Raw genomic sequence first — 72,089 nt, forward strand, 5'->3', positions numbered from 1 at the left:
ACACTCCTACCCGATGGAACTCGACTTTCGAGTTATTAAAGTCCGCATATGAGTTACGAGAGGCATTTACGGAATTTGGCATAAAAGGTAATATTTATTTTTAAGTTATATATCATCTTTTCAGCAAAATCATTAAGATTTTGTTTAGACTATAATTTTGTTTGTTTATGTATCTTTGACAGATAAATCATATGAAAGGGATCTCGGTAGAGTACCGGAAAATTATGACTTTGAAGTTGTAACCGAAATGGTGAAATTCTTTGAAAAATTCAAAACAAAAACAAAGCTTGTTTCGGCTACATCAAAACCTTTGGTAAATCTTTTTATTAGGGAAGTCTTAGATGTGGACATACATCTAAGAAAGTGGTCAACCAAACCAATGTTTCTCGATATGGTAAAAGATATGAGGACAAAATACGAAAAGTATTGGGGTGCATACAACAAGATGAATGATTTTATGTACTTTTCGGTTTTACATGATCCTACCACCAAATCACCTTTTTTGTTACATGCTTTAAAAAAAATGATCGGGTACATGGAACCATCATTGACCCCCGCGAGCATGGACATAAAAGCACGTCAAATGGTCCGAGAGGTTGAGAATAGGATGGAAAATTTATTTATGACCTACTTGGAACGATTTGACAGCGGTGGATCATCTCAACAAGAAGAGAATCAAGTAGCCATTGATGTTGATGATGATAATGATTTTTTCGGTGATTTTCTTTGTACGGGAGGTAGCAACTCGGATCCAACGGATAACGAGTTACGAACTTATTTGAAAGAGAATATAGTTAATTATAAAAAAGATTTCTCAATTCTCGGGTGGTGGAGAGTAAACGCAATTAGGTTCCCAACAATTGCTCGGATGGCGAAAGGTGATTAGTTTTTTTAGACTTTCATAATTTATTTATAAATTAATGTTATTACAATTTAATTCTTTATTGTTAGATATATTGGCGATACAAATCTCAAGTGTAGCGTCCGAGTCCGCGTTTAGCACATGTGGTAGAGTTGTAAGTGAATATCGGACTAGTTTATCGACGTTGATAGTTGAAGCTTTGTTATGCACCCAAGATTGGATGAGAAAGTCTACAAATCCGATAATTGACAACGTTGATGACATCTTGAACGATGATGATATAGCTTTGGGTAAAAAAAAATTACAAGCTTTGTTCTTTTTTTATACAATATTAATTTTTATTAAATACTAACAACATTTTCATTTGTGTTTATGTAGAGATTGCACAAGCTTTAAATATATTACATATTGATGACAATGATAAAGGGAAGAAGCCAATGGAAGATTAGATTATGAGTTTATGAAGTTTGTTGTTTTGATTGCTTTTAAAGTTTAAACTTTAAACTATGTTTTTTGTTGCTATGGTATTATTTTTGTATGTTTGTGTTTAAATGTTAACTTTTGTTGGTGAACTTGAATTATATGTTAGTTGTTTTTATTTGGAAAATTAAGTTTGCAAGTTATAATATTATACATCAATGTAGATTACTTATACTCTATGCAACTAAAGTGGTACCGATCCAAACGTGTCCAAAAACCGGAAAACCCGGACCCGGACCCGGACACGGACATGGACACGGACACGATGCATCCGGGTCCATGGTCCACAATTTTCTCCATAACCGGTCCGGTCCAAGAGCCGGTCCGGTCCGGTCCAAATGCTCACCCCTAATATATGCTCCGTCCATGGTGATGGTAGTGATGTCGACAGGACTTTAGCCGAGCTTGCTTAACAGAGAGGTGATTGGTAATGGAGGTGGTGATCGGAGCCGATGATGGTGTCGGGAGGTGTGAATGTATGAGGTTATCAAATATATTTTTAGGGCAATTAGTCTTTTCACATTGCTAATAAGGATCTCAGCAGAGGTGAAGGTCCTAAAGACCATGGATGTTACCAAAACCCTCTATAGAGACCAAGATATGGCAAAAAAACCAATACTAGGACCATACTTTTGATGAACCATAAGGACAAAAATGTATTTTACTCTAACTAGTTTATCTTGTTTTCGCTTTTTGCTAATGTCCAATAAGAATCTTTTTAAATATAAAATCTATTTCATGTTTTGTGATCCCAATAGGGACAAATTTTAAATTTCAATTCAGTTTTATTTAAAAGATTCTAACTTCTTCAAAAAAATAAGAAAAAAAAAGTTATTTGAACTAACCCCCACTTTTAAGATGTGTAGAAGGGCAATGGTATAAACCATAGAGGCACCGACGAAAACTAAAGCAGCGACGTGGCTTTTTATTATCTTTATGCGTACAGACAAAACACTTTAATCGTCTCGGACTTTTCTCTCTCCAATCTATAGCAGCTAGTAAGTAGACTAGACGTTCGTTGATTTTTCATGACTATTCCTGTAACATAGGACACAACTACACATTGTTTATTTCTTCTATATCGACTCTCCAAGCATGGTTCCCACCAAAATAATTGAGGAATTATTGGAGTTGTATTTTTAACGAGAAGTATACCCACCACATATTTGATGTTTATGTCACAGTGAATACCAAGTACCAAAATTTAAGTATTTATGGGCATTAATTTACATGAATATATTGCTTTTGTCGTAATTCCTCGATCAGTTGGATGTCGATATTAATTCTTGATTGCAGTTTGAGACTTTTGGTTACTGTCCTTACACTCGTCTTGTCTACACTTGTACTCTTTGAAGGACCTGGTATCCATGCACAAGGCGGATATCTTCCTCCAGAAGAAGGCAAGTTCTCTTTCTGAAGTTCCATGTAATTCAACTCGTTTTTGTGTGTGAAGAAAAACACACACTATTAAAAACGCCATGCACATGGGTTGCTGTGTTTTGATGTCTACAGTCTACTTAAAGTTTTTTGTGAAATATTTGATATTATCTTGCAGTGGAAGCTCTTCGTGAAATAGCAGAACAATTGGGTAAAAGGGATTGGAATTTTAGCCTGAACCCATGCGATGGGAATCCCAATTGGGCAACACCAAAGCGCATAGAAATGCCTCTGTATACCAACACTCTTAACTGTAGCTGCTCCTTTCCTAGGAATGTTTGTCACGTTGTTTCATTGTAAGAGCTATTTCATTTTTGTATTTAGGGCGCGTGTTTGGCATGACCATTTAGGAGCTTCTAGCTTGTAGGTTTTGAGAAAAATGTTTGATTTAAACAAAAAGCTTTGTTTGGGGTATGTTCTTTTAGCTTTTAGTTTTAATAAAATGCTTAAATCTAAAAGCTACTTGATATAGTGTTTAAGAAAAAACTATTAATCTTTTTAATCAATTTTTAGAATTATCCTTTTTATTTATTACTGTTTTTAGATAGATGCCCTTTTACGTAATTTTATATAGGGAAATCTCCAGAAAAATCCCAATATTTTACCATAATTTACGAAAAAGTCTCAAACTAAAATTTGTTTACAAAAAAATCCCAATTACCGGTAAAAGTGATGATTTGACCCATTTTTCCCAGTTTATCAGTTTCATTACTTACCCGGTTTTATTAAAGTCTCATTATTTTACCATACATTATGAATAACTCTCAAATTATGGTAAAATAATGAGACTTTAATGAAACCGGATAGATATTGAAACCGATCAACCGGAAAAAAAAAAGTCAAATCATGATTTTTACCGGTAATTAGGACTTTTTCGTAAACAAATTTTAGTTTGGGATTTTTTTTTTTTAAATAAGGGTGAAATATTATGACTTTTTCGGAGATTTCCCTTTTATATATTTCAAAAGTTTCCGGTTACTTTTGTCAAATACTCATGTAATAAAAGTTTCAGCTTCTACCTAGTTTTGTCAAACACGCCTTTAATCTACAAACCCCTTGCATTAGTTTGGCCAACAATAATTACCTATGACATTGCTTTATAACATGCTCCTCGAAAAATATATTTGCACTTTACCTATCACAAGAACATGCATCAAAGTTTATGATATAGCTAGCTAGCTACTCATGTTATTTAGTCTACAATGAATTCATTTGACCTTAAAAGAATATTGAAAACTTAGTAGAGCTCTTTTTGGATAAATGAAAGGAGACCCATTTCAAACGGGTATAACTTTTGATATGTTGGAAATTAAACAACTTGCCTTCTATGCCTGCCCCTCATCTGTGGGAGCCAATTTCTATGTTTTGATCCCCTTAATTCCAGTGTCATTTAGCTTTTGAATTCTAAACCTATAAATACTTTTTGTGTTATTACTTCCATTTTTCTTGAACCGGTGGACTAGAAGTTTGAAATTAGATTCATAGAGGCTTAAACCTATGACTGGAATTTGTAGTAAAATTAAATAGATGGATTGATCTTTGATATTTGCTTTATAAACAGAAATCTCAAGGGGCAAGATCTTGATGGTATTCTTCCACGGTCCCTGGCAAAGTTACCTTACATCAAGACCATGTAAGCCAAAGGCTTGTGTTTATACCATAACTCAAATTTTAAAAATTGATTTTACATACCATGGTTTGAAGGCATCACTATGTCAATGATTGCTTCTTGCAGTGATCTAGCTCGTAATTATCTAAGTGAAACCATACCACGTGAATGGGCTTCAATGACCACGTTAGAGTTCTTGTGAGCTCTCTCTCTCTCTCTCTCTCTCTCTCTGATGAAATAATTCAAAATTTACTTTAATTTCTTTACTGCACGTTTAGTTTTGAATAATTCAAAAGCCATGTGGGTTAAGTCCGGGTCTTAAGTTAGTACAGTTAGTTGCAGATTTTTATTACTATTTTAATTTTAAATTGCTTGCACTTATGTACGTTGAAGTATCACCTCCTTTCTTGATTCACTGAATAAAAGCTTTAAGCTTTAAGCATAGTCTGCTCTGTTTTCTTGTTATCACTGTTTCATTGCCATTCTCAAGTTATAGGCTTGTGAAAAGCCAACATTTGGTATTAGAGCGAATATGGTATATACCCAAGTATCAACCTCGTGAAAGATGAATGGCAACAATAATCACTCTGCACTATCCGATGTTAACATGAAGCAACTACGGGGCATGGGCGATTAAGATGAGAGTCTTTATGCAAGCTCATGGAGTCTGGAAGCTGTCGAACCAAGAACACAAAATACCATGGTAGAAGCAAAGAAAGCTAAGATGGCATTAGCAGCCATCTACCAAGGTATTCCTGAAGACCTTCTGTTGTCATTGGCGGAGAAGAAGATGGCGAAAGAAGTGTGGGAGGTGCTTAAAGTCATGTTTATGGGAGCAGACAGAGTGAAGATTGCAAGAAATCAGACAATTAAGGCTGAATTTGAAACCATGAGCATGAAGGAGACAAAAGTTGTTGATGAATTTGCCACGAAAGTGACAAATATTGTAAGCAATATGCGATCCCTAGGTGATACGGTGGATGAGACTTATGTGGTGAAGAAGTTTCTTAGAGCAATTCCATCTAAGTTTGTTCAAATTGCTTCCACACTTGAACAATTTGGAGACTTAGATGTGATGACTGTTGAAGAAGTGATCGGAAGGTTAACAGCTCATGAAGAACGAATAAGAGGCCATACCAATAGCAAAGAAAGAAAGCTTTTGTTGAGCCACAAAAAGTGGTTAGAAAGAAACAAGAAGAAATTAGACAACAACAAATCGAATCGGGGTGGATTCGGGGGTTCTCGAGGATAGGGTAGAGGAAGAGGAAGAAATGGTGGTGGTCGTGGCAAAGGTGGATCGCATCACCAGAAGAAAAGAAATCAAAGTGCATCAAGTAGTCATGATAAAAGTGACATTCAGTGCTATAATTGCTAAGAGTTCGGGCATTATGAAGCTGAATGTAAAAACCCACGAAAGGAACGAAATCAAGAAAGCAATCTAGTACAAGAGCATCACGATAACGATCCAGCCTTGCTGCTATCAACACTAGAAGGTGGAAGCATGGTGTTCTTGAATGAAGAGAATCTTAGTCCCCAATTACATACGCATGGTCATCCTCAAAAACTATCTCGTACATGGTACCTTGATACAGGTGCCGGTAATCATATGACTGGTGACAAGACTAAGTTTAGAAGCATAAACTAAACAATTCATGGATTTGTGAAATTTGACAATGAATCGAAAGTGAGAATCGAAGGCAAAGGCTCTATAGTATTCAAATGCAAGGATAGTGGGCATCGAAAACTGGATGAGGTATACTACATACCTGATTTATGTAGTAACATAATTAGCTTGGGCCAATTAGCAGAAGGAGGAGACGAGATTAAGATCAAAGACCTGTTTTTATGGGTTCATGACTCAATTGGAAAATTACTTATGAAGGTACGAAGATCAGCCAATAGACTCTATAAGATAGAGTTACAAGAAGCTACTACAGTATGTCTTGTTGTAGTAGTTGATGTCCAAACATGGTTATGGCATAAGCGAATGGGGCACATAAACTTCAATTCAATGAAGCAGATGACTGACAAGAAGCTGATCGAAGGGATGCCACAAATAAAAATCCCCTCACAACCCTGTGAGGGTTGTTTGGTGGGAAAAAAACAAGGAATCTATTTCCATCTCAGGAAAACTTCAGGGCAAAGAAGAAGCTTGAACTAATCCATGGTGATTTATGTGGGCCAGTCACTCCTCCTACACCCTCTGGGAACATATACTTTATGTTAATTGTTGATGATTTCAGTAGGGTAATGTGGGTGTACCTGATGAAATTGAAGGATGAAGTTCTACAAGTGTTTAAGATTTTTATAAGCAATGTAGAGATTGAAACATGGGAGAAGGTGAAGGTGGTCAGAACCGATCGTGGGGGTGAGTTCATGTCAAATGAATTCACTAAGTATTGCAAAGAAACTAGGTTAAAAAGGCACTACACGTCTCCATACTCTCCATAGCAAAATGGAGTAGTAGAGAGACGTAATCGGACTGTCTTGAAAATGGTCAGATGCAACTTGAAAACAATGGCAATGCCTGATGTACTATAGGGAGAAGCTGTAGCACACTCTGTTTATGTTCTAAACAGAGTTCAAACGAAGGCCTTGAAAGACTCGACTCCATATGAAATATGGATTAGGAGAAAGACACATATTGATCATCTTAGAGTATTTGGATGCGTGACTCACATGAAAGTTGCAAAGGGGCACTTAAAGAAGTTAGAAGATAGAAGTATTCGCCTCAAAGTTAAAAAAGGATCGAAAGCATACAGGATTTTAGACCCAGATACCGGAAAAATGTACGTAAGTCGTGATGTTGTGTTCGAAGAAAATCGGGCATGGACGTGGGAGAAGAGTGCAAAGATTAAAGCGACACCGGGAATAAGCTTCACCGTCGAAGGCTTTGATTTCGTTAGAGAAGTACATGACGATGAAGGAGAATGGGTACCAGACAGACTGGATCAAGAAAGTGGGTCATCATCTACTTGGGCCAATAGTGAGCAGTCAAATATTTCGGGTCACCCACAAGTAATCCCACCAGGTAGTCCGATACCGATAAACACCCTGGTCACACCCAATTCCCCTATTACACTTGATTCATCAATTCAATCATCAACTTCGAGCACCGCCTCGAGCTCTACTGCGGTGGTGCCCCAAAACGGTTCAGGATGCTCACAGACCTATACGAAAGCAAAAATGAGATTCATATACCCCTTGAGGAACTTATGTTGATACGAAACGATGAAGTGCCTTCATCGTATATCGAAGCTAGTAAGAAAAGGGAATGGCGAGAAGCAATGGATGCCGAATTAGCTTCAATTGAAAGAAACAACACCTGGAGTTTGGCCGATCTTCCAAAGAATCGAAAGGCCATCGGATTAAAATGGGTATTCAAACTGAAGAGGGATCCAAATGGGAAAATTGTAAAACATAAAGCTAGAATTGTGGCGAAAGGATACGTTCAAAAGCATAGGATCGATTTCAGTGGCTAGAATCGAGACAATCAGGCTTATTCTAGCTTTAGCAGGTTCAAATGGGTGGAAAGTGCATCATCTGGATGTCAAGTCGGCATTTTTAAATAGGAACCTAGAAGAAGAAGTCTATGTCTCGCAACCAGATGGCTACCAGAAGAAAGGTGAAGCTCACAAGGTTTACAAACTGGCTAAAGTTCTCTACCGGCTCAAACAAGCCCCTAGGGCTTCAAATGCATGCCTGGATCAATATTTGAAGAGTCTTGGATTCACGAGATGTGCTCACAAGTAATCAGTATACACCAAGAGGTATGATGGAAACGTCTTGATTGTAGGAGTGTACGTAGATGATTTACTTGTGATAGGAAGCTGCCCTAAAAGTGTTCAGATGTTCAAAAAGGACATGAACACCAAGTTTGAAATGAATGATTTGGGGTTCTTGACTCGTTATTTGGGAATTGAAGTGAACCAAAAGGGAGATGGGATTACATTGAAACGAGAATCCTATGCCAAAAACCTGTTTGTAGAAACAGGTATGCAAGACTGTAATCCCACAAAGACTCCAATGGAACACAAGCTCAAGCTTCGAAAGAAAGATGAAAGCGAACTAGTAAATCCCACTGAATATCGAAGCATAGTTGGTGGCTTAAGGTACCTAACTCATACTTTCCCAGACATCTCTTTCGTTGTTGGAATTGTAAGTCGATTTATGGAAAGGCCAACTGTGAATCACCTTCAAGCAGTGAAGGGTATACTCAGGTACATAAAGGGCACTTTGAATTTTGGTTTGAAGTACTCAAAAGGAAAGGAAAATGTCACTCAAAAGCAAATGATGTCAATGATCGAAAAAGCACAGGTGGCATGGCGTTCTACATGAATGAAAACTTGATGACATGGGCATCAAAGAATTAGAGGTGTGTGGCACTCTCTTCGTGTGAAGCAGAATTTATGGCTGCCACAATGGCAGCTTGTTAAGGAATTTGGCTGAGAAGGCTACTCAGTGAGATAACAGGCCAAAAGGTGCCACCTGTACAGATGAAGGTAGACAACAAATCATATCTTGATCTGATGAAGAATCCAGTTTTCCATGGCTAAAGTAAGCACATAGACATCCATTTCCATTTCATCCGAGAATGTATTGAAAATGGAGATATCACAGTCACTCATGTATGGAGCAAGGAACAGAAGGCTGATATCCTAACCAAGCCACTGGGAAAACTGAAGTTCGAGGAGATGCGAAGTCTTCTTGGAGTGTTGAAGGTATGATTTCTGAATTAAGGGGGAAAATGATGAAATAATTCAGAAATTACTTTAGTTTCTTTACTACACGTTTAGTTTTGAATAATTCAAAAGCCATGTGGGCTAAGTCCGGGTCTTAAGTTAGTAGAGTTAGTTGCAGATTTTTAGCACTATTTTAAGTTTAAATAGCTTGCACTTATGTACGTTGAGGTATGACCTCCTTTCTTGATTTACTGAATAAAAGCTTTAAGCTTTAAGCATACTCTGCTCTGTTTTCTTGTTGTCACTGTTTCATTGCCATTCTCAAGTTATAGGCTTGTGAAAAGCCAACTCTCTCTCTCTCTCTCTCTCTCTCTCTCTCTCTCTCTCTCTCTCTCTCTCTCTCTCTCTCTCTCTTCAGTTGATATTTATGATTCAACTCTTAAAAATAGAAGCATCTGTGTCCTAGGTCTGTTTTCGTGAATCGATTGTCCGGAGGAATTCCAACATATTTGGGCAACATAACATCACTGCGATATATGTACGTTTCTTTCACTCACTCTCTCTCTCTCTCTCTCTCTCTCTCTCATACACACACACTCTCTTAAGACAGTACGTGGATAAGTCGCACTACTGGAAAATGGCTAATGAAATACAATTGTGATCAATAATGGCAACTGTCCATTTGGAGGATGTTAAGGAAGAATTATATTTATATATATCGGGGGTGTAGAATTTCAAATAAACTAGTAAATGCTTTTATACCAGGAGTTTGGAGAGCAACATGTTCTCTGGAACTGTTCCACCTGAGCTTGGAAAACTAGAAAATTTAGCAACCCTGTAAGCCTTCTTTGTACTGCATATTTACTTCAACTTTTCGTAATTATACATAATGCCGTTATTGATAAAATATCTCTCTATAATGTTTTGTGTTTACATTATAGGGTCCTTAATGCAAATAATCTCACTGGCGAGTTGCCCGTGAAGCTCAATAACCTAACCAATTTGAAAGAACTGTAGGCAGACTCCATCCTTCTAATTTTGAAAATAATGCTTTAAATAGTTTGATTTGTCCAGCTAGCTATTGTTATGTTGTTTTCTTCCCCCACATAATATTCTAAATTAGTTATTACTACTTCGCACATTGTCAGCCGCCTAAGTAGCAACAACTTCACTGGAAAGCTCCCAAACCTTGAGAGCTGGAGTCATCTTGAGAAACTGTAAGTCTATGGTCATTGATCAGTATATATTTAAAATGTTTGTAAGTCTATTCCTTCTTATTTTGCTTCCCCTCATTTTTTCTATTTTCTATCCTCAGAGAGATAGAAGGTAGTGGTCTAGAAGGACCAATACCTGAAAGTCTTTCCTTCTTGAGCAATTTAACAGAACTGTAAGTTGATCATATACTCCCTTCATCAAGATTTCCAATTCTTTTGATTCATGCAGTTATAAGTACTAATCTACATGTGCAGACGAATTTCTGATTTAAGTGGAGAGGGCTCACATTTTCCAAATTTGAGTAGGATGACAAGCATGAGTTTGTTGTAAGTGATTGTAGAATTTAGTAAAATTTTAACAAGTTCTTTGATTCAAAACTTGTATATTCAAGAATTTGAGTGGATGTTGCAGGGTATTGAGAAGCTGTAACATAACTGGGATGATTCCAGATAATATATCAAATATGTCCCTGTTGAAGCATCTGTAAAAGTCCCTCCTCTTCCATTTCTGTTTCAGAACATAGTTTAATTAGACCATATCCATGAGCAGTATCTTTTGTGTTTCTACATTATGATCTTATCTGGTTTATTGTTTAAATTTTCTGAATTATCACCTATATCTATATCCATATACTTACACAGAGATCTCAGTTTCAACAAGCTGAATGGTGATATACCAGACGTAAGTCGACTGAATCTGGAAAAAATGTAAGAAATATATTTCTGTACTTTTTCTCTCTTGATAAATTTGCTTCAACTATATATCTAAACTAATATTTGGTGAAATGACAATAGGTATCTGACAGGTAACTCCCTAAATGGAAGTCTTCCTACATGGATCAGAAATAAAGATGTTAAACTGTAAGTTTTTTCGAGCCTCATTTCAGCATTACTTTTGTGTAATACGACATTGGTGCTCGTGAAGCTCAACATGATCTTGTTTATTATGCAGTGCAGTAGATCTTTCCTACAACAACTTTAGTGAAAACATTGTGCCATCACCATCAGTTTGTGTTGGAAATCTGTAAGTTTTTAGCTCTCAAATGCTCTTTTCATGCGCAAATAAAAAGTTAAAAACCAAAGTTAAAAGTTTTCTTTCATTCATCAGGAACTTATATAGAAGCTACTCTAGTGGGAATAACTCGTAAGCTTAATTACACTCCACTATTATTCTTCGAATAGAGATGGAACTTTTATTTATTAATAACTAAAAAAAGACACCGAGTTTCCCATATTTGATTTGGTGCAGAGACCTTGGAAAGTGTCTTAACAGCCGCCCTTGCTCGCAGAGTGAGCACTATGCTTTCCAGTTTATAATGCTGTATGTGTTTCTATAAAAGTAAAAGCAAAGCTGATTCTTTTATATACTATTAATTATGTGTAGACTACTCTTCAATCCATATCAATTGTGGTGGGCCAGAAGTTACCATTGGAAAAAAGACTTATCAAGCAGATGAGGATCCAGGTGGACCTGCAGAATTTGTTCCTTTTAATGATCATTGGGGATATAGCAGCACAGGAAGTGTATTGAATCTTGATGACAAAAAATATATTGCTACTAATGTATCTGTACTCACTATGAAAGACACTGAACTTTACACAAACGCTCGCCTCTCTCCATTGTCTCTTACTTACTATAGTCGTTGCTTACAAAATGGAAACTATACGGTTACTCTACATTTTGCAGAGATAATTTTCAGAAATAATCGATCTTACCAGAGTCTTGGAAGACGTGCTTTTGATGTTTATGTCCAGGTTGAAAACCTTAATTATTAAATCTCCCCTTCTTATAAACAAATAGACTTCATACTCAACATTGATGTACTTGGAAAAAGAGTTTCAATCATATATGTTTATGACAAGATTTCCATTTTACCTATTATTCAGACACGCCTTTATTTTGTAAACCAAAAGGATTCAATAAACACAAGAAAACACAGCAGATTTGTGATTTCTTGGCATTTAATTTTCCTTTTTACTTTTTGCAGGAGGTAAATCGATTCAAGAATTTTGATATCAAGAATGAAGCTGGTGACGTTGATAAACCTAAAATAACCATAATAAAAAATATTCGTGTAACTAATGGAACATTAGAAATCCGGTTCCAGTATGCTGGGAAAGGTACAGCATTTGTCCCTGATAAGGGAGTGTTTGGGCCTCTGATATCTGCCATTTCTATGGAGTCCGGTATGCTTATTATCCACATGTTTTATATATATTTTACTTTTCATTACAAAACATTCACTATGTGTATAATTGTCATTTATATTCCAGTGATCAATTTTTATATTCTGTTTAGGAGACTTAGTATTATGTTGCTTTTCATAGAATTCAAGGTTCAAAGTCATGGTAAAAACTATACATATGTTGCCATTGGAGTGGTGGCTGCAGTGTTGTGCCTCAGTCTCATAATTCTTGGCATCGCTTGGAAGATGGGTTATATAAGGAACAAAAACTCAAGAGAAAAAGGTATTTAATGACTACTCAATTTAAGAAAATTAAAGTTTATTTCACAGTCACATATATTTTCCTAGTTGAATATCCTAAGAACATGCACCCCCCAAATAAAACAAAAGTAATACTTAGTTGTGATTTTTGAAGTACATTTTTTTCATTGCTAAAATATTGTTTCCCTGCAGACCTAAGAGGATTGGATTTACAGACTGGTGTATTTACATATAGACAAATCAAGGCTGCCACTGACAATTTTGCTGATTCAAATAAACTTGGCGAGGGAGGATTTGGATCCGTGTACAAGGTAACATTGTAAATACATTAAATTCCATTTTTTAAAATGCACATTGTAAAATCTACGAAACTTTAACTATGTAAACGATAGAAGGTAAAAGATGAAAAAGAAGAATCATATTAATTAGGCGTCCCTACTAAACGTCAAATTCATGAAACGCAGGGTACACTATTAGATGGAACTCTAATCGCTGTGAAGCAACTCTCTTCCAAATCAAAACAAGGAAACCGCGAATTTGTGAATGAAATAGGCATGATAGCCGGTATACAACACCCTAATGTTGTAAGGCTACATGGGTGTTGTGTGGAACGCAAGCAACTACTTCTTGTTTATGAGTACATGGAGAATAATTCTCTAGCACATGCTCTATTTGGTATTCTCCTTTTCTTCTACTTCTTGAATAGCAACTCCCTCCACCCCATAAGAATTTTGAAGTCTATATTTGACTTTGTGGATTAAAAATATCTGCTCATTAGTCAAAATTTTAAAATACTATTCAACGATGACCAAAATCAATATCATCAATAATATAGTGATGACAAAATGAAACATATAGATAGCTGTAATTTGAACAGTTTTGAAAGAAGGTAAGGTTACAACATACATGTAATATCCGAAAATGGAAATTGTGACGTCTTTTCATTCCACTAAGAGCTAGTTGGCTCTCCATTGAGAACAAATTTATTTATTTAAGATGCTTTTATAAAATCTCAGAGCAGTATAACTATAAGTTGGAAATTGAGTGGCCTACAAGACAAAGAATTTGTGTGGGCATTGCAAAAGGCTTGGCTTTCCTGCATGAGGAGTCGGTGCTAAAAATGGTTCATAGGGATATAAAGGCGACAAATATTCTCCTAGATGCTGACCTTACTCCAAAGATCTCAGATTTTGGTTTAGCAAGGCTTGATGAAGAAGAGAACACTCACATCACGAATAGAGTTGCCGGAACTATGTGAGCAATAGTCTCGTTGTCTTTTCTAATAATATCATGTTGCTTTTATTAATTACTTTCAGTTTTCGTTTGTTCAATTTGCTTTTGGTACTTCAGAGGGTACATGGCACCAGAATATGCATTATGGGGATTCCTGACCTACAAAGTAGATGTATACAGTTTTGGGGTTCTTGCACTGGAAATCGTTACCGGAAAGGACAATATGAGATATACGCCACATGAAGATTGCTTTTGTCTTCTTGATTGGGTATGACACAACTAATTCTTTTAATATACAGTTTGATCCTTCACCACATTCCCAACACATCCACAGTTTTATCATATATATATATATATTTTTTTTCCTTTCTAAGGCTGTGGTTCTGAAACAAAACGGGAGTTTGATAGACTTGGTGGACCCACGATTGGGTTTCGACTTCAACAAAAAAGAGGCAGTGAGAATGATCGAAATTGCTCTATTGTGCACTAATGAGTCCCCAACTCTTAGGCCTATCATGTCTGAAGTAGTTAATATGTTAGAAGGCCATACTGAAATCGAGGAACCAACTATGAATGTGATCACATCTAAAGACAAAGTCGGGTTTCAAGCACTTGCTGAGAAGTTTGAAGGGATGCAATCACATGATTTTGATCAAACAGATACATCTATTAATCCAACATCTTCCAGCTCAAATGACACCTATTTCGGTAGTCAAATTTCTCAAACATATTGACTCACACTCGCATAAGCACCTTTTGCAATGGAGTTGCTAGTATACTAGTCAAGTTCTGTACACTATTATAAAAAAGAATCAACCAGAATGTACTGGAAAATTCTACCAATAATTGTTAGAGAAAGACATTGAAGACAAAAGATTACTTTGATTGGTTCTATGTGTGGGAAACAAAAACTTCTATTAATTACACACAACCATATATTTAGTACGATACGTACACACATATATAAGGCAGCAACCAATGCAGCTTGTTGAAGGAACCGATGTACCCTTTGAGAAAGACGCCCCTTCAAATCTTCAAGGCAGCTCTACAAAGTCACTGATTCAAAGCCTTGGTTCATACACCTAAATGACATAGGACTGTCATATAACAACTATACTTAATAGTTATTGATCTATTTGCCCTTGTCTAGCTTATATCTTCCAACATTCCTTCTTAAACTAGACTAGAAAAGCGCCAAGCTTTTTCTTCAACTTATTGAGTCCAAACTTTTTCAACGAAGACATATAGGCCAAACTCAAAAACCTATAATGGGGATGCATTATATTCACTAACCACCAATATGTTGGTGTGCAAACCCAATCCCACATTAGTCAAAAGAGAAACCAGATGCTAGCATATAAGACAATGATTAATCCTTTCTATTGCCAATTGGTTTTAGAAAATGGAACCTCGTTGTTATTATATGTTGAGCATGGTTGGTCTAATATCAGTCCTAAGAAATGGTATTAGAGCTACGGTCGTAGCCCCGATGATGAGTGTGGCGCAGGTGGCACAATCCCCAATGGTCCCCAGTCTAAAGACGTTGATCCTAAAGCCTTGTATTGAAAGTCTTCTCGATGGCCATGTCAGGTGAGCTTGTTCCAAGAGTATACCAGCGGTATGAAAAAGGATTGGATCAGATGAACAGTCTTGGAAAGGAGGCCAAGGTGGAGCTTCGGTTTAAGGGAGGATTGTTGGGGTGCAAACCCAATCCTATATCGGTAAAAAGAAAAATCGGATACTAGCATATAAGTGCAATGGGTAATCCCTTCTATTGCCAATTGGTTTTAGAAAAAAGGAACCTCGTTGTTCTTATATGTTGATCATGGTTGGGCTATTATCGATCCTAACACAAGAAATTCTCATGCTCCAATCTTCATTCACTCTTTTATTGTCCAATTGTTAAAACGTGTACCATCTTTGTACCACACTTGAAACAAACATCATGCTTACCAAAATCTTTTCACTTAGCCTCAAACAAAATGAATAAAAATCATTTTCTTCTTTTTTTTCTTTGTAAAAAGAGGTTCAAACTTTCTTTCACACACAAATTAATTATATTGGGATTAATCTTAAACGTCATCCTCTACAGAACTTTTGTTGCAATGAGGGTGATAATAAAGGTTGTTATTTACTAAGAGCTAAGAAATCCTGTTGTTAATCCCACATGCAGACTTTTTTTTAAAAGCACCTCAATGGATACCTTCAATGATCTTATTAAGAATAATAGTTTAACCAAAGCATCATATCATCCACCTAGTGAATTGCAAACCACACCCTTTGTAATTTTGTATCTAAAGGCTTTGATTTTTCTAGTTTTTCACACTCATGCTTGTACTTTTCCTTCATGTTTATCACCATAACATGCATATAAAGCACTCTTAGGTGATTTGTCCACCAACATTTCATTTTATGAAAGTGCTCTTAGGTGATTTATACACCAATAAGATGCCAACATCACCATGAAACCAAGATTTGTACCTATATTTTTATGCATCTTTATTTTATTAAAAAAAAGTGTACCTTTATTTTATACAAGGTATGTTGTCATAGTCATCTTTGCAAAATCAATAACCCATCTTCTTTCCTTTCTTCTTACAAGAACCCATGTGGAAGATAAACTTCTTACTCGTTGTAATATAATTAGTTTCATGTTGCTAGATCAACATACCATGTCGGCATCATATGTCACATTAGCATCTTCTTTCCACACCTATCCATACTAGTTCCGAGACCCATCCCGAAGTGACTAAGTCACTTCTCATCGACAATTCTTACAGTGTGCCCACACTAGCACATGCTAACACTCTTCCTAGTTCACTAGGACTCCCACCCCACACTGTTATCCTATTGGAAAGAAACTCCCATCAATGCCAATTAACGACCTCACAAATACTATTACATGAAACTAAAATTAAGCGGGTTTTTGGCCGAGATATCCTACACTACAACGGCTGGACTCAAACAAGAGCTACACAATATAGCTAAACCAAACAATCTAAGGCTACCTAATTCTAGGGGTATGCAACTTAATGTTTGTCCAATAGTTAATCAATATTAATGTAACAGCCCAATTTTCATAAAAAATTTAAACTTTTGTTCTCATAACATCAACCATAGTAAATATAAAAATCCCATTACATATCCATGTTATTTTGAAAATTCAAAGTATAAAGGACCAAAAGTGAAAACACTGGAGAATGCATGCCACGTCACCAAGTCGGGCCCTTGCCCTTATCACTAGAAGTACCTGAGACATACAAATAAACTGTAAGCACAAGCTTATTGAGTTTCCCAGTCAAACAAAACATATAATCACATAATGTAATGCTCATACGTATACATACAAATTGTCATGGACTCCCTCCATGGTCTTCAATGGAATGTCATGAGCTACCTCCATGGTCTTATATTCGTATGCCATGGGCTCCCCCCATGGTCTTCACATAAACTCATGCATAAATCAAACAACATATCATTTCCTATTCAATACAAACATATCATATTAATTATGGGCCAACTTTGGTGCCTTCGACCCATGAGTGCGGTAAGAAGACTCACCTCAAATACTAATAGAAGTTGAATAGTCCCTAGCTCCGAGTATCTATTCTACTCAATCCCTAAATATAAACAATTCTTTAGATTCAACATAATACTCCAAACCCTAAGAGTCAACATTAGTCAAAGTCAAAGTCAAGGTCAACATTCCGAGTTGACTCAACTCGTCGAGTTTGGCTATCAACTCGTCGAGTTCCCTTATTAACTGGCCGGATCGCGAAAAGTCCCACCAATTCGTCGAGTTCACTTATGAACTTGTTGAGTTGACCATAAAATCCACTTCTTAATGCATTAAGCCGTTTCCTTTGAATCCAAGGACTCCAAACCTCAGACCCCTTTAAAAATGTTGTTTAGAAGGGTAAAGTTTCCAACTTTACTCTCAAGGACCATCCATAAATCTTCAAACTCAAACCCTAGGTCCTTTTTGATGGGTTTTGGTCATAAGACATCCTATGTGCTCATACAAACCCTAATGCTTGGATCTAGGTTTCTCTATTGTACATGCTTTGAATCCAAGACTATAAACCCTAATTCTAGCATTCAAGTAATCATATTAATATGTAATTAGGTTTAAGATCATACCTTGATTGTTATGTAGCAATAACAATCCCAAATCTCCTTGTAATGACTTTGGAATGCTTAGAGTCACAAGTGTCACTCCTCTAATGGCTTACAAACACCAAGAGCAAATGGAGAAGGTATAAATAGAGAGGAGAGAGGTTAGAATTCGTCCTTAGGACTCCTTGGGAACAAGTACACGAATTCTAAGGCCTTAGGGTCTTTATATAGGTGTAGATATAGGGTTTCAGTCATTATCCTTATCTAGTTGCTTATCCACAAAGCAACCATAAGATAAGCCTTGAAAACCCTTATCCTTTATCCTTTGGACGATTTCAAGGATCCTCATCTCCTTGAATTCGTTCAACCCATATTTAGGATAACCATTACCATATTTTGTAACTATCACATAATTACAATTCAGCCCCTCTAGTTTAATTAATTACACTTGATCACAAAATTAATTCCTAATTAATTATTGACCAATATTAATTAAGCAAATATGATTTCTCCTTTAATATATTATTCTTATAACATATTAATAAATCATAATAACCTCTCTCTCTCTCTCTTTATTTATTTCTCCAATCAAGTTGCTTTGGTGAAGGCAACCCAAAAAGGACCATGCACCATCGGGTCAAGTACATACCAAAATAGTTATGGACTTAGACACTAATCCAACACTTTTAAGAGGGTCTTGACCCATTAAGCCCTTAAACTCTCACTCCAATGTTCGAAAACACAGATCTGATGTCCAAAGTTAGGCAAAACACGTAAAGTTTCAAACTTTACGTCCATCCATGCTAGAAATACCCTCTAAGGCTCATTTATGACTTCATAATGGACATATTGCATGAATGGGACATAGGGACCAATAAAGTTTGTAACTTTAAGCTTCAAGAGGTCACAAAGGGGTCAGATCTAGCTTGACAACCCCTGGAACCCACATCTTTTGGACAACTCAAATAAACCCCCCAAAATCATGCTTAAACTTCAAAATAAGAAGATCGAGATGAATACATGACAAAGTGACGACTATATACCTAAAAAATGTTGCCTTTGAAGAAGAGTTTCTGGATCTAAAGCCCCTCCTTCAAGCTAGATGCTTCCCACCTTTAAGCTCCTTTCAAGAATCACCAAAAACCACTCTTTTAAGCTCACCACACTTAAGATGCCAGATGGAAAACGAATCTAAGGTTTCTCTGGACATGAAGGTTGGTAGGAAGGCCAGCCAAGGGAGGTTAAATCATTTATATAGGGTGCATCACCCTAAATTAAGATTTCATCTTGGGCCGTCAACTCATCGAGTTGGGGCTCCCTAACTCGTCGAGTTGGACCATTAAATTCCGCGGCAAAAGAGATTCATACACGGCGAGTTGGAGCTCCCCAACTTGTCGAGTTCTATCCCAAATCCTTAAAAACATAATGAGAAATGACTAATACCTGGACCAAGCGTTACAATTAATAAGAATTCCTAAAAGCACAAAGCAATTGGCAATTAAGCAGTACAACTAACCGGCCATTCTAGCACATATAACAATTTTATGTCGTAGAACAATAAATAAGATTTGAACACTTTCCCTTTTTCCTTTAGCACTGAGTAACTGTATACAACGTGCTTTCAATCACCTTTTTCCAAACCGTTTCGTTTAGTTTTATAAAATTTTATTTTTAAAAATAACTCTTAAGCCGCGAACTTAATTTCAGAACTCACCGAAGTGAGATTGATTATCTCAAGATGTGCTCTGATACCAATTCATAACATTGCAAAATTTGCAATAAATTTTGCAAATTTAAAAAACAATATAAGTATATTCAAACCAGAATCGAATGATCAAGGTAATTTCAAAAACCATTTGGTAATTTTAAATTCCAAAAAAAAAACATAATCCAATGTAACATAAAACTCTAACAATCCATCCCGAGCCCGTGTGTATTGTCATGCCCTGCCATCCTGAGTACTTGCTGATCCTGAAACAATATTATTAAAGGAAAAGGGGTATGCATAAAGCTTAATAAATTTCACACATACACAATATCATATCTTACAAGCTCTACCCCTAACATACATGTATCAACAACATTAGTCACACAACCATACACACATGTAAAAGAACAAATCGGAAACAAACATACACATGTTGAGACACATTGGTTATACCTAAATCCCCCTTGCTCAGTACGTCAACCCTTTGGGACACATTGGTTAAGCCCGATCCCCCAAACCTGGCCTATTAGACACATCAGCGCCGACCCCCTTGCTTAATGTGTCGACCCTTGGGACACATGGGCTATGTTCGATCCCTAACTAGATAGTAACCTAACCTAGTGCTACCCACATATACATCCTATTAGCACAAATGAGTTAAAGTAAAAGATGCACAACATCAATCATTATAATGAGAAATTCACATCGAGTATCATGATAAACCTGTGACTGTAGCTCGAAAACCCAATCACACTGATTCACTTTTCCAAACTCCTAAGAATATAAATTTAGATTAAAAATGGCTACCATTCACCCTAAACATATAAGTAATCTAATAGATTAAATTTCTAGATTTTAACCTAAAAAAACATCCTGTTCAAGGCCAATTTAACACCACCACCAAAGCCTACCAAAGTTACAATATTTTTCTATATTCTAGTAGTTCAATGTCTTATATTTCTAGGAACCACTTGTACATGTCCATACAAGTTTTCTATAATTTTCCATGGATTTTACAAAACTACATATCAATTCAGTTAATTTTGGACTAGTCTGTGAAAATAATGATTTTCACCCTAGTTAGCCAACATCAGGTCAAGGAAAAAACTTCGGGCATACTAGACTCAAGATCTGAAATTTGAGAAATGACGGACCCTAAATCCGACTCCTGATGATTTTTCTAGGATTTTTACAAAACAGGATCAAAATAGGTATTTTACATAAATTCCTAACTTTTACTTATTGGGTTAATTTGACATCTTAACCCAATAAGTCATCAACCATAGACTATTAATGCTGGAAATTAAGTTCCTAATAGTAGCAATATTACATCAAGTCAAAAAGCCAATTAGAATCACAAACCCTTACTCAAAGTACATTATCAAATGTGAAAATCCAATGTATGTTGCTATTAGATAAGTTATGTACTTAGGGTTTTTAGGTTTCATCTTCTCAGCACCCAAGCCTATTATGAACTCATTACCATTGTTGGAAACAACACCACCCATTTCCATCATAGTAGTGGTGGCCGGAGGTGGCTTCCACCACCATAACGGTGGTGGTGATGTTTTTGACTAAGAAGAAGAAAAGGGCAAGGAGAAAAATACTAGAAGCATACCTCAAAGTAGAAATTTGATCTAAGACAAGCCTACATAAGCTCCTACTCCACCCACTCCTGTCTTTTCCGATGGCTACGAGATCAATACAGAAGTTATGACATTTTTAGAATGGCGGTGGTAGCGACCTAGATAAACAAAACACTCTAAAATCAAAAGCTACATGAAGTAGCTTTCAACAAAACGCTCCAAAATCAAATGCTACCAGCTACCCGCTACCCGTTAACCGCTACCGCTATCCGCTACCAGCTAGTTTTGCCGAACACGTCGTAAATCGAGATGTAAATTAATATAGATAATAATTACAATGCTTTATAAATGTTTAATTTAAAAAAATATAATTTCAAGAAAATAATAATAAAATAATTATTTCTAATAAAATATATTGAGAAATTAAATATTCTCCTATTTTTGTTCCTACAAATCCTCCTACCTAATTAAATGATGACATGTGTCATATTAATATATTAAAATATCATTAAATCAACATTAAATGATACACATGTCACTATTCAATTGGGTAGGAGGATTTGTAGGAAGAAATAGTAGAAGGATATTTAATTTCTCAAATATATTTATCAACATTTTGAAAACAAACAAGGCCTACGATTAAAGAACTTTACATCTTATCTTGCTAATAAAATTTGTTTGACCTAAGTTCATTTTGTAATTCGTTTTTTCTTTGAATTTCTCTTACACGCATGATCAACGAGCGTCAATAACAAGGGCCCGCACGTTTTCTGAAGAATCAAACAACCGAATTCAACGAACATCTTCACTCTCTTCCCCAATAACTCAATGATTCCCAGAATCCCCAATTTGGTCGTCGATGTTAAATCCCTTTCTTGTTGATCGTATCAATGTGACTATTAATCTACTAGCATCACAATGATCGAGGGGTTTAACATCAAGCAGGTGAGATGGAGCGCTATGTTTCTAGGGATTTCGAATCTTCTATTGATAATCATCAACATCATTTTGATCACCGTGGCTTATCCGGACTGTGACTTTGGAGATATTATTCCATTTATTGTGATTCTTTTTGTCTCGTTTCTGAGAATAGTCACGATGATTCCGATCGCAATTTCCCAAAGAGCTACGGCCATGACGATTATTAATACTCCTTCCGAAAAACGAGCTGTTGGAACCCTAATTCGGCGTCATCGGCGGGTAAAATTTCACATCGATTTCTTCTTTTTCTTCTTATTTATATTAGTAATCATACAATGACGGGGTTGGTTAAGAAAAATGTTCAGAAAATGAACATCAGTAAGAAATTTGTTTTTCTTACCAATTAGTGGATCAAACTCTTGATAAATTTTGTTTAAGGACTCGGTGTTTTCAACTTGATCATATAATACATGATGATAAAGATAGGTGATAAATTGTGCCTTTCCTTGCTTAACCTCTGAACTGGTCCACAACATAAAAAAATTGAGAAAGAGTATAGATAGGTGATAAGTTGTGGCTACAGCAAGCCATCTCCATTTTTGAGATATCAGTATGCTTCTACACATAGTATTTGCCCACATACCACTTGCTTTTATAGAAATAAGATCCTTCAAGGTTTCATGAACTACAGATTGCTTTACACAACCTTGTGCCTTTCCTTGCTTAACCTCTCCACAACATTTCATCATAATACATGGTAAAATATATACTATTCTGTAGAAAACATATCACCATCATTTTGGAAAGGAACCATTTCACAAAACTCCTGTTTTGAGCTATATATGGTTTGGCAAATTCTTGACTCATGTTAATCGCCTTAGCCGATGATTTTAATCTTTCTTGAGCTTTATTAGCTTCTTTAACTCACTGCCTTTGATTTCCAATGTCCTAGGAAATCTATTCCATATCACATCAACATATCATACACATGCAAGTCCATTGACAATATCATTTTAGGCCTTAATCCTAAGCATATACATATCATATTAGGCCTAGTCTTAAAACATTGACATATATTCCAATTAGGATACTTTAACACATCTGGTCCTTTACAATGACACTTTAACATATTATCCTACGTGAGCTTCCTGTACATATTGTTAGCATGCTTTACACATTACTTATCAATCATAGAAATGATGGAACCTTTAGATATCTCATAACATATCAGTAGATACATAGCATAGTACCATATTGGACATGTTGCATTACAATCGAAGACATATCTCATACTGTCATATCATAACACATACTTGGCTCATAAAGCTCGTCACACCCATTTAGAGTCTTAGTTCTTTTCATAGACAAGTAGTCTTAACATAACCACTTGTCACATCAGGTTTGACTTGTCATACCTTTATCATTTAATTTCCATTTCCATATCATAAACATGTTTGATCAAGATACATGTCCTTTCTCCATCATCCACATTGTTATTACAATACATCATCTAGGATTTAATCTTGAACAGTGTGAGTATTGGCATTGTTGGACCTTGTTTTTCCTAATTATTAGCAACTAATTGTTGAATTTATGCATTAACAAAATTTGGTATCCTATCTACCTATACCCAATCATACAAATGGAATATCTTTGTATGCAAATGTTCCATTGGAATTGACATATCACAATTGTACAGATGTCACCTAATTTAAAATTTCTGTTATTACTTAACAGATTAGATACAGGAAGTGGATACGGTGGACCCGATTTGCATTTGTAATTACAATGTTCCAGTTTATGAGTGCAAGTTATCTTGTATTCAGTGTTTCAAGAAATGTTTTTGAAGATCGAACTCCAAATGCATGTGTATTAGGTAAACTTGAGTCTCATTTCTCTTATTTTGTTCTTTCCACTATTACAAGTGTCTTACTATCCCTAAAACTTTTTTTTTTTTTTTTTTTTCTACAGGGATTCTTTCAACTAACAAGATCTGGCTGCATAGTATGTTGGTTCTATTCATCATCATGGTGTGTTTTGTCACACTGTTACAATGTTTTTCAGGATCTGATGTTTTAAGATGGAGATCTTTCTACACAAATGAAAACAAAGCATGGAAACACCATTACCATGAGATATTTGATCATGGCATCCGTGAGGCATTGTGCTGTATGGGACGTATAAAATACTTGTATGCTTCCGAATCTTTTTCTTTCCCCATTAAGTGTTGTATACATAACGTCTGTTTCTTTTCAACCATCTGAATGAGTCTAAATGACCATTTTACCCTTACATTCCAAAAACATACATTTCACAATAGAGATGATGCGAGGAAAAAAAAGAAGGGGAAATAGGTAAAGGGTTAGTGTCTTAATACAGCCATGTATAGCTGTGTAGATTAAGTGCTTAAGACATTAAGCTCATCAAGTCAAAAAGAAACAACCCTTTAAATTCTTATGTGTATTATTGATTTTGCTTACCTCAAATTGTAGAACTGCAATGGAGGAAGATGAAGTTTTCTCAGTGGCACAGTTACTGGGTGACCTTGTTGCTTATCGTGCATCTGGGAAAGGACATCTAGAACTCTTGGCAGGTTTTTCTTTTCTTTAAAATGAACCTAATTTGTTTACATTTGAAAAGAAATATTATGTTAATTTTGTGATAAGGTCTTTTTTTTTTTTTTTTCTCTTCATTTTTGTGATCGACTCTATTACTTTCTGTGACTTGATTAATTAATTACTGTATACAGGCCTAGCTTTGTTGCAAAGGGAAAGCCGAATGCCTAATTTTCAAGAGGAAGTCACGGTGGCTTCTCAAGAATTGATTCAAGGAGCTGCTGATTTTCATCCTTATGCAGAAGCTGCCTATACAGTCAGTTTCATAACTTTTGTCTTTTCATATGTTTATAACAGTTTCTTAATTTTAATTAATTAATTAATATTTCAGGGTCTTTTACTAGATGTTGGAAGAAATCCTGTATTGTTCCTTTGTGCATGGTTGCATAGGCAAGGGATTTGGACACCTTGGGTTAGAAATAAGCTTCCTGAACTCAAAGGGGACAATTGGTGGAGAGGTCATGCAAAAGCTTTTTTAAAATATGTCAATTTGCCCCCTGATACACTTCGACAAGGACGTGTCTATCAGGTTATTTTTGTAATTTTTAATCTGTTGTTACTTCATGACTAGTTTTCACTTTTCACATGTCTTTATTCTATATATCCTTACATTTGTTGGGATATTTACCCAAACAGTCCCTGCCAAGAACTTTTCTCTACATAAATGGTCCCTATAAATTACAAAAATTGTTATTAGACAGTTACCATTTCTATAATTTTGTGAAACATAAGGACAATTTCTGTAATTTTGCTTTTAGGCATGGACTATTTCTGTAATTTTGTGAAAAGTAGGGAACTTTTATGTAAGTGAAACACATGGACCATTTCTGTAATTGTATGAAACATAGGAACCATTTCTGTTAATTTGCTATTTGCGAGGGATCATTTCTGTAGTTTTTTAAAACACAAGGACCCTTTTTATAAAAAATAATTCTATATATCCTTACATTTGTTGGGATATTTACCCAAACAGTCCCTGCCAAGATTTTTTTCTGTACATACATGTTCCCTAGTTTAACAGAAAATTACAGAAATGGTCTCTATATAGAAAACATTACAAAAAGATCCCTGTACAGAATTTCTTTTCTTTATAAAAATGGTCCTTGTGTTTTAAAAATTTACAGAAATGATCCCAGCCAAATAACAAGTTAACAGAAATGGTTCCTATGTTTCATACAGTTACAGAAATGGTCCCTATATAGAAAAAATTACAAAAACGGTCTTTGGGCAGAATTATTTTTTTTATAAAAACGGTCCTTGTGTTTTAAAAAATTACAGAAATGATCCCAGCCAAATAACAAGTTAACAGAAATGGTTCCTATGTTTCATACAATTACAGAAATGGTCCCTATATAGAAAAAATTACAAAAACGGTCTTTGTGCAGAATTTTTTTTTTTTTATAAAAACGGTCCTTGTGTTTTAAAAAATTACAGAAATGATTCCTGGCAAATAGCAAATTAACAAAAATAGTTCCTATGTTTCATACAATTACAGAAATGGTCCATGTGGTTTCACTTGCATAAACGTTCCCTACTTTTCACAAATTACAGAAATTGTCCCAACGTTTCAAAAAATGATAAAAATGGTCACTGTCTAATAGCAAATTTACAAAAATGGTCCCTGTGTACGAGAACATTAGAAAAAAATTTATCGAAAATATAAGATTAATAAAGGTCATCCCACTAGTTATTTATTTGTTTTGAACTTTGAAGTTGGATATTGTTGGGTTTTCAGGCGAGATGTGAAGCAGCATACTTTGTTGTGGTTCTTCATGACATAAAATCTGTTGTGATTTGTGTGAGAGGAACTGAAACTCCTGAAGATTTACTAACAGATGGTTTAAGTAAGGAATGTGTGCTTGCTACAGAAGATATAGATGGTTTGATATAGTACGTTCTGTTCTCTCTCTCTCTCTCTCTCTCACACTCAAAATGGAAAAAAATAATCTTGCATTTATTTTGGGACAAGTTTTATAATATTCTTTTTTAAACATTTATTTTTGAATGGCATCTTATTATGACATTTTCATGACCTTGTCACAGTGGTAATCTTATTCCACCAGGTTCAGGATATTATGGACACTCCGGTATAGTCGAGTCTGCACGTGATCTCTATCAGCAAATTGATGGAAATCCTGAAAAAAAAGGTATGAATTTAATCTTTCTTTCTCTTTTTTAATCATACTATTTCAGCAAATCACACAAAATCCATTACATTACATTATCTCCTTTTACCATATTTTGATACTATAACACACATTAACAATTTTCCATGTAAACAAATCAAACTTGGTAACAGGTTTTTATAATGTAATGGCATTTTGTGTAATTTGCCCAAACAATATATAACTAGGGTGGAAACATTATCATAGTGTTTATAATGTTTATCCTAATGACAATTTAAACTGATTTCTTCTAGAATTTATTGAAAATCAGAATTCCAAGCTGGCGGATTGCTTACTTCATTGCTGGGAGAGGGATGTGAGTGTGAAGGCTACAACCTTCGCATTGTGGGACATTCCCTTGGTGGAGCTATCGCTTCAATGCTAGGATTAAAGGTATATTTAAAACCTTTCATTTTGAGAAAAATTACAATTTAGTCCCCGGACTTGTTTGTTTATAATTTTCCTTCTTATCAACAGTTATATGGTCGATATCCTCAGTTACAAGTTTATAGTTATGGCCCACTTCCATGTGTAGATTCAGTCTTAGCAAATGCATGTTCAGGTTTTGTCACAAGGTAATTTTTTTATTTTTTATTTATTTTGTCATCCATTTTTCTCCCAATTATTTTTTAAAATGTCTACTTATTTTCTGCAGTATTGTGTACGATAATGAATTTTCATCGCGCCTTTCGCTTGCTTCGATCATGAGGTTGCAAAGAGCTGCCATGCTGGCACTATCGAATGACAGGGATGCTGACTCAGCAAAAATGCAGAAACTTGCAAGAAGGTTTCTTTCAGTGAGCACTTATCTATGGCACAAGCCTCATGAAGAGCCTTGTTCTTCTTCAGGGTCGAGCTCATTGCCACCAAGAAATGAAGACGAGGGTCACGCTATACGTGGTACTTAATTACTAAAATACCCCCATTATGTATATTAAAATCAAAATAATAAAAATAATTTATTATATCCTGCAAAATAACTGTTTGCATGTTGACACTAAGCTTTTGAAAATCACTGTAGTGAGCTTTCGGGAACAAAATGAAGATTCCAATCATTGGCATAATATAGACATAAATGATACATCGGATGATGATAATAATGTCAATCGCAGACGTTTTTCATCAAATAGAAACTCTAATCCGTATTATGAGCCTCCACATGATGAGGAGACATCACGTGATCATCTTGTATCACAGTACATGGAAGCCATGCCATCATCACATGAAAAAGAGGAGACACATGAAAACTTTAGAGAAATGTTTTTGCCAGGTGTCATCATTCATATAATCCCCGACAAGAAAAATAACAATGTCCCTCTTTATAGAAGATGGAAGAGTACACTAACCACACAGTGTGGGTTTGAAGCTTATGTGGTTAAAAAGGAAGCTTTCATGGATTTGATTGTATCGCCTTCTATGTTCATTGATCACCTCCCATGGAGGTAAATCATCCATCTAAATCATAACAACACTTTTTATTTATTTATTTTTAATTTCAAATGAAAATAAGAAAAGGTAAATAATCAATCTAATGGAAATTTTTTATTAATTGATTGGTAGATGTTCGTATGCTTTGAAGAAATTACTTGAAAAGCGGAGTCTTCAACAAGAGTGTGATGGGGTGAGTTTGAGATCATGATGGATTAATTAAAACCTTCTTTTACCCATTGAATTTAAAGTTGGAATCTTTTAATTGCCATGTGTTGTAATTTAATTGAACAGTGAACTGTCATCATAACTAACTACTAACACCTACCACACAAGGGTGAAATTTATTGGGTGTAGTTTTTGTATAGCATACAAGTAGTGGATAGTTTGTAGAAATTAAATTAAGTTATGTAAGTATTTGAAGAAATTCAATGATTAGATGATTTAGGAGAGTTACATTACCAGACTTGATGTATGTAGCTTAAGCAACTAGATTCCTGTTAAAGTTTGTTGGGTTTATGTGCATGTATATATATTATTTTGAATTTAGATGTGTATTATTGTTTCCTAAACTGGATTGAAAGGGCACACACAAGCTTGCTAGGCTATTTTTGATGATGAGGGCATTAACTTCTTTTATGATAAGCTCATAAAAGTGGGTATAAAATTGTTACTGTGTTTCTCACGATCTTGGTGTTCCTGTATAGTGAATATTCTTATCTTGATTGTTAGTCGGTTATATTTTTGGCTCTGTACTGTAGTAATCTCTTCTGATTATGTAATGCTTGCATTATTGTGGGTTGGGTTGTTTGCACTATGTTTATCTCCTTTTTTTTTTTTTTTTTTTTTTTTTTTTTTTTTTTTTTTTTTTTTAGCAAGGGTAAAATAGTCTTTAATCTAGATTCTTCATTAATCTAAAAGTGAGTTTTTTCATACTGACTTTCTGCAAATAGACAGACATTAAGGGTGCGTTTAGTTGCGGAAAAATGGATCGTTTTCCGGAAAAAATTTTCAAGAAAAATGAGAATTTTGAAAACGCTTTTAGTTGGTCTATTTTTCTAAATTTTGCACGAAAAATGAAAATTTTCCGTTTTCTAAAATTACAAAGAAGTTGGAAAATTTTGGAAAACTGATAATCATTGTTTTCCATATTTTTCAAATTCCAAAATTTTTCTATAAACACACACCGATTTCATCCCATCCACTTCTACCTACCCTTACCTTAACACCCCCCACCCACACACACATACATACCCATCCACACACACACACCCGCACACACACACACACACCAACCCACAAACACACACATACATACCCACCCACACACACCCACCAACATACACACGCACACACCAACCCACACACACACACACACACATACACATACATACCCACCAACACACACACAACCACCCACAAACACACACACACACCCACAAACACACACACATACATATACATACCCACCCACCCATAAACACACACATACACATACATACACACACACACCCACCCACAAACACACACACACACACACACCCACACACACATACATACCCACCCATACACAGACACCCGCACACACACACACACACCAACCCACACACATATACATACCCACACACCCACACCTACCCCCACCCCCACCCTCACATATACACACACCCACACACACACAAACCTACACCTACCCCCACAAACACACATACACACACACTCGCACCCCCACCCACCCAACACCACCACAATAATCACTGACCTACCATCACTAGCACCACCACCATCACCACCACTGATAAAATTGATGCCGCCACCACCATCGCCTGTCATCACCACCACCGCCGCCGACCCGCTACCGTCACGCGCCCCCACCCACACCCTACTACCACTACCGTTTTTTTAAAATGAAAACCGATAGAAAAATAGACATCTAAACACATTTTCTAATTTTCTAAAACTGAAAATGAAAAATAAATAAGTTTAACTAAACGGGTTCTCTAAATTTTTCAATGAAAAATGAAAACGGAAAATGAAAATTGAAAAGGGAAAACAAAAAACGGAAAATGAAAATTGTTTTTCTGTAACTAAACGCAACATAAGGGTGTGTTTGGTTGTGTAAAATTTTTCAGTTTTTTAGGAAAAATTTCCAAGAAAAATGGAAATTTTGAAAACGCGTTTGGTTGGTTCAGTTCCCTAAAATTTTCTAAGAAAATGAAAATTTTCAGTTTTCCAAATTGTATGTAAATTAGAAAAGTGATTTTTACAAATTTCCAAATTTTTTCCAAATTTCTAAGATGGAAACTGAAAACTTCCCCGATTTCAATCAAACGTGTATTCTAAAATTTTCATTGAATACTGATAATTGAAAATGAAAACTCAACTCTATTTTCTGAAAACATTTTCCTTAGAATATGAAAACAATTTTTCACAACCACATGCACCTTCAGTTTTCCAAATTGTATGTAAATTAGAAAAGTGAGTTTTATAGTTTCCAAAGTTTTCAATATTTCTAAGATGGAAAATGAAAACTCACCCGGTTTCAACCAAATGTGTTTTCTAAAATTTTCATTGAAAATTGAAAATGAACTCAACTTTATTTTCTGAAAACATTTTCTAAGAAAAAGAAAACAATTTTTCACAACCAAACGCACCATAAACTTTCTCTAAATAGACTTTAGTGAGAATGCATGATAATTATAATAATTATATAAGATTCAATGTATCCATATTACGAAAAATTTAGGATGCATTTTAGTTGCGGAAAAATAGACCGTTTTTCGGAAAAAATTTCCAAAAAAATGAGAATTTTGAAATCGCGTTTAGTTCGTCTATTTTTCTAAATTTTTCACGGAAAATAAAAATTTTCGTTTTTAAAAGTTACAAAGAAGTTGGAAAATTTTGGAAAACCGATAGTCATTATTTTCCACATTTTTCTAATTCCAAATTTTTTCTAAAATATAAACACCTACTCCTACCCCATTCGCTTCTACCCACCTTCACCTTAACACCCCCAACCCACCACACTCCTACCTAACTACACTTACTCCCAAGCCCACCCTCACAAACACACACACATACACACACACACACACACACTCCAACCCCCACAAACACACATACACACACCCATAAACACACACACACACACACACACTAACCCCCACAAACACACCCACACCCACACCCACAAACAAACACATACACACACACCAACCCCCACAAACACACACACACTCTCTCTCACACACACACACACCAACCCCCACAAACACACACACACACACATACACACCCACCCACCTACACACACAAACACATAAACACACCACCCCCCCACCCACCCCACACACACACCCACCCACCCACCCACACCCCCATAAACACACACACACACTAACCCCCACAAACACACCCACACCCACACCCACAAACAAACACATACACACACACACCAACCCCCACAAACACACACACTCACACACACACACACCAACCCCCACAAACACACACACCCACACACACACAAACACATAAACACACCAACCCCCCCCCCCCCCCCCCCACACACACACACACACACACACACCCACCCACCCACACCCCCATAAACACCCACACACCCACAAACACACACACACACCCACAAACACACACACACACACACATACCCACACCACCCTTACCCCCACAAACACACACACACACACACACACACTTATAAACACCCACACACACCAACCCCCACAAACACCCCCCCCACTCACACCCCTACAAACACACACACCCAAACCCCCCCCCCCCCCCCCCCCACACACACACACACACACACACACACCAACCCCCACAAACACACCCACCCATCACCACTATCACAATCACCGACCTATCATTACCATTACCATCACCACCACCACTACCCCATCACCACTACCACCACCGCCATCATCACTACCACTGCCACAATTGTCGCAGCCACCACCACCGCCACCGTCCCCATGCCCACCCTACCACCGCTACCGTTTTCTAAAAATAAAAACCGATAGAAAAATACACATCTAAATACGTTTTCAAATTTTCTAAAACTGAAAATGAAAAATGAATAAGTTTTAACTAAACGCATTCTGTAAATTTTCCAATGAAAACCGAAAACGGAAAACGAAAACTGAAAAGGGAAAACGAAAAACAGAAAATGAAAACTGTTTTTCCGTAACTAAACGCAACCTTATTCTTTTATTCATTCTCATAAAATAACATTGTCCACACAATAGACGTTATCCATATTTCAAAAAAATTTACAACATGAGAACAAATATACAAATTCAAGAGTAATATTTGACTCTTTCACACCCGATCTTCCATTTACATAGATACAAGTTCTACAACATGAGAACATTCAAAATATAACTACACACCAACATTACAAAATAATGTTGCAAGAAACTTTCACAATCTTAGTAAAAACTTGATACATCTTACATTCATTCCGGTATACTATACCAAAGTATGACATGGTTATACCACCTTTCATTACATGCTAGTTATATGAAGTTCAAATACTTTACCTTAATTTTTCTTTCAAAATTTTACTTAATTTTATCACCACCTCCATCACCAACAAGGCCGCCACCAACACCTGAATAAAATGCTAAATGGATAAGTCAAACGCTTAATGGGTTACAATGTTTGCTAGCTAAAACATTTCAATAACACTTTTAGGCTTATTGCTCCACTTTTTCCCTTAGGAAAACTAGGGTTCAAATGGTCCGTGGAATTCCTAAATGCAGGAAACGGTTCAAATGTTAGGATCCATAATTGCACACTTGTTCAGTTGAAGAAAATGAAAAAAATAAATAAAAATGGAATATCATCCACATGCATCAGTATGTGTTGCTACGATTTCATATCTAATACTTAAACTTTGTCATGGTACAAGGCTGAAGAAATAGTCTTTCGGTTATGCAGAGTTCCAAATCGAGTTACATTCCTTAAGAGAATAAATCAGCTACCCTATGGAACTAGGCTTACATCTCGAAATAAACTGCTAATTAATGTGATGTAATAAACAGTATAATTATGGACGACTCTAATCATTTAAAATTTCAGCCTGTTACATGATTTGCTTAGTCTCTAAAACATAATATAATCAATGGAAACAGGAAGAAAATACCTCGTCAGATGGTCTCTGTACCACGTAGACTGGCTCCTTAATCTGTGGGTGTCGGTATGTTGCGGAAGTGACTATTTTGGAATATCTCGGTTGCAAAAGCACATGACTGTTCAAGAAGGGGAAAATGACTTAAAAGCCCAACGAAGTTTCCAAACCGTTTAAAAAAACCCAATCATGTTTTGTCTGTTCAAAAAAACCCAACAAACTTAACATTTTATCTAAAAAGCCCAACTAAGTTACACTTTCTCGAAAGTCAAATAAGAAAAACAGATGACGTGGCTTATTACCGTATCGGAAAAATGACTTGTTAGACCAACGAAGTTTCCAAAACGTTTAAAAAACTCCAATCATGTTTTGACTGTTCAAAAAAAATCCAACAACTTAAGCAAAACAAAATTGGAATTTTCTGAACGGTTTGAAACTTTGTTGGACTTTTTAGACAAAAGGTTAAGTTCGTTGGGTTTTTTTGAACAGACAAAACATGATTGAGGTTTTTTGAATGGTTTGGAAACTTCGTTGTGCTTTTAAGTCATTTTCCCTTCAAGAAGTGATGTGGATCCAAAAATAACCACACCAGTCATCGAAGACATACTGTGTGGAAGACGACTTATTCGTGTTAACGATATATCTAAACCTTCTAAAAGTCCTAGATTTCCAAAATCCTTAGGCAATTTCTCAAGTTTACTACAAAAGCCAAGAAAGAGAAATCTCAAACATTTCAAGTTACATATGCTGTTTGGAATATCTCCTAAAGATACACACTTGGTCAGGTTCAGCACCTCTAAACATTCTAATTGCCCAATATCCTCGGGTAACTTCTCAAGGAGCACACAAGATTCAAGTATTAGAGATTTCAGATGAATCAGCATGCAAATGCTATCTGGAAGACATCGAATACTTGCAGACAACAAACTCAACTCCTCTAAATTTTTTAACCAACCAAGATTCTCCGGTAACTCTTCAAGATACCAACAATCTTTAAGTGTGAGAGATTTTAGGTGTTTCAACATACAAACACTATCAGGAAGAAATTTGATGTGTGTAGACACCAAATTGAGCTGTTCTAAGCATTTCAACAGGTCAAGGTCATTAGGCAACTCTGGAATAAAGCCATAGAATCTAAGGCGTCTTAGATGTTGTAAACCACAAATGCTTCCTGAAACACTCTCAAGTTTTGTGCAAGGTTGGAGATCTAGAACGACAGCCTTAGAATCAATTCCGGTTGACAAGGTTTGTTCTTTACAATAGTGGAATGCAAACCGCAGCATTGGTAGATTGTTTGTGGTGTCCCTTGGGAATTCCTCCAAGCACTTCGCAGCCACAGATAACTCAGGTATACTTAGAAGCACAAGTGATTCCAACTTTTTAAGCAAAGAAAAAGATACAGACCATGAGCAACCAATTAAATTTACGAGAGCAAGCCTATCTAGACATCCAATGGGCGCATGAATCTCTGTCAAATCATGACATCCAATAAGAATTAACCTCTCAAGATTCGGAGTCATCTCAAGGTCAAGGGTCCTCAACTTGGAATCTCTCAGGTCGAGGAATCTGAGCTTCTTAAGAACCTATATATCACATGCAAAAAGAAAACTAATTACACAGAGTATTCATGTATAAGCTAACACATACAGCAAAAGGGTTACAATTAATCAATCAATATACCTTTCTTTCTCCGCTTTCCCAAAGTTGCACGATTTTGCTTCCAACCAGTTCAAGTCCAACAAGATGATTTGCTCGAAATGTTGGGGGTAAAGACAAACCAGGGTAAACATTCCAATACAAAAACTGTAACGAATTCGGTAAGTACTGTTTTGTTTTATCAAACTTCCAGTCCCTAGGGAAACAGTCATCATGCTTCCCACCAAGACAAAGATATCTAAGTTTCTTCATGTTTCCAAGGCTTTTGATGATAATTTCAGGACTCAGTTCCTTCCACACCAGCTCCAGTCCTATACATGTTGATGCTTCAGTACCCTATAATCCAAAACCAATCACCATATATAAAACTTGTGTTATAGGTAATGAAAATTTATTATAAGTTTTAGTAAATTTGATGCTAATTACCGAATCATCGGTGAATAGTTTTTCAATTTCCTCGCGAATCCAGAGTCGGCTGTGTTTGTTGGGGTCATCGGGGTGTGATCGCCGAACAATATTCTGTCCCAATTCTACTAGTCTATCATGCATACCCAATCTACTCGAGTCATCATTTAAAATTGTTATGAGACATTTTTGCTCAAGAATTCTTAAACCATATGCGGCACTAAATCCACAGCTATCAAGGACTCTAACTACATACTCTTTAGGAAACCCCCTCAAGAAGCATGCAACATCTAAGAACATTTCCTTGTGATCATCCTCTAGGCTGTTATAGCTTATTTCCAACACCTCTATAATTTTCCGAGATGGAATTGTTTCTAGTCTTTTTAGTGCACCTCTCCACACTAGCTCATTTTCACCACGCAGATGTGAACCCAAAACTTTAATCGTTAAGGGAAGACCAGCAGCATAACGTACTACTTCTGATGAAAGCTTTTCATACCCTTCATCTGGAATGTATCTCTTAAATGCATACCTACTAAACAGGCTCATTGCTTCCTCATCCGACAAGAAGCCGACATCATGAATCCATTTTGTATCTACTCCGTGTGCTAGCAGCACTTTCTCGTCTCTTGTTGTTATGATTATTCTACTTCCATCCTTAAACCAATCACCAGCTAACGCCTCAAGCTGCTCTTCGTCATCCACATCGTCTAGAACAAGAAGGACTTTTTTATAGGGTAGCCTCATTCTCATGAGTTCTTTCCCATCATGAACACTCCCCACACGCATGTTTTCATCTTTTAGAACGCCTGAAAGGATTCGTTCTTGCAATGACCGCAAACCTTCCTTTTTTGAAATTTCCCTTACGTCATCAGCAAAGAAACTACCTTCAAAATGGGAAGCTAAGTTATCAAAAATAGCTCTGGCCAAAGTTGTCTTCCCAATGCCTCCCATCCCCTTGATCCCTATCATGCGCGCTTTATCGTTCAAACCGATCCCCAAAGACGACTCAAGATCTTGCATGCGGTGGTCCATGCCTATTACATTTTCATCATTGCTCAAATGAATGGATCGTAACTTGAGTGAAATTTCTTTAACAATTTTTTTTATGGCTTCAGCTTCATGCCTGTAGATGAAACAAGATTCAAGTAGCTTTGATCAAGAATATCCCACATGATAAATTAGTTTCAGCACTATACCATACAACCATATTTCATGCTTCATATATGCTTCTACAATGTTGGAAAATAAGAAGATCAATCTATGCTACTGGGTTTTAAGGCTCAATTGAGAAGAAGAAAAGTGATTTTTTGCTGCTGCAAAAGAAGTAAATATTCCTCTTAAATTTGAAGGAAACGGTTTCAATGAATTGCATTTCAAAGCAAAGAAAACAAGTAATACTTATATGCCTATTACTTCTAAAATTTAAAATAATACTAAAAATACTAACTATAAAACTAAGACATACTTCATAAATCAAGGAAGAAATGGGTGAAAAGTCAGATATGGTGGAGTGAAGGGAGAACTATTTATATATAATTTGTTGCTGACTTTAAGGAGGTTCTATCATCACATAGAAGACTCAACTTTGAGTTGAAATTTTACAACCTAACATCAAGGCCATGGATGACACTTCTACATCCACAGCTAGACTTGATTAGAAATACAAAAATGAAAGAATACTTTTGCAGAGATACGATAAAGAAATTTTTACCCATCAGCAATGTTTTTTAGATTCCACCCAACCAGATTCCCTGCACTTTCCAGAGCCTTTTCCCATTTCGTAATCTGTTCGTTAGTCTTATGTTTGGCAATGGCTTCTTCAACTGGCCCACTTCGTTTGCGGATGTCGCTGGGCTCCACATCATAAAAGAGCGGGTAAGCAATCTGCTCATTTTCATCTTGACACTCCATAATCTTCGCAAGTTCCTTCAGGCACCAAGAAGAAGATGCATAGTTTTGGGAGAAAACAATTATAAAGAACCTTGACTCTTCAATGGCTTTGAAGAGCTCATCGATCCTTTTTCCTTTCTCCAGTTCCTCGTTATCCCTGAAGGTGTGAATACCTAGTTGCTTAAGAGAAACGTAAAGATGATCAACAAAGGTCTTACGCGTGTCTTCTCCTCTAAAGCTCAAGAACACATGATACTTAAAGCTCTTTTGATTGGATGAAGTTGAAGAAGACGCCATTAAGGGTTTTCTTGATGGATCTTCTATAAATCAAATCGTTCTTGAGAGATTTTCTTAAGAAATAATTGCAAAGAAATTAGTGATGTTTGATACTACACAACCCAATGATCGGTAACAGCCAGTAATATCAACAAAGTGACGACATACATTAATTTTGTGGGTCGCGTCAACGAAGAAATTTCAAATGCCCCGCTAAATTATTATTAAAAAAATGTCAACTGGTTAACCAAACTTTTTGTATTATTGCGATTGCTTCATGGCAAGTTGCAGTTGTTGAATGGAAAAGTCAACAAAACTTTTGCTCGAGTAAATTACACGGTTCGTGCTCGTGGGTTAAAAGATATAACGGTTTTAGTCCTTAAGATTAATTTTTGGAAAGTTATCTTCCCTATTTTATAGTTTCATTTCACTTTTGGTCCCTTGACCGAACCAGTTACGCAATTGTATTGTAACCTTTAAACACCCTAACGTGCCTTTTTGATCAATTCACCTATCCATTATAAAACTCCCATAAATCAAACAAATACAGAGATGACAGATCTTCCACCACGTAAATGCTCAAGTGGAAGATCGCTTATGCCTTTATTGTTGTACACATTTAAGTCTCTTACACATTTTAATCATACAAGTCGATAAAATAATTCTTTTAACTTAAACACAAAAAGGCAGATGAAAACATGTAAGTATATCAGCATTGGCACACCGGTGAACCTTGAGAATTCCTATAGGGAGTTGCTATCATGTGTACCTTGTTAGATCATCAACAAACATGAATGTTGAATTAAAGTGTCTAAGGTCCTAACTAAATTGGTATAATGTTGATGAATCATAACCAGGAAATGGCTTGGATCGATCATATGAAAGAGAAAAATGATTTATTAATATATTATATGATTAATATTTTAATTAGAATAATAATAATAATTAATTAAGAATTAATTAAGCGTTAATTAGCATTATTTAAGAATTAATTAAGCGTTAATTAGCATCAATTAGAGGTATAAGAGCCGAGCTGCAATTGTTCAATAGTTGAACAATAGAGAATATCTAGAATCCTTATAGGCTTGGATAGTTTTTGAGGCTCTTCATAGAGCTTCTGGAAGCCTCCAAAATAAAAAGAAACTAGATAATTAGTGATTTGAAATATTATTATTTTAAGTTTAAATCTGGAGGTTTAGGGATTAACAAGCAATTATATAAAAGGATCAAACCCTTGGAATTTTCGACCTCACCTTTTCCTTAAAAGAATTCTGAAAGTTCTACCTCTCTCATATTTCCTTTAATCCTAGAGTTTCTTAAGTTTTGAGTGTGACACATAAGAGGTTCGCATACTTTTGGAGCTACTTTTCAAGGAGACTATAAGGCTTTTGGTTAGCTTATTTCGAATCAAACAAAGGTATGTAACTCCATCTATGAATTCAATTTCATAGGGTTATAATTTTGATTTCATAAGTATGTTGCTATTAGAAGGAAAAAGACATAAATCTATTTAGGTTGGTTGTACCTTTAAGAGTTAAGTGAAATTTTGCATGTATAAGTAAATTGTAATCTAAAAACCACAATAGCAAGAACAGAGTTACCTGTTACAGCCCTATAAGAAATATACACCTAAATAAAAAAATTTATCGATCCGGAAGCTATTTTCATGGAGTAATTTTCTAATTTATCGACTTACACATAGAAGCATAGCATATTTGACCCATAAGTAGTTGAATCTTACGCCCTTCTTATAGGCTCATCCCAGAGGTGAGCGATAGAGACGACCGTCCAGGGCCAATCTTTTAAAGGGGTCTAAAATTTTTATGGACTTTATTATTATTATTATTATTATTATTATTATTATTATTATATATATATATATATATATATATATATATATATATATATATATATATATAATAGAAATGTTATATTTAGAAGCTATTACAAAAAAAATTCTTTCAATTTTGTCATCTCGTAGTGAGCATTCAGGAACAAAATGAAGAGTACACTATATAGACATGAATGATACTTCAGATGATGATGATAATAATGTCAATCAAAAACATTTTCATCAAATAGAAACTCTAATCCGCATTATAAGCCTCCCCATGATGACAATTCACGTGATCATCTCGTATCACAATACATGGAAGCCATGCTATCACATGAAAAAGAGGAGACACATGAAAACTTTAGAGAAATGTTTTTGCCAGGTGTCATCATTCATATAATCCCTGATAAGAAAAAAAAACAAAGTACCTCTTTATAGAAGATGGAAGAGTACACTAACCACACAGTGTGGTTATGAAGCTTATGTGGCTAAAAAGGAAGCCTTCATGTATTTGATTGTATCACCTTCTATGTTCATTGATCATCTCTCATGGAGGTAAATCATCTTATTCTTATCTAACAACACTTATTTATTATTTATAATTTCAAATGAAAATAAGAAAAGGTAGATAATCTAATGGTAAAATTTTATTAATTGAATTTTAGATGTTCGTGTGCTTTGAAGAAATTACTTGAAAAGTGGAGTCTTCAACAAGAGTGTGATGGAGTGAATTTGAGACCATGATGGATTAAAACCTTATTTTATAGTTTGAATCTTTTAATTGCCATGTGTTGTAATTATTTGCACAGTCAGCTGTCGACTTCACTAACTACTAACACCTACCACACAAGGGTTAAATTTTTGGTTGTAGTTTTGTATAGCATAGAAGTAGTGGATAGTTTATAAAAGAATTAAGTTATATATGTATTTTATGAAATTCAATTATTAGTTGATGTAGTTTTGAACTTGTATTAAACAACCATTAGGAGAGTTACATTTCTATTAAAATTGAGTTTGTGTATAGGAATGAACTGAAGGAATAGCCAAGGCTAGGCTATGTTTGATGATGAGGATTAGGAGGATGTAAATGTCTTTTATGATAAACTCATTACTCTAAGAAGAGAGTTTTTTCATACAACACTTTCTCCAAGTAGACTTTTGAGTTCTAAAACTTTATCCACTAAACTTAATTGTAGGGGTGGAAAATCGTGCTATCATTTTGTGTTTCTGTCGTCTGACACAACACAACCATGTTTTATGTAACACGAACACGACATGACATAATGTGTTTTTTTTTAACTAACACGAAAACGAACGAATTAAAAAATGACAAAGACAACACGACACGACAAATATAACATATACTAAAAACTAGTCTATTTAATGAATACTTTATCAAATATAACACAAAAAACACGAAAAACACGAAAAACACGATAAAGAACTGCTAAATCATGTCAATTTCGTGTCGAATTTTGAACATGAACACGCACACGACACAACATCGTGTTTTTATAGTTAACACGAACACGACACAAACATAAATTCAAATTTTAGTTTCGTCGCAATTTCGTTTCATATCGTGTATTTTTGTAATGTCGTGTCATAAATTGCCACCCCTACTTAAATGGAGGGGAAAAACATGCCCTCAGATTGGTTTGTCTAAGGATCATGTGTCCATAACGTCTATTTGAATTATATATGTACTTGGAAATGATTTTAATTGGCTCTACCACTGCTATGATATAAATAGAAACTATAAAGACTATCTTTATACATATCATACAGTTTATATACTTATTGGATAGCTAATAGTTAGAGGATACAAAGTGTAAATATGTAACTTATATATATATATATATATATATATATATATATATATATATATATATATATATATATATATATATTTGATGTAATCAGTTTATGAATACAATAATAATACACAACGTTTTACCAAGTTTAACTTGGTATCAGAGTCATATTATCGGCAACCCTAGCAGCAAATACCCTAATCATCGACACCTTCACAAGCCTATCGATCATCATCTTCTTCACTAAAAAATGGCCCTCATTGATGCCTTCACAACAGTTGAGAAAACCTCTTACAACTCTCACAAGTTTGGGTTTATGCTATCTCCAACAAACTATGGATTCTGGAAAACAATGATACACGAGTTTCTTGTCACCAACAATCTAATCGGCTATGTTGATGGTACTATTCCGTGCCTATCACAGATGATTGAACAATTAGCCTCCTCGGACAAGCATAAAGACAAACACAAAGAACCGAGGCCACCTCAATTGAACCCGAACTATACAATATGGGTATCCAATGATGCTTATGTCCGGATGTTGATTATTTCAACAATTTTAGAACCTGCTTTCCCTAATGTTAAAGGTACTACCACTTCTCGTGAGGTCTGGCTCTCTCTCAAACATGATTATCTCCACATACATCATCTAGAAAGTATGCTCTTAAAACTCAATTACTAAAACTTCAAATGAATGGAGATGAAACTGCTTCTGCCTATCTAAATATGGCAAAAAAATATGCTGATGCATTGGCTAATATCGGTGAATATTTCAAAGAGAAAGATCTCGTTATTTTAGTAATTATAGGACTTCAAGATGACTATAATGGGTTAAAATCAACCCTTCTTGCTCGACAGGTTCCCTCCGCCTTTACTGAATTACATGGTGTAACGCTCGTAGATCCGGGCTAGTCAATTTAGAGATAATAAGGGTCGAAAACGCCTTTTTGACAAACGATTATTTAGAATAAATAATCTTAACCAATATTTATAATATGTCTCAAGGGTTCCGTACATATAAAGAATGCCGAAATCCGAGTTATAACAAAGAAGTTATGGTCCGTCGAAGTTTTACGGCAAAACCAGCACAGCATCGGACGACGTAAATAGTGAATTTTTATAAAGGACTTTTTAGCCTTATCGATCCAAATAAAAGTTGTAGTATATGTTAAACCGAGAACATACAAAAAAAGAACGCCCAAATCTGACTTCGTATGAGGAAGTTATGAATTTTATAAGATTTCGCATAACAGTGCACGACCCGAAACTCGAATTTTAGTTTGAGCGGTTTTTGGCCTACACGGCCTAAATGAGAATTGAAGATCTCATTAATAGGAACTAAACGGTAAAAAGAAAGACGAAAACAGAGTCCGTATGTAGAAGTTATGAATTTTACGCAAACATTTAACAGTATAATCTCCTCGTACTGTTAAATTTAAGATCGGTCGAGAATTAGCCGATGGAGTCAAAATGAAAGTTGTAGATTTTATTTCTACCTACGTGTGGATATAAAGAACGTCAAAATGGAGGTCGTATGTGAAATTTACGGATTTTAGAAGTCGGAAGTGTACTGTGCGAAAATGGGTGATGTGACACAATCTTGGCCATTGCTTTCTCCCCAAGTCTTGCCACTAGATGGTGACATGTGGCACCAAGTTCATCCATTTTCACCCTATAAATAGAACCTCTCCCACCCTCATTTTCTTTACACCTTCCCCATTCTTTCTTCTCTTTACTCTCTCTCTAGAACCTCTCTCTAGCCCCGAAACCCCCTGAAAAAGCCTAGGGAACCTCCCTAGCACGAGGCGGAAGCCCCGCAGTGCTCGACGGCTCCAAGAAGAAGAGCTTTTCGGCTCGGGAATGCTGCTCCAAGCAAAGCACGGTTTTCTATAAAACTCGTTGTAAGTGAACTACGCCTACGCTATTTTTAATATAGTTTTTATTTAATTATAGTAACATTATTAGGAACTTATAATAAGTACTTGGGCTATTATTATGGTTAATATAAGTATTGTTTAATGCTTATATAATAGTAATAATAGCTAGACTATTAATTAGTCTCGACAAATAATAGACTAAACTCTAAAGGTAATAATATTAGGTTTCGTTGAAGGAAATTATTTTTAAGAAGCGAAGCGCTGTTTGAGTTCGGAATCACCACTTTTTCAAGTGAGTGCATAGTCCCTTTCATGAACATGATTTTAATACATGTATCGATTGAAATATTAAATATATGTTTATGTGGGAATTATTTGATGTTGCCTGAAATACTTGTTAAAGAACATACCTAAATTAATTATGAGGAATATTGGGTAGTGTTTTCTTACAAGAACGAGTGAATTATACTCAGAGAATAAAACCTTAGTATATATCATTGATCCGGGAGCATGGATTAGACATAGGCATTGTCCGTACTCTAAGAGTATGGATTAGGCATAATCATTCATCATTAATCCGAGAGTATGGATTAGTCATCCGTCCCTAGTCCGAGAGTATGGATTAGGTAAAGTCTTTCATTTCTGATCTGGGAGTATGGATGAGGTAAAACGGCTAATCTTAGGTCCGAGAGTATGGATAGTCTCGTTGTGAGGATCGACGGGCTGGGATAAGAGTTGTTTATATATATGGTGAACATGTATATTTTGTGAGTTTTAAACTATATATATGGTATAACGTTGTGGGATTGAAATCCCTATGTACTCACCAGGTTTCCCAACCTGACCCACTCAGTTTATTTATATCACATGTGTTGATATGAAGTCACATTACACTGAGAGATTAAGGAGATATAAATCACTAGGGATAATGAATGTAAGTTGTGTTTATGCTTATTTTTCTGTATTGACGATGACATCCCAAATGTTTTAAAATGAATAAAAATACTTTTCTTTGGAAGTGCTTTGATAACGTATTTATCATGTTTTACTGGGAGCAAATTCCGCAACATTTTTATTAAAAGAGGTACTCTAATTTTTATAAAGCATAAAAAAAATCGGTCTTTTCTGGCCGTGAAAATCGGGATGTCATAGTTGGTATTAGAGCATTAGTTTAAGCGAATTAGGAATATGGATTTATTTCTAGACTTAAACTTAGAATGTTAAGCAATGATTGTGAGGAGTGTGTCTTAGGTAATACACCTGAATAGATACAAGCACTAGCTTATTTAGGGAAAATGGCTAACATGTTTTTATGTGCTAAGTGATTTATGATGCTAAATGTATGATTGGATCTATGGTTTGTTGCCGACCGGATCTGGAAACTTTATGTGTTCATATTTCTAAACGTTTAATTACGGTATTAGAACTGGCATGTAACTTTTCGGAGTGATAAGGAGATTTACACATCAATCATAAATAAAATCTTTCTTATCTAAATTCTCGTCGCTACACATCGAACGTTTAATTGGTGAATAGATCGAAATGGCAAGAACCCGTAGTGGAGCTAGGAATGTGAATGGAAACAGGAATCAACCACCAGTGATTGAGCAAATACCTGTTGTAGTAGGAGCTCCTGAGCTAATCACGATGGCCGGAGTGCAAGCGTTGATCCAGATGATGTTGGATCGTCAAATGGAGGAAACAAGGCGTTTACTTCAACAAACTCGAGAGGAACTTACGATGCCTATTGAACAGCCCACGTTGAATGATGGGCAGGGAACGACAGCAGGACTGTTGGTCAAGCTGATCGACCGGTGATTAGGAGGAACAATCAAGATGACGGAGTCGAGAGGAATGGATGCAAGTACATAGATTTTCTAACTTGCAAGCCATCGAATTTCATTAGGAAGGAAGATCGGATCGGAGTCATGGATTGGATCTCAGAGATGGAATTAGCCTTCATGACATATGGTTGCAAAGGCAAGCTACAAACCACGTTTGCAGTACGTCAATTCAGAGGAGGCGCTGTTCACTAGTGGAACACCCTGGGGAAGACTCTAAGCCCTAATGAGCCCCTACAATTGACTTGGGCAGAGTTTTTGGTGCAATTCAAATGTAAGTACTGTTCAGCCCTAAACCTGCTCGAGCTGGAGAACCAATTCCTAACCTTGAAGAAAGGAAGCATGACCATCGATGAATACACCAACAACTTCATGGACAAGAAGGAGTTTGCTTTGCGCCTTGTCCTGGACGAGCTGACAAAAATTAACAAGTACGCAAAGGGACTTCCATGGGAGTATGTGGTGCCAATACGTCAGGTAGCTACTCTGGAGGCAGATATCTGGGCTGCCAAGTCTGTTGAAGATATGATCAAGGGAAGAGCCGCCAACAAGATGGAGGTTGGTGAGAAGAGAAAGTTTGAAGGATCCTCAAGGTCCGAGGAGAAGAGAAAATTCTCGAATACTGGTTCAAAGAAGTTCGAATAAGGAACACAATGGTGTGACAAGTGCAGAAAGAAGCACATTGGGAAATGCTCTAAAGAGATGACCTGCTTTAAATGCGGGAAGACTAGTCATTACGCCAGTGAATGCACAACCAAGAGAGAAGTTTTATTTAAGTGTGGTGAAGAGGGACACTTCAAGCAAGACTGCAAGGAAAGAAGAAGCTACAAAGCCAAATATGCCACCAAAACCAAAGGCAAGAGCGTTTCAGATGATCCTTGACAAAGAAGATGACAACGCAAGGAATCAAAGATGAGGACTTCATATCCGAAGATCGAGTTATGCAGTAGCTATAATATCGTATAATGTAGCCTATTAGAGGCGTAGTCTAGGGTGAACTTGAACACCTATGTAATCGTTTCAAGGAATAATATAAAACCTTCATTTTTCTATCCAATGTGTTAAGCTATTGTGTGATTTTATTTTATGGTGACTTGGGAAAACTACGAGACAATACTTGGGATGAGTATGAGTAGGTGTGAATGGTAGTAGAGGCCTATACTACCGGAAGCACATGACTCACGCTTGGATCAGGGAAAGTCACAAGGTTAACGATTTATTCAAATATGTCGTTACTATCGTTTCGGTAATGACTAAGAGGATGATTGTTATTCCGACCCTAGTGGTCATATCGAATTGAGTCCGATTACGATAAGTATGTTACGTGGTTCAGAGCACCAAGTTTGATGTAGCATCTAACTTAAGCCGGAAGATTGAAATAAAAGATAATTAAAGCGATCAGTAGAGGTATCGTGATAGTTGCTTGTAGCTAGAAATGCTACCTTTTAAGATGTGATTAGAACATGAAGAAATGTATAGTCTGTTCCGGAAGACTCTAAGAGACCTGAGTCTAAGTGTGGGAACATATGATGATAAGTCATTAGAATATGACATATCGGTCCATTTTAGTAATAAAATAACTTATCTTAATTCTGTTAAGAAGAAGAAGAAGTCTCCAGTAAGGATCGAGATTGTTACTTGAAGGTCATAATTTGGAGTCTAACATGAGATAGGGAGCAAGTGCAAGATCGAGCACCGCCTGCAATCAGGAAGTCTTAGAGTTAGATTCATTCGAAGAAACATCAACGTTATGGTTATTACTTAGGATGAATAGATAACATATGGAGTCATCATGTGATCCTATTTCGTTGATGATTCCGGGACGTAATCATCCTAAGGGGGAGATAATTGTAACGCCCGTATATCCGGGCTAGTCAATTTAGAGATAATAAGGGTCAAAAATGACTTTTTGACAAAAGATTATTTAGAATAAATAATCTTAACCAATATTTATAATATGTCTTAAGGGTTCCATACATATAAAGAACGCCGAAATCCGAGTTATAACGAAGAAGTTATGGCCCGTCGAAGTTTTACGGCAAAACCGACACGACACTGAGAGACGTAAACAATGAATTTTTGATAAAGGACTTTTTAGCCTTATCGATCCAAATAAAATTTTTAGTATATGTAAACCGAGAACATACAAAAAAAGAACGCCCAAATCTGACTTCGTATGAGGAAGTTATGAATATTATAAGATTTGGCATAGTACTGCACGACCCGAAACTCGAATTTTAGTTCGAGCGGTTTTTGGCCTACACGACCTAAATGAGAATTGAATATCTCATTAATAGGAACTCAACGGTAAAAATACAAACGAAAACAGAGTCTGTATGTAAAAGTTATGAACTTTACGCGGATATTTAACAATATAATCTCCTCGTACTGTTAAATTTAAGATCGGTCGAGAATTAGCCGACGGAGTCAAAATGAAAGTTGTAGATTTTATTTCTACCTACGCGTGGATATAAAGAACGTCAAAACGGAGGTCGTATGTGAAATTTACGGATTTTAGAAGTCGGAAGTGTGCTGTGCGAAAATGGGTGATGTGGCACAATCTTGGCCATTGCTTTCTCCCAAAGTCTTGCCACTAGATGGTGACATATGGCACCAAGTTCATCCATTTTCACCCTATAAATAGAACCTCTCCCACCCTCATTTTCTCTACACCATTCCCAATCTTTCTTCTCTTTACTCTCTCTCTAGAACCTCTCTCTAGCCCCGAAACCCCCCGAAAAAGCCTAGGGAACCTCCCTAGCATGAGGCGGAAGCCCCGGAGTGCTCGATGGCTCCAAGAAGAAGAGCTTTTCGGATCGGGAACGCTGCTCCAAGCAAAGCCCGGTTTTCTATAAAACTCGTTGTAATTGAGCTACGCCTACGCTATTTTTAATATAGTTTTTATTTAATTATAGTAACGTTATTAGGAACTTATAATAAGTACTTTGGCTATTATTATGTGTTATATAAGTATTGTTTAACGCTTATATAACAGTAATAATAGCTAGACTATGAATTAGTCTCGACAAATAATAGACTAAACTCTAAAGGTAATAATACTAGGTTTCGTCGAAGGAAATTATTTTTAAGAAGCGAAGCGCTGTTTGTGTTCGGAATCACCAGTTTTTCAAGTGAGTGCATAGTCCCTTTCATGAACATGATTTTAATACAAGTATCGATTGAATTATTAAATATATGTTTATGTGCGAATTATTTGATATTACCTGAAATACTTGTTAAAGAACATACCTGATTATATATGCTGATTTAGGATAAAGAGTAAACCTAAATTAATTATGAGGAATATTGGGTAGTGTTTTCTTACGAGAACGAGTGAATTATACTCAGAGAATAAAACCTTAGTATATGTCATTGATCCGGGAGCATGGATTAGACATAGTCATTGTCCCGAGTCCGAGAGTATGGATTAGGCATAATCATTCATCATTAATCCGAGAGTATGGATTAGTCATTCGTCCCTAGTATGAGAGTATGGATTAGGTAAATTCGTTCATTTCTGATCCGGGAGTATGGATGAGGTAAAACGGGTAATCTTAGGTCCGATAGTATGAATAGTCTCGTTGTGAGGATCGACGGGGTGGGATAAGAGTTGTTTATATATATATATATATATATATATATATATATATATATATATATATATATATATATATATATATATATATATGGTGAAATTGTATATTTTGTGAGTTTTAAACTATATATATGGTATAACATTGTGGGATTGAAATCCTTATGTACTCACCAGGTTTCCCAACTTTACCCACTCTGTTTATTTATATCACAAGTGTTGATATGAAGTCACATTACACTGAGAGATTAAGGAGATATAAATCACTAGTGATAATGAATGTAAGTTCTGTTTATGCTTATGTTTCTTTATTGACGATGACATCCCAAATGTTTCAAAATGAATAAAAATACTTTTCTTCGGAAGTGCTTTGATAACGTATTTATCATGTTTTACTGGGAACAAATTCCACAACATTTTTATTAAAAGAGGCACTCTGATTTTTATAAAGCATAAACAAAATCGGTCTTTTCTGGCCGTGAAAATGGGGATATCACACATGGCCTCTCAGATCATGATTATATGATCAAACAATCCCTTCCTGTTGCTCCACCACCACTACAATCCTTCAACACAACTACTAATGGAACACCACCATCCTCCGGTTCCTCGCAACAAGATCTGTTGCAACCTCTCAACCAACTAGCCTCTCAGCTTGGCTTTAACATACAACCAACCAATTAACAATCACATGCCTTCTTTACGACTCATTCTATACAACACAGATTTCGTGGTTTCAATTTCAACAATCGTGGTTGTGGTCGTGGTTATTTATCAAACAATCGCAACCCTCAAGAACATTTTAATTGGGCATCGAATCAAACTGTTGTTTATGGAACATACAATTGTTTTAGCATTGGGCATATTCCCTCTGACTACCATAATTGAGGTCCCTCCACCATGCGACCCAGGCAACAATCATCTGCTAACCATGCTGATTTTCGTTCTCAAGCATCGTGGCTACTCGATACTAGTTCTAACAGCCATGTACCACCAGATTTATCCAGCCTTGGCCATGTTGAACCATATTATGGTGATGACTCACTTCATGTTGGAAATGGTAAGACCCTACCCTTTTTACATATCGATTCTGCAAAACTCTATTCTCCTAACAAAACTTTTTCTTTGACAAATATCCTTCATGCTCCTCAAATTAAACGTAATCTTCTTTCTATACAACAATTTTGTCATGCTAATAACATTTTCTTTTAATTTCATGATACTTTCTTTGCGGTGAAGGATGAGATTTCCCATAATACCCTCCTCACGGCTCCAAGTAAACAAGGACTCTACTCATTTTGATGTCCGTCGTTTTCAACCGGTTTCCAAAAGTGTTTTTACCACCGTTCATGCTCCTGCTCACACATGGCATCAACGGCTTGGTCATCCCCACCCACAACTTTTCAACTTTGTTTTATCAAGATATTCTCTTCTTGTTTTGAATAAACATGTGTCTTCAACATGTAATGCATGTCATATAGGGAAATCATCAAAACTTTCTCTACCATTGTCGAATTTTAAGAGTAATCGTATTTTGGATTTTTGTCTTTTGTGATGTATGGGGTCCAACACCTATTCCTTCTTTTGATGGTCATAATTACTTTCTATTATATGTTGATCACTTTACTTGCTGTATGTGGTTCTTTCCTTTAAAACAAAAATATGATGTCTTTGGCACCTTCAAACATTTTCTTGCAACAGTTGAACGACAATTTCAAACTAAACTTAAATCCATTCAAATGGATTGGGGAGGATAATTTCGAGCCCTTCCAAATTTCTTTTCTCCACTTGGTGTTAGTCACCGACGTTTATGTCCACATACAAATGAGCAAAATGGCTTTGTAGAATGTCGCCATCGACATGTGGTAGAAATGTGTCTCACCTTACTTGCTTAATCTAGGGTATCCTCATGATTTTGGCATTTTACCAATGACACAACTGTTTATCTCATAAATCGCATGCCCTATCGTACCTCTTCAAATATCTCACCACTTGAGCATGCTTTGTCCTATAAACCAGACTTTACATTCTTACATGTGTTTAGTTGTTTGTGATTTCCTCATCTATGAACCTACGATAAACATAAAATGGAATTTCGTTGTACTCCTTGTGTTTTTCTTGGGTATAGCACAGAACATCATGGTTGCAGGTGTCTAGATCTAACTACTGATCATATTTATGTTGCTAGACATGTTCGGTTCGTTGAAGATAGTTTTCCATTCCAAAAATCATCACCACCACTTCCTGAACCCACCATTTCTACTCCTTATGTTTCCAACCACCCTACACCATTGTTATCTTCATATCCTAACACCACAATATCTCCCATCAGCCCATCAATTCCACATACACCCGATCTGTCCACTACTGCTGCCACCCAGTAGCCATCTAAGCCTGCTCCTACCCTCAAACAACCATCTTTGGTTGTTCCAGATGGTACACAACCCTCTACAGGTACGAGACAACCTACAACATTTGCTCTTCTGCAAACTGATGCCTCTTGCCCATGCATTCGTCCATCTAATTTGCGGCAACATCCTAAACAACGAGACTCTTATGATCCATCACCTTAAATTGATAATTTAAATGTCTCCGACATTGAACCTACCACCTTTGCCGCTGCTAATAAACCACCAAAATGGTGGGTTGTCATGGCTGGCGAATATTCAACCCTCATGCGTAAGGCTACGTGGTCTCTCGTTCCACCTGTTTCTAATGCCAACATAGTTCATTGTAAATACGTATACAAACTCAAATGGGATCAAAAAGGTGTTGTCACTCGGTATAAAGCACGCCTAGTTGCTAAAGGGTTCAAGCAACAACATGGTGTTGATTATCATGAAACTTTCATCCCTATTGTAAAGTTTACTACTATTCGTAGAATGTTATCTCTTGCAGTTATACAACAGTGGACACTTCGACGATTAGGTGTGCAAAATGCTTTTCTTCATTGTGAACTAGAAAAGAATGTCTTTTTACGCCAGCCACAAGGTTTTATTGATCCCACATTAGACAATTAATATACTTTAGTATTATAGGGATGTAAAGTTTAATTGTGTGATATATATATATATATATATATATATATATATATATATATATCTATCTTATGTACTCTATTATGTCAATAATATAATATGTGAGTATACACCAAGTTTATCTTGGTATTAGAGCTGTTTTCTCGGCAACCCTAATTGCCGTCAACATTCTTCAACACTTTCAGCTGAACAATGGCCTTAATCGCTGCTTTCACTACACCTGAGAAAACTTCTCACAATTCTTACAAGTTCAGTTTCACTCTTTTTTCCACAAACTATGGTTTTTGGAAAACCTTGATTCATCCCTTTCGTGTCACAAACAATATTATTGGTTATATTGATGGTTCCATTCCCTGTCCATCTGAAACTATTGATCAAACCAGTACTGTAGACAAAGAAACCACCACACAAACCCAGCAAAACCCTAATTATCCGATTTGTATTTCCAATGACGCCCATGTCAGGATGTTGCTCATCTTAACAATATCAACAATCACATGAAGTCTGGCTCTCAGTAGAATGTGCATACGCCTCACACCCGTCTTCTAGGGAATACACTCTCAAAACACAGTTACTAAAGATACAGATGAATCGTGATGAAACCCCAGAAGCCTACCTCAATAGAGCAAAAGAATATGCTGATGCCTTATCCAACATTGGTGAAGCTTTTAAAGAAAAAGATTTGGTTATGCTTGTTATTGCAAGCCTTTGTGAATATTATAATGGTTTCAAATCGAATCTTCTTGCTAGACAAGTTTTAACTACCTTTAATGATTTATAGGGACTACTCTCATATCACGATTACATGATTAAACAATCTATTCCTGTTGTTCCATCACAACCGGCCTTTACTACTAATACTATTGGCATGTCTACTCTAACAGGTTCTTCAAAACAAGATCCTGTTCAAACTCTAAATAAACTTGCTTCACAACTTGGATTCAGCCTACAACCTATCTCCCAACAGCCACAAGCGTTCTTCACTTCATACTCTTTAAATAATTTGGCCATGGTTGTACCACCAACAACCGTGGTTGTGGACGTAGTCCGAACAATCAAACCAACAGAGGACAAGTCAATTGAGCATCCAATCAGAATATGGTGTATGGAACTTGAAACCGATGTGGCATTGGTCACATCCCATCTGATTGTTCGAATCGTGACCAAGAAACCTTTCACAACAGACAACAAACATCAACCAACCATGTTGTTTACCGGTCACAATCTCCTTCCTGGCTACTTGACACCGGTGCTAACAGTCATGTAGCACCAGAATTGTCTAGCGTCGGCATGGCTGGACCATATTATGGTGACGATTTTCTCCATGTTGGCAATGGTAAAGGTTTATCCATTTTACATGTTGGTTCCACTAAGCTTCATTCTCCAAACAAAACTCTTTCCTTACTAAATATTCTTCATTTACTACAAATTAAACAACATCTTCTTTCTGTTCAACAATTCTATCATGATAATAATGTTTTCTTTGAATTTCATGACACCTTTTACTCCATGAAGGACGAGAAGTTGGGCAATATCCTCATCATGGGTCCAAGTAATAACGGGCTCTACTCACTTGACCTTCCATCTTTCCAACCAATTTCAAGAAAGGTCTTCACTACTATTCGTGCCCCTGTTCACACATGGCATCAACAGCTTGGTCATCATCATTTGCAGCTTTTACATTCCATGCTATCAAGATACTCTCTTCCAGTTTTTCATAAAAAGTCAAGTATTCCTTGTAATGCATGCCGTGTAGGAAAATAATCTAAATTGTCTTTGCCTTTATCGAATTTTAAAAGTTTATGCATTTTAGATTTGGTATTTTGTGATGTATGGGGACCTGCTCCTATTACCTCTTCTAATGGACATACCTATTTCCTACTTTGTGTTGATCATTTTACTCATTACATGTGATTTGTCCCTTTAAAACATAAATCTGAGGTGTTTTCTCAATTTAAACACTTTCTAGTTATGGTTGAACGACAATTTAACACAAAACTCAAATCTATCCAAGCTGATTGGTGTGGAGAATTTCGATATCTCCCTAATTTCTTTTCTCCGCTTCGCATCACACATAGACACTCATGTCCTCATACAAGTGATCAAAACGGCTTTATTGACCTTCGTCATCGAAATGTGGAAACTAGACTCACTCTGCTTGCTCAATTCGTTGTTCCATCTCGTTTTTGTCACTTTGCTTATGACACAGTTGTTTACCTGATTAATCGGATGTCATCCCATACATCATCTAATGTGTCACCTTTTGAACGCGCCTTTTTTCACAAACCCGATTTTTCATTCTTGTGTGTTTTTGGCTACTTGTGTTATCCTCATATCCGTCCATATAATAAACACAAAATAAATTTTCGTTCCTTTCCATGTGTCTTTCTCGGTTAAAGTCCCGGTCACCATGGTTACCGGTGTCTCGATGTCACCACTAATCGCATGTATATTGCCCGTCATGTTCTTTTTGTTGAACAACATTTCCCTTTTTTACACACTATTCCTTCACCTGAGATACCTACACCTTCTTACCCATATATCTCCAGTTATCCTATACCTATTTCTTCCTTTGAAACTATCACTCCTACCAATAGCCATCTGCTACCGACAACAAACCAAACACTCCAACCCATTCTGATGATAGCACACACAACAACCCATCCATACCTCCTGCTCCTACTCCCACATCATCAGTTCCTCCACCTACTACCTACAGTAATGCCAATGCTCATAATGATCATCTACCTCCTCGAGTAAGCCCGTATCATCTTCGCCATAATCCCAAAGCTCGTGTTCCATTTAACCCTTATGCCTTCTTTAGCCATACCAACTTCTCTACAATCGAGCCAACAACCTTTTCCAATGACAACAAATCACCAAAATGGCAAGCTGCCATGAATGAAGAATACAATGCACTGATGCGTAATCAAACATGGTCTCTTGTTCCACCTGTTCCTAATACGAATGTAGTTGATTGCAAATGGGTGTATAAAGTTAAAAGGGATCAAACTCGTAAAATCACTCGGTACAAAGCGCGTCTCGTTGCAAAAGGGTTAAACCAACAACCAGGTATTGACTACACCGAAACATTTAGTCCTTTAGTCAAATCTACTACTATTCGTATAGTTCTCTCTTTTGCTGTTTCACAGAAATGGGCTCTACGACAATTGGATGGTCAAAAAGCCTTCTTTCATGGAGAACGCAAAGAGACGATTTACTTACGACAACCACCTATTTTCGTTGATCCTATGAAACCCCATCATCTCTGCTTGCTTCACAAATCTTTATACGGGTTCAAACAGGCGCCTCGTGCATGGGTTCATAGGCTAACAAAGGTTTTATACTAAAACAAACATTGTATTTTGGGTTATAAAAAGCTATTTTCATATTTTTAAAAGCTTAAAAATTGAGTCTTTTACCATCTCACAAGTTACAAATCCATCATTACGACTTGCACAAAGTCACAAAAATAAAATACGACAACTTCAACAATACAAACAAAAAAAGAAGTACGATATGCCCAAAAAACATGACCACTTCAATATATCACCAATTTTCATCTATTGCCTTGAACTCTTCATTGTTTGACATTTGAATATCCTCCATAAGATATAATAATAATAATAATAATAATAATAATAATAATAATAATAATAATAATAATAATAATAATAATAATAATACATGTTTATATTAACTTAGTCAATGTAAAATTATAAAGGGATATAATGTTAATCACCTCATTTCCCTCCTCGTCTTCATCAGAATGTACATTACCGCCATCAATCACACAACCTTCTTTCAGTACTTGCAAGTTATTGAAGTTCAAAAGCTTTACCTTCTTTCAAAATTTTACTTGTTTCACTACCTGTATCACCAACAAGGTCACCACCAACACCACCACCACCTGAAAGAAATGCTAAATGGATAAGTCAAACGCTTAATGGATTACAATGTTTGCTAGCTAAACCATTTCAAAAGCACTTTTAGGCTTATTGTTCAACTTATTCCGCCGGGAAAACTAGGGTTCAAACAGTCAGTGGAATTTCTAAATGCAGGAAATGTTTCAAATGTTAGGATCCATAACTACACACTTGTTCAGTTGAAGAAAATGAAAAAAAAATGGAATATCATCCACATGCATCAGTATGTGTTACTAGGATTTTATATCTAATTCTTAAACTTTGTCATGCTACAAGGCTGAATAAATATATTCTTTCGGTTATGCAAAGTCATGGTTGGTTCCAAATTGAGTTACATTCCGGAAGAGAATAAATAAGCTATCCTATGGATCTAAGCTTACATCTCACAATAAAGAATACAAACTGCTAATTGTGATGTAAAAAACATTATAAATGGACTATGGACTATGCTAATCATTTAAAATTTCATACTGACCCATGATTTGCTAAGTCTCTAAAGTTTAATATAATCAATGGAAAAAGGAAGAAAGTACCTCTTAAGATGGTTCTCTGTGGATTGGCTCCTTAATTCTGTTGGTGCATGTGTGCTATTCACAGCTTGTATGTAGCAGAAGGATCCATTTTCTGAGGTCTCTATCTTGGTTGTAAAAGCACACAACTGATCAAGAAGTGATATGGATCCGAAAATACACAGACCATTCATCGAAGAAATGCTGTGTGGAAGATGACTTATTCCTGTATCCACTACATCTAAAACTTCTAGAAGATTTAGATTTCCAAATTCCTCTGGCAATTTCTGGACTTGACTACAAAAGTGGAGAAAGAGATACCTCAAACATTTCATCTTACAGATGCTGTTTGGAATATCTCCTACAGATGCACACTTTGTCAGGTTCAGCTCCTCTAAACATTCTAATTGCCCAATATCTTCGGGTAACTTCTCAAGAAACTTACAAGAATCAAGTAGTAGACATTTCAGATGAATTAGCATGCAAATGCTATCTGGAAGATGTGTAAGAATTGTAGACGACACATTCAGCTCCTCTAAATTTTCCAACCAACCAAGATTCTCCGGCAACTCTTCAAGATGCTGGCAATCTATAAGGCTGAGAGATTTTAGACATTTCAACATACAAACGCTATCAGGAAGACATTTGATGTGTGTAGAGTACAAAGTGAGCTCTTCTAAGCATTTCAACTGGTCAAGGTCATTTGGCACCTCTGGAATACAGCCCTTAAATGTAAGGCGTCTTAAATGTTGTAAAAAACCAGTTCTCCCTGAAACACTCTCAAGTTTTGTGCAAGGCTGGAGATCTAGGAAGACACCCTTGCGATCAATTTCAGTTTTCGAGGGTTGTTCTTTAGAATAATAAAATGTAAATTGTAGCACTGGTAGATTGCTTGTTGAGTCCCTTAGGAATCCCTTCAAGCACTCCACAGACACAATTAAGTTAGGTATACTAAGAAGCACAAGTGATTCCAATTGTTTGAATAATGAAGAAGATACAGACCATGAGCAACCAACTAAATTTATGAAGATGAGCCTTTTTAGGCATCCAGCTGGAGCATAAATTTCTATCAAATCATGACATCCACTAAGATCTAAATTCTCTAGATTAGGAGTCATCCGAAGGTCAAGGGTCCTCAACTTTGAATCTCTAAGACCGAGGAACCTGAGCTTCTTAAGAACCTATCACATGCAAAAAGAACATAAATTAGACGAGTATTTCTGTATCTAATAACAAATAGACGAAAGGCATTACGAAATGTACCTTTCTTTCTCCACTTCCCCAAAGTTGCACAATTCTGCTTTTAGCCAATTCAATTCCAACAAGATTATTTGCTAGAAATGTTTGGGGTAAAGACAAACCAGGGTAAGCACGCCAATAAAGAAACTGTAACGAATTCGGAAAGTATTGTTTTGTTTGATCAAAGTTCCAGCCACTAGGGAAGCAGTCATGGAGGTTCCCATAAAGAGAAAGATATCTAAGTCTGTTCAGATTTCCAAGTTTTTTTATGATAATTTCAGGATTCAGTTCCTTCGGCATCAGCTGCAGTCCTATACATGTTGATGCTTCAGTACCCTATAATCCAAAAGCAGTCACCATGAAACTTGTGTCATATATGTAATGAAAATTTGTTAATTTTAGTAAACATGATCCTTACCGAATCATCAATGAATAGTTCTTCAATTTCCTCGCGAATCCAGAGTCGGCTATGTTTGTTGGGCTCATGGGGGTGCGATCGCCTAACAATATTCTTGCCCAATTCTTCTATCTTATCGTGCATGCCCAATCTACCATTTAAAATTGTTATGAGAGATCTTTGCTCAAGAATTCTTAAACCATATGCAGCACTATATCCACAGCTATCAAGCATTCTAATTGCATATCCTTTAGGAAACCCCTTCAAGAAGCATGCAACATCTAAGAACAATTCCTTGTGATCATCCTCTAGGCTGTTATAGCTTATTTCCAATACCTCTAGAGTTTCCCGTGATGGAATTGTTTTTAGTCGTTTTAGTGCACCTCTCCATACATCCTCATTTTCACCACGCAGATGCGAACCCAAAACTTTAATTGTCAAGGGAAGACCAGCAGCATAACGTACTACTTCTGATGAAAGCTTTTCAAACCCTTCATCTGGAATATATCTCCTAAATGCATACCTACAAAAGAGGCTCATTGCTTCCTCATCAGACAACAAACTGACATCATAAATCCAGTTCACATTCACTCCATGTGATAGCAGCACTTTCTCATCTCTCGTTGTAATGATGACTCTACTTCCGTCCTTAAACCAGTCACCAGCTAACGCCTCAAGCTGCTTTGCATCATCCACATCATCTAAAACAAGAAGAACTTTCTTATAGGGTAGCCTCATTCTCATGATTCTTTCCCCTTCATAAACACTTCCCACACGCATGTGTTCATCGTTTAGAACACCTGAAAGTATATGTTCTTGTAATGATCGCAAACCTTCCTTTTTTGAAATTTCCATTCCGTTCTTCTGTTTTGATAGTTCCCTTACGTCCTCAACAAAGATACTACCTTCAAAACCGGAAGATACTTTATCAAATATAGCTCTGGCTAAAGTTGTTTTCCCAATGCCTCCCATACCCTTGATCCCTATTATGCGCGCTTTCTCGTTCAAACCAATTCCCAAAGACGACTCCAGCTCTTGCATCCTGCGGTCCATGCCTATCAGATTTTCATCATTGCGTAAATGAATGGAACGTAGCTTTAGGGAAATCTCTTCACCAATTTTCTTGATAGCTTCAGCTTCATGTCTGTAGATCAAACAAGACTTAAGTGGTTTTCTTAAGATCCAATATGATTCTACCGCATATTTTTTGTTTCATATAAACAAGATCAGTGTAAGCTGCTGTGTTTTTCAGGCTCAATTAAAAAAAAAAAAAAAGTAATTTTTGCTGATGTTGAAACAGGGGAAAACAGAGGGGCTTAAGGAGCTGTTGCAAAAAAGGCAAATATTTCTCTTAAATTTAAAGGAAACCGACAAACGGTTACAATGGATTGCAATACAAGCAAGGAAATAGGTAATACTTACTCACACACACATACATGCATACATTGTGTGGGACCCAAACACTCACATACGCCCTTTAAGGGTTCATTTAGCATCACCCATACCCAAAGAAGTAAAATAAAAGTAAGATGTGGTGAATTGAAGGCTGAAATATATTTAAACTTGTTGCGAATATGAAGGAGGTTCAATAAACTTAAAGTTAGAATTTTACAATACGACATCAATACAATGGATGACGCTTTACATCCCTGAAGTGAGGATCTAGATTAGATATACCAAATTGAAAGACTTTTATCGCATATATATGATGAAGGAATTTATACCCGTTAGCAATTGTTTTCAGATCCCACCCAACCAGATTGCCTGCATTTTCAAGAGCCTTTTCCCATTTCTTAATCTGTTTGTTGGTCTTATGTTTGCTGATGGCTGTTTTAACTGGCCCACTTCTATTGCGGATGTCCCTGGGCTCCACATCATAAAAGAGTGGGTAAGCAACCTGTTGCTTCTCATCCTGACATTCCATAATCTTTGTAACCTCCTTCAAACACCAAGACGAAGATGCATAGTTTTTGGAGAAAATAATGATAAAGAACCTCGACTCTTCAATGGCTTTAAAGAGCTCATCGATCTGTTTTCCTTTCTCGAGCTCCTCGTTATCCCTGAAGGTGTGAATACCTAGTTGCTTAAGAGAAGCATAAAGATGATCAACAAAGGTCTTACGTGTGTCTTCTCCTCTAAAGCTTAAGAACACATGATACTTAAAGCTCTTTTGATTGGATGATGTTGAAGAAGACGCCATTAAAGGTTTTCTTGATGGATCTTCTATAAATGGAATCGTTGTTGGGAGAGATTCTTACGAAATAATTGCAAAGAAATTAGGTATGCATGAACCACGCAACCCAATGATCGGCAAGAGCTAGTAATTTCAACCAAGCGATGACGTACATTTCTTAATAATAAACAATACACGTCTAAGGAAGAAATTTCAAATGCCCCGCCAAATCGCAGATAATAATAATAATAATAATAATAATAATAATAATAATAATAATAATAATAATAATAATAAAACAAATATATAATCAACCCTAAACCAAACTTTTGCAATTATTGAATGGGAAAGTCAACGAAACTTTTGTATTATGTGTTAGATTAAATTACAAATTCGTCCTTGTGGATTCCAAAATGTATTAGTTTTAGTCCTCATGATTCATTTTTTACGGTTCTTTCCTTATTTTGTAGTTTCATTGAACCTTTGGTCCCTTGACCTAACACCAGTTTAGTTGTAACTTTTAACAGTTAAACCCGCTCATGTGCTGGTTGCTTCGATCAAATCACCTATCCATTTTATCTCTCTCTCTTAAAAACTCCCACAAATCCAACAAATACACAAATCTTCCACCAAGTAAATGCTCAGGAGGAAGATGGCTTATGCTTTCACTACTGTACATTTTACATTTAACCCTCTTAAACATTTCGATCATCCAAGTCCATCAGGCAATTCTTTTAACCTGAACACAAATGTGAAGTATATAGTATAGCAGCAATGGAATGCATGTAGGGAGTTGGCTGTCAGGTGCAGTTTGGATAAAGAAAGAACCTCCGGTGATAGTGATTCTGACGTTTGGTAAAGGAAAATGAGTCAAAGCTTGAACAACCGCTGAACCGCATAAGTCGACGTGGACAAGCCTTGTTAGATTTTCAACGGACATGAGTACAGAGTTACCTGTTACAGCCCTATAAGAAATATACAAAATTATGATCCAGAAGTTATTCTCGTGGAGTAATTTAGTAATTTATTGACTTACACAGAGAACCCTGGCACATCTGACCCATAAGTAGCTGATCTTATGAGTTATGTCCTTCTCAACTAGAACTGCAACGTCGATGCCAAATCCATCACACACACAAAGAGTCAATCCAATTCGCAGGTTGGTTTCGGGTGGGTGTTTGAGGTCTTTCGGCGGGGCTGAAGGGCGGTGAAGGATGGTTTAATGGTGTTGTGTGGCTTGGCACAGGAAGGAGTAGCGGATGAAGAGTAGAGGAAGAGTAGGAGATAGAGACGAACAGAGAAGAGAAAGAGGGTGAGGGATGCGGATCTGGCAGACTAGCATGGTGGTGTGTGGTTTTCCGACGACGAAAGGCGACAGTGGTGCTAATGTCTCTGTTTTACTAAATTTTGAATTAGAAAAAGAAATGCGAAAGACTAATCTATGGAAGCCATACAAGAAGGCTTAACAGTTAACAAACGAGGGATGACGAACATTAGGCCTTGTGGTATACATACCACATACCACGGATGGATTCGTGGTCTAGTTGGCCATGAGAAAGCATCGTGCACACCACCCCGACGTTCCGTGGTCGTGCTCCTTCGTGCTCCCGACGACGAAATCAAACGAAGAAGATAATTGGTGTTTTGTTTTTTTGGCCGTTGAACGACTACTTGCCCGTTTCTTTTTTTTTTCAAACTCAATTCACTTATAAATAAACCTTCTATTTTCACCAAAACTTACACCTCATTCTATTCTCTAAAACCACGAAACACATATACATGGATTCCACAAAACATATGGATTTTTTAAAAACTTTTGACTCGGATGACAACGTAGAATTCGTCGAGACATTCTTCAATATTGTGCAATACATTTACGACAAAGAAAGTTCGAATGCAGCTCGTACAAGGGCGGTCGTCAATCGTGATCGCTAAGCCGCATACGACTTATTGGTACGTGATTACTTTGCTGATAATTGTCTTTATACTGACGACTCATTCGAACGTCGTTTCCATCTGAATAATGCTATATTTTTACGTATTAGTAATGCTTTAAAATCTCGTTATTTTTTTCAGACAAAAACCTGACGCTAGAGGAAGAATCGGTTTTAGTAGTATACAAAAATGTGTGGCTGCTCTTACTCTCTTAGGTATTTGAGATACGGTATAACATTTGATGCATCTGACGAATACTTGAAAGTATATGAGAGGACCGCAGTTGAATGTGTAGATTGGTTTTTTGCATGTGTTTATGAGGTTTTTCATGAAGAATATTTGCGCAAACCTACTCAACGTGATATTGAGAGATTATATTTGGTTCATGAAGAGAGGCATGGATTTCCGGGTATGCTTGGCAGTCTAGATTGTACGCATGTGGCTTGGGAAAAATATCCAAATGCGTGGCGTGGTCAGTTCACTCGAGGAGATATAGGTGAACCAATTATCATCCTAGAAGCTGTTGCATCTCAAGATTTGTGGATATGACATGCCTTTTTTGGAGTAGTGGGTCTAACAACGACCTTAATGTTCTTGGCCGGTTTCCACGTTTCAACAATATTTGGACCGACAAAGAACCTGATATGACGTTCACGGTGAACGGGTATGCGTACAAATATGGTTAGTACCTTGGTGATGGGATATACCCGAATTATCCTACATTGATGAAGGCATACTCGGTTCCTCAAAGTGAAAAAGCAAAGTTGTTTACAAAAAAACTGGAATCGGCGACAAAGGATATCGAGAGGGCATTTAGAGTCCTTAAGCAGACATGACATGTAGTGAAATATGCTACACGAATCTGGGATAAAGAAAGAATTAAACGGATGGTCCTAGCATGTATTATAATGCATAATATGATTATTGAAGATGAAGGTTGAGCGATATGCACCTATGATCCGAACGACGTTGTCCTTCCAATTGAGGAGTTCTTACCCAGAACGAGCGCGTTTTTAAAGCGAGTTGTTAAAATTCATAACAGTGAAATGTGTTTCAATCTTCGAGAAGATGTCGCAAAATATTTGTACGAACGTATCATGAACGACGATTAGGTTTTTTATATGTATGCTTGTTTGTTTTTTTAATTAATGTAATGTTTTTTTTTTCTAGATTAACTAAGTAATGAAGTTTGAAGTAATTTTATTTTTATAATTAATGAAAAACTAGTTTAGAATGCTTTTTAATTATAAAAAATGTAATTTTATTGTATTTTTGAATTAAAAAAATATAAATAATGATGTAGAGTAGTGTGTTAGTGGTAGGTATCTCATGTTAGTGGTAGGGGAATGTGGTGTCTTAGGTCGAAAACGTAACAAATGTTCGAAGTGAGGAAACAAATACTTTTTTGTAATGTGTAAACCATAGCGAGGTGATTGCTTACGTGACAATCGTTGATTTAAGAAGTCAAACAAATTTGAATATTATTTGTTATTTAAGTTTTATATTATTGTTTATTGTTATGAACATTTTTATGCATGACTTTTCAACATTTTATATTTACTTTTATTGTATTTTATGTATTTATTCAATGCATATCCCCGAAGTTTGTAATTTCCCCAACATATTCCCCGAAGATCTCGTAGGAGTTCCTCCTGAACGTCAAGTCGAGTTCCGAATCGACTTGATTCCGTCATACATGCAAGAACTATCCAATCAACTAAACGAACTTCTAAGCAAAGGATTCATAAGGCCAAGCTTCTCACCTTGGGGAGCATTGGTCTTGTTCGTGAAGAAGAATGATGGATCGTTCCGCATATGCATAGACTACCGGGAATTAAATAAACTCACTATACAAAATGATACCCTTTACCTCAAATTGATGACCTCTTCGACCAACTACAAGAAGCAAGTTTCTTCATAATTATTGACTAAAGACTAAGATACCATAAGCTACGAGTCTAGGAGGAATATATTCCTAATACTGCATTCAGAACTCGCTACATCACTATGAATTCGTCGTAATGCCCTTCGTTTAACAAACGCACCTGAAGTGCTCATGGACTTGATGAACCGTGTGTGTCAACCTTACTTAGACAAGTTCATAATAGTTTTCATCGATGATATACTAGACTACTCCCGAAGTAAGGAAGAACATAGTAAACACTTACGACAAGTCTTGGAAACATTAAGGGCAGAGAAGTTGTATGTGAAGTTTTCGAAATGCGAATTCTAGATACGAAAGGTGGACTTCCTAGGTCACGTAGTCAGCGAAGAAGGCATACATGTGGATCCCTCCAAAATCAGAGCTACCGAAAGCTGGGCGACCCCACAAACCCCAACATAGATTTGTCAATTTATAGGCCTCGTTGGCTACTACAGAAGGTTCATTCAAAACTTCTCGAAGATCGTGAAGCCACTTAACACCTTGACTTAGAAGGGTAACCTTTAGCTATGGGGAGAAACAAGAAACTGCTTTCCAAACACTAATACAAGCCTTATGCAACACCCCGATCTTGTCCCTCCCATAAGGGATGAAAGATTTTGTAGTTTACTGCGATGCGTCCAAGCAAGGGCTAGGTTGCATTCTTATGCAGCGAGGAAAGGTCATATCCTATGCCTCGAGACAACTTAAGAACCACGAGGTCATCTATACCACGTACGACTTCAAACTGGGAGTAATAGTTTTTGCTCTAAAGATCTAGAGATATTACCTTTATGGTACGAAGTGCACAGTCTTCACAGACTACAAAAGCCTCCAGCACATCTTCGATAAAAAAAGAATTGAACATGAGGCAATGACGATGGGTAGATCCACTCAATGATTACAAATGTGAGATTCCCTATCATCCTGGCAAAGCCTATGTTGTAGGAGATGCTCTTAGTTGAAAAGAGTACTCGGGCCGCTGAGTAAAGTCTTTAACTATGATCATCCACTCACACCTGTCCACACATATCAAAGAGACTCAGTTGGAAGCCTTGAAACCTGAGAATGTGATAGGTGAAGCCTTAAGAGGAATGGATAAAAACCTAGAAGTTAAAAGTGACGGAGTTTGTTATCTCATGAATCAGATCTAGACACTGAAGTTTGGTGCTACAGAGATGTTGTCATGAACGAAGCCCACAAGACTCGATACTCCATTCATCTCGGTTTAGATAAGATGTGTTTGGATCTCAAGAAACTTTATTGGTGGCCAAACATGAAAGCTAAAATTGCTACCTATGTGGGCAAGTGTCTGACTTGCGCCAAATTCAAGGTAGAATACCAGAAGCCTTCGGGTTTATTAAAACCGCCAGAAATACCCGAATAGAAGTGGGAGCGGATAATTATGGATTTCATAACTAAGTTACCCAGGACAACGGGTGGTCATGACACCATTTGGGTAATCGTCGACAGATTACCCAAATCCGCGCACTTCCTGCCAATAAAAAAACTGACAAAATAGAGAGGTTAACAAGGACGTATAGGGGTGAGCATGGTGCGGTTTGGTGTGGTTTTTGGTCAAAACCGAACCGAAAACCGCAAATTCGGTTTTTTGAAATTTAGAAACCGCACCGTTCGGTTTTATGTGGTTCGGTTTTTGCGGTTTTTCATTGTGGTTTTTTGCGGTTCGGTTCTTTTTGCGGTTTTTTTTTTCTTTTTTTGCCTTTTTACTAAAACTCAAGTAACTCAGCGAGTTACTTTGACTCAAATGAGGAGTGGTAATCATCTATTGAAGATAAATCCATACCACAACCTATTGGTTTGAAATCAAATTACTTAACCAGTCATTAAACATGTTTCTAATGCTTCAATATAATGCGAATTTAATATAATATTTGTTTCACAAGTACATACGATAATATCAATTAATATATTCATAAAAATGATACTATATCACTAGTACTCTTCATATTTAAATGTTAAAAATATGCCATAAACAGTATTTGTTATTGTAAATATCACTGAATGTATGCTTAAAAATATACAATCATCCTCCGATAGATAAGATAGATATTTACATTTATAGAAATTTTAATTGTCATAAGTTCTTGGCTTTTACAAATATCAACACTTAATATATATATATATATATATATATATATATATATATATATATATATATATATATATATATATATATATATATATATATATATATATATATATATATGCGGTGCGGTTCGGTTTTTTGCGGTTTTTGGGAGACTAGAAACCACACCGCACCGAGTATTTTCGGTTTTTGCAAAACTAAAAACCGCACCATCGGTTTTCATTTCGGTTTTGGTTTTTCGGTTTCGGTTTATGCGGGTTTTTCGGTTTTTTTGGTTTGCGGTTCGGTTTTCGCTCACCCCTAAGGACGTACATTAAATAGATAGTATGATTGCATGGTGTACCAAAATACATTATCTCTAACAGAGATACTAGATTTACCTCGCAGTTTTAGCAATCACTGCAAAAGTCCTAGGGAACCAAGCTTGGCATGAGTATAGCGTACCATCCCCATACTGATGGGCAAAGCAAGCGAACCATACAGACGCTGGAAAACATGTTGAGATCTTGTGTGATAGATTTTGGTAAAGCGTGGGATACCCAATTACCACTCGTCTAATTCTCGTACAACAATAGCTATCACACTAGCATCAAAGTTGCTCCATTTGAAGGCCTCTATGGCTATAAGTGCAGATCCCCTCTATGATGGGTTGAAGTGGGTGATACGCAACTAGCCAAGAATCAAGTAACTTGCAACACTCTAACCGCTCCCGAGATCATTCGAGAAACAACAGAGAAAATCATCCAAATTCAAGAACGGTTGAAAGCTTTTAGAGACAGACAAAAAGATTTATACGGACAAACGACGAAAACCCTTGAAATTCCAGGTTGTGACCGCGTCCTGTTAAAGGTCTCACCTTGGAAAGGAATGATACGTTTCGGTAAATGTGGACAACTAAATCGAAGGCACATCGGACCATTCGAGATTCTTTCTAGAATCGACCTGGTCGCTTACAAACTCAAACTACCGCATGAACTCAGTAACATACATCCCACTTTTCACTTGTCCAATCTAAAGAAGTGTCTGTCTGATGAGACTCTTGTAATCCCACTCGATGAAATCGAGATAAACGACAGTCTACACTTCGTAGAAGAACCAGTGGAAATCATAGACAGGGAAATACAGAGACCAAAACAAAGTTATATACCAATAGTGAAGGTTTGCTGCAATTCCAAGCAAGGACCTGAATTCACTTGGGAACGGGAAGGGCAGATAAAACAAAAGTACCCACATCTTTTCCTTAGTTCATGAGTACCACTTTAGAAATAATTTCTAGACGAAATTCCCTCTAATAGGGGGATAATGTAACAACCCGCTATTTCAAGTCAATAAAAGTCAATGTAAGTGAAACTTGTTCAAATAAAAGTCAAACACTTAAAGTAAATCATGATATTTCATAGTATATATATGGTTTTCAGTTTTTTGAATCAAATCCCATACCAAAACTGAAATCTCTTCATAGGTAATGTCAAGACCGAAAACTCTATCATGTTTATCCCTTGGACCGAAATCACTTTCTTTATGGAAGCTTGTACCAAAATCACTTCCTTCCATGTGAAGTATATGACCGAAAACACGCCAAGAACCAAGCCATAAGACCGAAATCACCTTGTTAAGGCCCATTAAGGCTAAAAACTCCTCCAATATATACGTGTATAACCGAAAACCAACCTCACAATTCACTTTCAACACCAAAATCCTTTTCAATTTTGCTCCCAAAACTCATCCGTAAACTCCATATGTTCATAAGATTTCCCCAGATCATCATCCAATCTTCATATTTCATCCAAGAACACCAAGAACACCTTCATATCTTCAAGTAGTTTCCCAGAAAACCTTCATATCTACAAACTTGCTCAAGAACACTTTCAAATATTACCAAAGATTATTGTAAGTATTTACTACATAAGCTAGTGTTGACTAACACTTTAATTGATTATTTTACTAATATAATACAATATCGTGTATAAATACTGTTAGGATTACAGTTATATACACGTGTTCTAACCCGAGGATTATCACAAGACGGTCGTGCACAACCAAGAACACACACTCGAGGTGAGTTCATACCCAACATTTTCATGATTTTTCATTTTTTTTTGGGGGGGGGGGGGGGGCATACAAGTAAAACACAAGAGATCTTGTATTAATATCTAAACTATTTTAGATATATTTCAACCGTTGTAATATATATATATATATATATATATATATATATATATATATATATATATAAGATTCTATAGGCTTGGAATTGGTGATTCTGCCTCATTTTGTATTCCTTGTTTGGTTGTGGGCTTAGGGTAGAATCATTTATTCGGCTGTTTTTTCAATCTTATATATATATAAATATAAAAATTATTTAACAAGCTAAACAAAGAGTATTTTTTTGCAACCTATTTTATTTCCGTTTGTACAAAAACATCTAAATTTCATGGAATATCTTTATCACGGATTTACGATTATAAACATTCAAAGTGGTTAAAAATACAAAGGTTTTCATTTCAACCGAACATACAAGTTAAACTATAATATGTATAGTTTATGAAACATACGTACTATTTCACTAAGTTCGGGATACAATAAGGAAACAAACATTTAAACTATAATATGTGTTTATGAGAAATACATACAATTTATTCATTACAAAAGGGCTTTTTATTATTCTACACATAATCGTGAATATAGCTTTGTGAGACACACTTCACGTACTTAGCTAAGTACCCACAAAAGACATGAATTTATAACTAAAGTCTCTTGGAGGGAGAGCGTGACACTTGTATATAGATCTACATGGGACTGACAATCCCTCACCCAAATTGTTAGCTGGTTAGGCCGGTAGGCTAGGGTGACAAATGGTGTACTATTTTTCAATACAGAGAAACTTACACTTTTGGAAACATTCATTTTATGGTTTTATGTGAATTAAAACTACATCATACTATTTCATAGTACAACAACATGTACACATTTTGGTCTTAGGGTATTAAGTCTACAATTTATTTACAATAGAAAATATAGGATTTTCTGGGAGAAAACACTTACGTTTTCAAGGAAGAAATGGCAGATTTTTCATACAAATATGCTTATGAACTCACCAACTTAATTGTTGACACTCTTTTCAAAACCACTTGTATTCTTAGGAAATCAGTAAACATGTATCCATACAAGTTTTGAGAAGACGGAGCTTCATAGAGTCACGTCTTTTAGTTTTTGCTATAAATTTTGGTGTCAAATATACATTGATTTGAACACAGATGTAAAGACTATACATTATCAATATCATGGTTGTTATACTTTGATTACTATTATTCAATTGTTGTAATACTTTACATGACGTCATCCACCCCGAACGTTTCCGCCGTTCTGGTTTGGGGGTATGACATTATTGGAAAGCAAAACGCTACGTACAATTAACATAGGTTTTATATCTATTTATGAACCGGAATGAACCGGCCAATTTTTACAAAAATCTGGTTGAACATGTTAAATTATAATGGTTAAATTAAATAAAAACACATGAAAATTAATCATTTTCATAACAAACATAGTTTTTTTTTTCACAGCTATTTATACTTTTATAAATAAGATTACACGGTAATTAAATGTTATAAAGTTTTTTTAATAAGCTTCTATATATCTAAAACTAAATTTTGTTTCCGTATTGTACTTTATTTTATTTTTGATGTACGTGGATTGTGCCAACCTAAAAATCTCTATCTCTATGTTATTTTAATCATTGAAAGTTAGACTCGTTTCTGCTATCTTTTAGCATTGTTTAGAGCCTCTACGAGTATTCTAAGCCTAGTACATTCGAGGTTTGGGTATGGGGATGAGTTATTTTAAGTTCATCGAGTTTCATTCAAGGGAAATGCTTCTTCAAGTGGAGTGTACGGCCACACACATGGGTGTATGGCCGTACACTCAAGGTGGTCGTGAACTCACCCCCATGTGCATCATAATCCTTCCTTTCTCTTCAAGAGCTTCTAACCTTAGTGTTTACTTGAGGTTGGAGAGATTGAATCAGTCCGGAAAACCACTCACAAGGTGTGTATGGCCATATAAAGGTCTATGGCTATACACCACCCTCTCTCTCTCTCTCTATATATATATATATATATATATATATATATATATATATATATATATTGCTGAATTCCTCCTCATTTCTCCTCTTCCCAACCGTGATCACTCCCATTCTCTCTCAACTATCATCGGCCGTGAACACTCCAAGGCTCCAAATACGTAAGTATTTCAACCTTAAAGTCGTTATACTTGAAGACCACTAGATCCAAGCCTCAATTCTTCATGATTCAGCATCCCCTTCATGACCTTGAAGGGTGTACGGTCGTGAACCCTTCATAGGTTGGTCGTACACACCCTAAAAGGGGTCCAAATCGATAGTTTTGCCCATCTACTCGTTCAAACATTAGACCCACTAGTTTCCCCATGGATCAAATAAGCCTTTTAGCATGTTTCTTCCATGGGTGAACAGCCGTACACTCCCTGACTGTACGCTCATTGGCCATACACTCTCTTGTGTGGCCACAAAACCCTTTTAGTCAATCACATCTGATTGTACCACTTAGTTTCAAGTGATTCCTAGTGCATAAGGGTGTTTCCATGCATGTTAGTTGTCCAAAACACTAATTACATGCCTATATATTCCATTATATGTCATTTAGGACTCGTTTGTGTCTCGGGAATTCATTCGTGGAACTTCTCATCCTTACGTGAACCTTCATTCGAAATGCTTATTATAGGTGAGTTCATACCCCTATATTTTTCCGACTTTTTAATGATTTTAGGGGGGGGGATACAAATAATCCTGAGTTTAAAAATATAATTTGGTTTATTATATTCTACTATCATTAGTATACTTTGGACATAGAACTTATTAAATATGATGAACATAGTTACTACTAGATTTGCGGATAGCTTTATAAACATGTTAAGATATAAACGTTGCAAATACAGTTTTCAGAACAAAGGAAACAAACTTATGAATTAAGCAATAAAATATATTATTTTATAAGGATTTATGATAATAACAAAAAGGGTATTCTTAGTATTATTCATGGATTCGTTGAGAGAACTATAGTGTAAGACGCCTTGTAACCAGAGTCTCCTGGAGGGAGAGCATGAGTTTGTGTATAGATCTATATGGGACTAACAATCCCACACCCTGATTATTAACTACAGTCAATCGGGGGTGAAAAACATTTGTTCAGTTTTCGACGTCTGAAGTACGTCGTTTTGGTATTCACCCATCAGTATGGTTATAAGAATCCACAGGTGAAACAACGACTCGTTCACGTAATAATATACCTAACAAACAGTCAATAGGGTCAGTGACTATGTGATGAGTTAGTATGTACATTAGGGTAATATGACATTAACATCTGACATGCAGTGGGATGTGTGAACTCCGCCTCATTTCCTGCTCCTTGTTTGGTTGTGGGCTTAGGGCGGAATCACCCAATCGACTGTCTGTTCGATCTCGATTTCTATAACTCATATTTACTAGGTGATCATACGAGGGTATTAACAACACTTTCAGTATACCGTACAACATGGTTTCAACTGGTTTTTTTTATGTAATAAGACTACTATACATTACTGGGGGTAGCGAGGGTTTTCATACAAAGGTTTTCAAACAAAACAAGCAATTAAACAACTTATACTTAGGGAAGATATATGATTTTATAGGATAAACATCAGTACTTTACAACCGAATGATTCATTATTCAACTAACAAATATTCATTATTAATTCCATGACTCCTTAGTTTATGCATCCGGGTTACGTATGAAGAATATCCGACAGACTGTGAAATGTGTGGTTTCCGCCTCATTCTCTGTTCCTTCTTTGGTTGTGGGTTTAGGGCAGATCCACACGTCTATCCGATATTGGTTTATACGTAACTAATATGAACTAAGAAGTCATATAAGGAATGGGTTAATCACGCTTTACATAAGAAAATATTGGATTTTAT

The 72,089-nt window shown here is 36.2% G+C and overlaps 4 protein-coding genes across 6 annotated transcripts; 2 read left to right on the forward strand and 2 right to left on the reverse strand.

Moving 5' to 3' along the window:
• Positions 1 to 2,442: 2,442 nt before the first annotated feature.
• LOC145041754 (putative leucine-rich repeat receptor-like serine/threonine-protein kinase At3g14840) lies at positions 2,443 to 14,909 on the forward strand. Its single transcript, XM_078989924.1, has 24 exons — positions 2,443 to 2,742; positions 2,898 to 3,075; positions 4,341 to 4,412; positions 4,515 to 4,586; positions 9,537 to 9,608; positions 9,836 to 9,907; positions 10,012 to 10,083; positions 10,219 to 10,287; positions 10,386 to 10,457; positions 10,540 to 10,611; positions 10,697 to 10,768; positions 10,927 to 10,992; positions 11,080 to 11,145; positions 11,237 to 11,308; positions 11,393 to 11,428; positions 11,534 to 11,574; positions 11,669 to 12,039; positions 12,273 to 12,471; positions 12,613 to 12,753; positions 12,924 to 13,042; positions 13,196 to 13,406; positions 13,748 to 13,985; positions 14,082 to 14,232; positions 14,339 to 14,909. Exons 1-24 carry the CDS (start codon positions 2,613 to 2,615, stop codon positions 14,696 to 14,698), a joined length of 3,024 nt encoding a protein of 1,007 aa, XP_078846050.1. The 5' UTR covers positions 2,443 to 2,612; the 3' UTR covers positions 14,699 to 14,909.
• Positions 14,910 to 22,045: 7,136 nt separating this feature from the next.
• LOC145041755 (lipase class 3 family protein) lies at positions 22,046 to 29,060 on the forward strand. The gene is made up of 13 exons (XM_078989925.1): positions 22,046 to 22,574; positions 24,033 to 24,171; positions 24,267 to 24,486; positions 24,788 to 24,888; positions 25,045 to 25,166; positions 25,242 to 25,439; positions 26,646 to 26,800; positions 26,954 to 27,057; positions 27,347 to 27,468; positions 27,553 to 27,650; positions 27,731 to 27,975; positions 28,097 to 28,517; positions 28,636 to 29,060. Exons 1-13 carry the CDS (start codon positions 22,293 to 22,295, stop codon positions 28,712 to 28,714), a joined length of 2,286 nt encoding a protein of 761 aa, XP_078846051.1. The 5' UTR covers positions 22,046 to 22,292; the 3' UTR covers positions 28,715 to 29,060.
• A 3,645-nt stretch (positions 29,061 to 32,705) lies between these two features.
• On the reverse strand, positions 32,706 to 38,046 carry LOC145041757 (TMV resistance protein N-like). Of its 3 annotated transcripts, XM_078989930.1 has the most exons (6): positions 37,434 to 38,046; positions 35,741 to 36,845; positions 35,339 to 35,650; positions 34,453 to 35,241; positions 33,674 to 33,856; positions 32,706 to 33,139 (listed from the first exon to the last, which is right to left on the reverse strand). In XM_078989930.1, the coding sequence occupies exons 1-5, from the start codon at positions 37,907 to 37,909 to the stop codon at positions 33,803 to 33,805; spliced, it is 2,736 nt and encodes a 911-aa protein (XP_078846056.1). In that variant the 5' UTR covers positions 37,910 to 38,046; the 3' UTR covers positions 32,706 to 33,139; positions 33,674 to 33,802. The 3 variants fall into 3 exon arrangements, with proteins under 3 accessions (XP_078846056.1, XP_078846053.1, XP_078846055.1); XM_078989927.1 differs by having other exon boundaries at positions 33,674 to 35,241; XM_078989929.1 differs by lacking the exon at positions 32,706 to 33,139 and adding an exon at positions 33,147 to 33,280 and having other exon boundaries at positions 33,674 to 35,241.
• Positions 38,047 to 55,535: 17,489 nt separating this feature from the next.
• On the reverse strand, positions 55,536 to 60,236 carry LOC145041756 (TMV resistance protein N-like). The gene is made up of 5 exons (XM_078989926.1): positions 59,680 to 60,236; positions 57,977 to 59,099; positions 57,583 to 57,894; positions 56,344 to 57,500; positions 55,536 to 55,794 (listed from the first exon to the last, which is right to left on the reverse strand). Exons 1-5 carry the CDS (start codon positions 60,153 to 60,155, stop codon positions 55,773 to 55,775), a joined length of 3,090 nt encoding a protein of 1,029 aa, XP_078846052.1. The 5' UTR covers positions 60,156 to 60,236; the 3' UTR covers positions 55,536 to 55,772.
• Between the last annotated feature and the right edge of the window lie 11,853 nt (positions 60,237 to 72,089).

The sequence above is a fragment of the Lactuca saligna genome, chromosome 4, assembly GCF_052625555.1.
Source record: "Lactuca saligna cultivar CGN05327 chromosome 4, ASM5262555v1, whole genome shotgun sequence".
In the NCBI taxonomy this organism is placed as follows: domain Eukaryota; kingdom Viridiplantae; phylum Streptophyta; class Magnoliopsida; order Asterales; family Asteraceae; genus Lactuca; species Lactuca saligna.

Coding starts and splice junctions, on each gene's coding strand:
- LOC145041756 (XM_078989926.1), bottom strand. CDS start 60,155: ATGGCGTCTTCTTCAACATCATCCAATCAAAAGAGCTTTAAGTATCAT. Junction 57,895..57,976: donor AACTATTCATTGATGATTCG/GTAAGGATCATG, acceptor TTTGGATTATAG/GGTACTGAAGCATCAACATG. Junction 57,501..57,582: donor GGGGAAGTGGAGAAAGAAAG/GTACATTTCGTA, acceptor TGCATGTGATAG/GTTCTTAAGAAGCTCAGGTT.
- LOC145041757 (XM_078989927.1), bottom strand. CDS start 37,909: ATGGCGTCTTCTTCAACTTCATCCAATCAAAAGAGCTTTAAGTATCAT. Junction 36,846..37,433: donor CTAAAAAACATTGCTGATGG/GTAAAAATTTCT, acceptor TTTCATCTACAG/GCATGAAGCTGAAGCCATAA. Junction 35,651..35,740: donor AACTATTCACCGATGATTCG/GTAATTAGCATC, acceptor TTTGGATTATAG/GGTACTGAAGCATCAACATG.
- LOC145041754 (XM_078989924.1), top strand. CDS start 2,613: ATGTCGATATTAATTCTTGATTGCAGTTTGAGACTTTTGGTTACTGTC. Junction 2,743..2,897: donor ATATCTTCCTCCAGAAGAAG/GCAAGTTCTCTT, acceptor ATTATCTTGCAG/TGGAAGCTCTTCGTGAAATA. Junction 11,146..11,236: donor AGAAATAAAGATGTTAAACT/GTAAGTTTTTTC, acceptor TTTATTATGCAG/TGCAGTAGATCTTTCCTACA.
- LOC145041755 (XM_078989925.1), top strand. CDS start 22,293: ATGATCGAGGGGTTTAACATCAAGCAGGTGAGATGGAGCGCTATGTTT. Junction 22,575..24,032: donor TAATTCGGCGTCATCGGCGG/GTAAAATTTCAC, acceptor ATTACTTAACAG/ATTAGATACAGGAAGTGGAT. Junction 27,469..27,552: donor CTTCAATGCTAGGATTAAAG/GTATATTTAAAA, acceptor TCTTATCAACAG/TTATATGGTCGATATCCTCA.